Raw genomic sequence first — 71,233 nt, forward strand, 5'->3', positions numbered from 1 at the left:
ATTACCTAAGGTAATAGGTTCAACTTAACACTTCACTCATATTCTATTAGCTCTAAGTATTCTCCCACATCATTCAAATAGTATCCTACTATCACATATTCTACTACTATATATAAAGAATCCATTAAAATTTGCTGGTTAATTTACCACGATTCCAAACAAGATTAACTGATACTATAGTTAATCAAAATTAATTAAAAAAATCTTGTGACCGAAGTCCCCTGAACCATATTACCTAATAAATGCTCTGGTTCCTAAGTATTATAATTGTTGCATAAGGTAAAAGTATTTGAGTAGGAACCTTTGACCTCAAAGCCAACGAAATAAGCTTTCAAAAGACAAACACATGCAATCCATTAACATCAACCTTACTATAGAACTCTAACCAAAATAAAACCGTATACGTTCAAACCAATTCCAAATACATAAACTAAGAATTTCTTTCCCTTAAATTAAGCCAAATCAACTCTATTAAAAAAACATGAGCATTGTTGACATATTGAAGGAAGGTCATGGTGTCCAAAATCTATATCAATGTCAAAAATCACTACTTTTATTTATATAAATTTCGGATAAATCGCTACTTTTATTTATATAATTTGAAATAATATCTTGATTAAATTTTAGCTTTGCAGTTATAATACATTCTAATCTATATAATCTCTACCAATTATAATGAAAGACTATTAAATAATTATATTATTATTATTTTTATATTAATATTTCAAGCTAATTCGAGCAAGCTCACGTCAGCTTAGTCTAGCTTTAGTTTGGCTAGTTTGTTAACCAAGAGAACCAAATTCTGGGTGTAACTCAAGTTAGCGCATGAACATCTGGTTCATTTGCCAGCCTTAATTCCAACTAGTTGTACACTTGGGCTATTCACTGTGGCATGCATATCAAGATCAAAATCTATATGTAAGAAACTAAGTAGAAGATTTCAAAAAGATTACTAATGGCAAAAAGGTTTGCTATCGACATTAAACATGGATCAGAAGATAAATGAACAAAAAATTTGGATGAAACTACCATAGAATACATCCAAAGAGCATTTCAGCCCCATATCTATCAAACAATTTGGATGAAAAATTGTGTTTTTGGAGTTGCACAGTACCTGACGAACAAGCAAGACTGGTTAGCCAATCTGCTGTTCGATCAGCTTTTTGATAAACATTAGCTACAACTTCACTGCAATTCCGTTGGAGATTAACTTGCAAATTATAAGAGGGAAAAAAATGGCTGAAACATGGAGTTTCGTTTTTACTCAGGAAGGTTGGGACATTCTCTGGCATGGCATCCAGATCGCTTGCAGTTCTTTCACAAATCAACTTGCCTTAGAACAGATAATAACAGATTCAGCAACATTATGAAGTCATTTTATTTTTATTTGCACTAAATATTTATGCAGTACATGTGGGGAGATGTCAAACAGGTATGAGAAAGCAGGAAATCCAATCCGTTAGAAATTTCACTTGATGAACAAACATAGTCGGGTGAACTTGTCTCTTTGAACCATCATGCCTTATAAGTGTGGGATGCACTGACCAATAAATGCATTAGTTCTTGAAACTAGTTTGATGTAGTGTGGTCTCAAACTTCTTTGCAAGCTCGATCTAGTAAATACGAAGGTCATGTGGATAGGACAAAATCATTTTCCTGTTCTATTTCTACATCTTTAGCTCCTCAGAGATTTTTCTAATAACAAGAGGTTGTACCAAGCATATTTTCTTTCTAATGTTTATATAGATTTATAGCAGAGTTTGCACATGAAAGTGATCACAGAAGATTGTTAAGACTTTTGATATTGATACAAATTTTGGAGACCATGACCTTCCTTCAATATGCTCATGTTTTTTTAATGGAGTTGATGTGGCTTAAGGGAAAGAAATTCTCAGTTTATGCATTTGGAATTGGCTTGAGTATATATGGGTTTATCTTGGTTAGAGTTCTACAGTGAGGTTTATGTTAATGGATTGCATGTGTTTATCTTTTGAAAGCTTATTACATTGGCTTTGAGGTCAAAGGTTCCCACTTAAGTACTTTATTGGGTAATAGGGTTCAAGGGCTTTGGTCACAATACTTCCTTAACTAGTCTTGATTAACTATAGTAGCAGTTAGTCTTGTTTGAAATTCTGGTAAGTTAACCAGCAAATTTGAGTGGATTCTTTATATATAGTGGTGGAATATGTGATAGTAGGATACTATTCGAATGATGTGGGAGAATATTTAGACCCAATGGAATATGGGTGAAGTGTTAAGTAGAACCTATTACCTTAGTTAATAGGCATATAGGCATAGAAATTGTGGAAACCAGGTAACAAAAGAGTAAATTCTTTTGGAGGCTAGATTCTATATGTACTAAACTGATTGAGATAGTTTCATTCCTCTTGAGATGGAGTTTGGAATTTTGAAATGATCTGCACAGCGGTAATAAGATATATGGCAAGTTAGGATATACAAGTTTTTAGTAGTATTCGCAAGCAAATTGCATCATGATTTAATTCAGGTAGAACATGACACATGGATGGCAAATAAGGAGAACAAGCATGATAGCTTGGTGATGTAGTGAGAAGAGCTAAAGTTTTAACTATTAGGAGGTTTTAGGCATTTAGTGGTTTCCAAGCTGGGCAATATATATGTACGTATATATGTACATATTTATATGTATGTAAGTATATATGTGTGTTTGTATGTATGTGTGTACCCTCAAAAGCTTTGTAATGGAAATTAATGATGGAGATATCAAAATGAAAATTAACATGATTGATCATGATCTATGATGTATAAAATGCTCATAGACTAACAATCATTTATTTTGGAGGTCTCTTGCCTATACAGCAAGTGAACACAAAATAAACAATAATGACATAACTAGTAAGCTGAAGTATATCATACACCATATATTTTGCAAATCCAAACTATTGATCTTGATCTATATATTTTAAAACATATATAGAACAAATTTTAGCTGATTCGGATGCTTCTAGACTATAGATCAGATAAAAAAACATGGCATCATATTGTTAAAAATGTTCATTTTTCATTGACTCAATCATGGGTAGAAAAAAACTCAAGAATTATATGATATGGATTTTCATTTTGAGAGGTCTACAATTGATTTTCATTGGAAGGCCAAAACATTGGTTAGTGTGCTCTAGTTAATTTCTAGAAAACATATTTAAAAAGAGAAAACTAGATGGCCAGCTACTATGGTGAATCACAATCAAATATGAAAAGCAAGCGATGTTGTCCATGAAGATTACCAAAGGTCTTGTTCTTAATAAAAGAACAAAGCATTTGGGGACATTTGAAGCGGCCGAATATTGCATTATTAAATACTTCTTTTTTGTTGGTCACATATAATAAATAAGCTTTCTTTTCTATGTACTAATCATAAAGAGTTCACATTTCTTTTCTTAGGAAAGTATAGGAGAAATTATAATCAGTCCTTATAGCTTTTAAGAACGGCTATTGCTACCGTAATTTTACAAGATATTGATTGATATTTTCCTCTCTCTTTCTCTCTCATGCACTCTTTTGTTGCTTTATGCTACAATTTTATGCAGATTTGGTCCAAATGTTTATCCTAAGAGACTACATACCAAATTGACTGCATGCTCACTATGCATCATGCTTTGGCAGAATTTGTTGGTTTTCTTTTTTATGACTTTTGGGAGAAATTTCATGTCATGCATAATGCTCTTAGGAAGGAAAAAAAATTAGTTGTTGCACCTATCCCTAAACAAAACCTCGAGAATGCAAAAGCCATAGAATTTGCTACTTGCTTGGGCTTCCATGTGATTCCATGTGATTGCAGCTCCTAACATAGGTGGAATAGCACCAATTTTTGTAGGCAGGTCGCTAAGATAGTTCTTTTCTGATTTCTTTTTTATGACTTTTGGGAGAAATTTCATGTCATGCATAATGCTCTTAGGAAGGAAAAAAAATTAGTTGTTGCACCTATCCCTAAACAAAACCTCAAGGATGCAAAAGCCATAGAATTTGCTACTTGCTTGGGCTTCCACGTGATTCCATGTGATTGCAGCTCCTAACATAGGTGGAATAGCACCAATTTTTGTAGGCAGGTCGCTAAGATAGTTCTTTTCTGATTTCTTTCTCCATCCTCTTCCATCATTATTAGGAATTGTGTATTCAATAGTTAGAGCACCATTTATGCCATCATCAGGTTAGTGGTTCTCGGGCACAGATTTTATTTCATATTTCTTTTGGTGAGGTTGATGGATGAGTTATTTAGGTGTGTGATTGTAACTCCATAATTTTGACCATTCATGTAAAGTTCTGGTGGAGCTACAAAGGTAATGGCACTAGGTTAAATCTACATTACCAAATATATGCCTATGCCACTGAAATTGTACCGTAGCTTTAAAAAAATCTGAATATGTCTATACAGTTAAATTCAAAACATGGTTGATTATAAGCAAGTAGGCACCTTAGGTGGAGTTTCAATAGTCTTGGCTAACACTATAACTTAAGTACATATTAGGTGACCATATTTTTAGCAGGCTTATGAAATGCTTGCCTGGTAAAATTCTTATTGTCATGCAGTTGTATCCACAGAGGATTGTGGTGGTCCTAGATTTTCTAATAAAAAGGAAGCAGACATGAGTTCAGCATTATCTAAGAAAGTTCAAGAGTCTGGCCAAATAAATACTCACCATACAGACATATCCCGTGCTCCTTTTCTAGCAATGCAATGACCTGAGCTATTTCTTATCAGCTTGCATGATAACACTTTTAGAGCACAAACATTCAACCATACTGCACTGATGAAGAGTCTTCACTTATGTAAATGTCTGCTGAGGTATTGAGAACTTAAATTTTTCTTCATAGCAAACCAGCAACAACTAACTGCCTGTTTAGTTGCAAGTCTTAGAGAATTGGACTTATGAATATATTGTTGAAGGATCATGGTATGCATGAACTGCAATCACCTAAATGTTATCAGGATCCAAATGCTAGGAAGATGGCAGTAGTGGCCAAATATTTTGGCATGAATGAGAGGAATGTGTGAAATCTATTGGTCATAACTTGTAAAATTTGATATTGGGACTTGAGATTGTCTTGTTGCTATTATCAGTTTATTAGCTTCCGTGCTTTCATAGATACCATATTGAAATGTGCAGTATCAATGAAATGAAGCCAATTTAATAAGCTCTCTAAAGACAAACACATACAATCCATTAACATCAACCTCATTATAGAACTCTAACCAAGATAAACCCGTATATACTCAAGCCAATTCCAAATGCATAAAATGAGAATTTCTTTCTCTTAAATTAAGCCCAATCAACTCCATTAAAAAAAACATGAGCATTGTTGACATATTGAAGGGGGATCATGGTCTCCAAAATCTATATCAATATCAAAAGTCTTAGCAATCTTCTATGATCACTTCCATGTGCAAAATCTCCTATAAACCTATATAAAGATGAGAAAGAAGGTCTTAAGAGAAAATTCTTTGAGGAGCAAAAAAATGTAGAAATAGAATAGGAAAATGATTTTTCCCTGTCCACATAACCTTCGCATTTACTAGATCGAGCTTGCAAAGAAGTTTAATAAGACAACACTACATCAAACTAATTTCAAGAATCAATGCATTCATTGGTCATTAAGGTGACAATGCAGTGCATCCAACACTTTTGGAGGCATGTTGGTTCAAAGAGACAAGCTCACCCAAAACATTTGCTTGAGTTAAGGGCATTCAATGAGTTGTTATTTCACAGACCCCATTTACAAGGTTGATGGGTCCCAAATTGGAACAACTCTCTAGCATCTTTCTCTTGAAAAAGGATGGTAAACTTTGAAGCAAGATAACACTTCGAACAAAGATACATATTCAGTAAACAAAAGGTTCATTGAACCGGATACTCATCAATACCCCGGGCACATCCAACTCCTATATAAAACCCTTGACTTCTTCTTCTGCAAATCATAGACAAAATGATCCATGGACTCTTGAAAAACAAGTAACCGAGAACGATTTCAGTCCTATTCCACATTGTCTTAATCTGATCTGAAAAAAGGATCAATTCTTGTGGGAAAGAGTAAAACAATCTAAGAGCAAAGCAAGACCAGAAGAAAATTCTCCATAATCACACAGAATAACACCAAAGAAATAAAACATCGAGGGAGAGCTTGAAAAAGTAGAATAGCTTACCTTACTAGTCGTCCTCGCCACTCTCATCACTAAAGTAGCTAACTTTCTTCACCTTCTTCTTCTTATCCTTCTCATCATCTCTCCACTCCTCCCTACCCCTTGCCTTCTCCTCGGCCCCCCTCGTGTCTACCACTGATGCCCAGTTATCATCTTCGAAATCCGCCTCATTTCCACCATCCGAACCCCAGTCCTCCCCCCCACCACCACCCTCGCCGCCGCCGCCGCGCTGCGCACCTCTCCGGGCCCGCTTAGGGTTTGGCCGCTCCCTGGGGCCGAGCTGATTCCTAGGGCACTCGTACGAGAGGTGGCCCTCCTCGCCGCACTCGTAGCAGCGACTCTTGTCCTTGTAGACCCTCCGGCGGATGAACTCGGTGGTGCGGCCGTTGTCGGCAGCGATGGAGACGGAGAGGGTGCGGCCGTTGAGTACCTTGCGGTCCATAGTCCGGACAGCGGCGGTGGCATCGTGGCGGGAGACGAAGAGGATGAAGGCGACGCCGCGGCTCCGGCGCGAGACCCGGTCCTTGAGGACGGTGACGCGGGCGACCTTGCCGAAGGTGGAGAAGATGGTGTGGAGATCGGAGTTGGTGAGAGAGTAGTCGAGGTTGGAGACGTAGACCGTCGATTTGGAGGGGGCGAGGCCGCCGGATCCGCCCTTGGAGGCGGCGCCGGCAGTGGCTTCGTCGTGGTGGCGGCCGCCGGTGGATGAAGAGGGAAGAGGGTAGCGGTAGAGGAAATCGTCCTCCTCATCGTCGCTTTCCTTTCCTCGCCGACCCATCTCTCTTCCTATCCTCTGTCTCCCTCCGCTCCCTTTCCCCTCTGCCGTATAAGATGCTAGAAACGCGTAGGGGAAACGCGATCGTTCTTGAGAAACTCATCTGTGGCGCGATTTATTTAATTTTAATCACGTTTCGCTATGTTGCGCGAATAGAGCATGAATAAACTCCTGGATAAATGTATATTATTGCCAAACTAAGTTAAAATGTGGAATTACAATTCCTAATGGACTTTTCTCGTTACCCGAAGAGCTATTCTAATATAACGTGTAATATAACGTGAAATAACTTTATCCTAAAATGATCCTGGAAAAGTTAAAAATAAGCAATAGTTTATCCTGGAAAACTTTTCTCGCCACTGCATTTATCCTAAAATGATCCTAGAAAAGTTAGAAATAAGCAATAGTTTTCTCTTATTCTGACAAAAGACCTTTTTTTGTTTTTTCTTTTCCTTATAATAGATTGAAAGGTGGTAAATATATGATGCTTGCATTCTCAACAATGGAGCTATAAAATCCATTTCTTTCTCTTGGATTGCCTAATATGGACTGATAAAGATTAATTTTGATTCAAAATTACCAAGAATTGATACGGTATATGATCCATACTTGCGATCCATGATAGCTAAAAATAGATTTTTTTTGGTAGAAAAACAAAGATTTTTGTGCATGGCCAATACTCTTGGGGATTGCTTCCTGTGCCACTAACCAAATTAAGAGCCAAAGGAGAAGCTGCTATGCATGCCAATTAAGACAGAATCTATGGTATCATCTGTTGGGTCTCCAATTATTTGATGCTTGTGTGGACTATCATCCTATACGTTATTCAAAAAAGTTACAGGATCCCATATTGTTCAAAATTCTATAAAATCAACATTGTTCCACTGTTGGACTCGAGATGATGTTTGAGTATGGGTTTCCCATTATACTTAAAGTCATAATTGCTCCAAAATTGTCCATGACAAGATTGCATTCTACACAAGGTAAGATAATTTCGAACACCATGCTTACCGGCCTCATTCATAATGTTGACAAGTGGCTAAGGTTCAAACAACTAGGTAATACTCATCCTTAATGCCACTTCAGTGCTCGACGCGTTGAAAACTATTAGTTGGTTGCTATGATAAAAATTATCATTATGATTCATACTATTATAACACAAGGCGTTAGCCTTTGTTCCATAGCCCTGAATTCTCTGACAAGTTTTGAGATAATTATGCCGGAGTCTGTTCTTCTTCTATGGAGAGGAGATGCCTCACCTTGATGACTCCATTTATTGACTGGGGTTGCTGTGTGCCAACCATGTGATGAATGGGACCTTGGTATTCAATCTCCGATGTTGTGGTGCTACACTATTTTTTTTTTTTGGTACAGTGGTGCTACACCACTTTGATTGCAAGGCTTTGAGCTAAGGTGATGATGGAACCAAATAACTTGTGGCGTTCAATAGTCCGAGCCAAATATGGTGAATTGTCTGCTGATCAGATGACCTATGCTCCTCATGCATGCTCATCAATAAGGAGAGAGATCTGCAAACATGCCAATATAATTCTACCTCAACTACAATGAGTGATTGGAGATTGCAGCAACATGATACTTTGCTTTCATCAAAAGAACATGATGCATTGAAGGACTCTTGGCTCTCCTCTACCCCCTCTCACACCTATTAGATTTGGCTAATACTTCAACAATTGAAGGCCTTAAGGTGTCCAACGTTAGAATTGGGATACTGAGTTGCTTTTTCAGTTGTTTGATGCTGAGCTTGCTGGTCAAATACTCTTGATTCCTATACCAAGAACTTCATGTGATGATAAACTTGGAAGCTGCATGGCCGAGGACTCTGAAGCCAAAACCTACAAGTGTCTACTCACTTGTTACACCAGCAAACAAGAAGCTAAAACTAAACCCGCAAGTGTCTATATTCTACAAGTGTCTACTCACTTGTTACACCAGCAAACAAGAAGCTAAAACTAAACCCGCAAGTGTCTATATTCATGTGAAAAATTGTTTGGGGACGGCAGCCTTGCCATGGGCTGCTGGCTAGTGGAGGTATTAGCATATCACCCTTCTGTGATATATGCCCTCAAGTTGAGGAAAACATTCCTCAATTCCAATGTGTTCCTTCAATATTTGATTTGGGACTTGTTAAACAGCGGCTTTCACCTGTGAAGCAGGTTCACGTCTCATATCTGCTGTATCATTTGGCTTGCTTGAGACGAGAGGGTCCTTCATCTTCGATATCGGTCACTCTATCAAGTTTTGAGAGTGGGTGGAGAACCTCACATCCAAATGCTTGTCAGTTATCTTGAAAAATTCTATGAGAAAACTTGAGGTCCCCATTGTTAGGATTTAATGCTTCGAGATTCGATCCACATTGAGCCTACAGCGAGATTCGCGACGAAAAACGGAGTCCAATGATATCAAAATCACCCCAAACTGAGCTCGGATGGAGGAGATATGAACTTTTGAAGTCGGTACGCGCGGCCCGAGCCCAGGTGCTCGGTGAGGGCGCACGCGGGCCGGCCCAGGCCTAGGCGCCGCTAGGGCCTGGCCTGTACCCCAGTCCATCATGGATCGGACGGTCCATAGCGGATCGTGTGGACCGCCTGGGCGTTTTCCAGGCATTTCTCACGGTCCATAATACTATTCCGTGGATCGGTCGCGATCGGATGGCCCAAGGAGTTTCCGGTCTTGATCCGACGGTCCAAAGGGTTATTTGGGGTTGTTTGTGACTCCTAATACATGTTTAACTCAGTTTAAGACCCTTTAAAAGATCGGAACAGTGAAGTGAGGCGTGAGTGGTTTGTTCTCCACCACAGGAAATCGTGAGCGTAGTTTTCTCACGAAAAACTATAAGGCACTGCGGCTCGTCGTACGAAAAACAGAGAAAGGCGAACCCAAAGAAGAGAGAGAGCCGTGGTATGCTGAGAGAGGAGCAGAGCTTTTGGACAATGGACGTCGGTCACTTCAGAAGTTCAGGAAGGTCTTTCAAGAGAGAGAGCTTTTGTGAGGGAAACTTCTGACGAGAGAAAAATTGGATGTAGAGGGTTGAGGGTGAGATCTCCTCTTGTAAATTTTTTTTTTCATAGTGAAGTTTGCATACCCCGTGGAGGCGAGCACTTTTGTGGCTGATCCACATATTTTGATTATTTTTTTGTTTTGTTTCTTCTTTCTTCCTACTGCATCGCATAGTATTGAAAAGGTCTTGGGAGGTGGTGTCCTGGTCAGACATCCACCCAACAAATGGTATCAGAGGAGGCGGTACAAGTATGCAGATTGCAGTAGTGGTGAGCAAGACTGAAGATAGAGAAGACAAGAATAATCAAGATGGAGATCAACAAATTTGATGGTAAGAGCAATTTCTCCTTGTGGCAGGCAAGGGTGAAGGATGTGCTTATCTAACAGGAGTTGATCGATGTTCTCTTGTACGATGAGAAGCCAACCACCATAGAGGTGTGGGATTGAAAATGGCTACAGATGCAAGCGGTGAGTACCATCCGCATGTACCTAGCGAATGAGGTGGTAATCCATGTGCTGAGCGAGACTTCCCCGACAGTGCTGTGATCGAAGCTCGAGGAGTTGTATATGGCGAAGTCTCTCACCAACACTCTTTTCCTCTGGAGGCAGTTTTACCAGCTGTGGATGGCTGAGGAAAAAAGCATGCAGGAGCATCAAGCCACTTCCAGAAGATCCTCACCGACCTCCTCAGTGTTGGCGAGAATGTTGAGGAGAAGATCAAGATGCTGATTTTGCTAGTGTCGCTTCCATCTTCGTACGAGTTTTTGATGACTGCTGTTCTAGTAGGGAAGAGCACCATCAGGATAGACGAGGTCACCGTGGTGATACTCCAGAATGAGGTTCTTAGGAGGGAGAATCCAGCTTTGAGCTCAGGTGACGGTAGCTTAGCTTTGATGGCTTCTGGAGGAACAGGAGGCGGTAGATGGAGTGACAGGAGATCACGACGAGGACGGTCCAAGTACACGACGAGGATGGTCCAAGTACAGAAGGGACTTGAGCAAAATCAGGTGTTATCAGTGTGAGGAGTTGGGGCATCTAGCTAGAGATTGTCCTCAACTCAAAAATCGGATTGTGGCTGCTGTAGCGATGGCCGACAGCGATTCAAATGGAGATATCCTTGTCACGCCCCCGACCCGAGATTGTGAATCGAGGGTCATGGCAACCGCCGCATACTCATAGAAAACTCTTCCCATAAGCATGTAAGGCATCTTGTCATGCTATTCTAAAACAACAACGGAATAATTAGTCAATAAATTAAATCCAAAACATAACGATCTAAATTTCTTCTTTAATATCTCAATAAATTTAACAATGATTCATAGGTTTTACACCAAATTCAATAAGACTTTCAACCTAAAATAAAAGTATAAAGATTCTGCTTCTGATCACTCTTCCATTCATATCTTGTATCATCTTAATTCCTCAACATCTGTAAAAACAGTAAAATAGAAAGTAATGAGCTAGACAGCCCAGTAAGCAATGATCACTTCTCAACAGATTTCATCAGGCATATAAGTAAATAATCATTTGTAGAAAATAAGCATATATAGTTCATTAATTCGAAATCAATTTCAATTATGCAATATAATTCATGCCAAATTTATTTCTTTTTTTTTCGAAAATTTAAATTTCTTTCCAGATTTCAATTTCTTTTGTTCTTCAATTCTTTTCGTCAACCATGAGCTATGACCACATTTTCCCTGTGGCAGGGTCATAATACCGCGTATCTGCTTGCGGTAAGCTGCGAATCATCTGGCAGCAAAGTCCTTCGGAACCACTGGTCTCTCTGACGGTTTGTCGCTGGTCTCTCTGGCGACATGTCGCTGGTCTCACTGGCGACATAAACCCTCAGGACAATCAATTGCCAACGTATATGCCCCCATTGGCAGGGTCCTTTACATAGTCAGGTTGTCAATTCATAATGTTTCTTATATCATAATTCTTCATAAATCATGCTTTCATATTCTAATTTCGATAATAAGACATATAAACATGTAGTATCGAAATCAATCAATATAATGCATCATGAAATCAATATGTTCAATCATGCTTCATCATAACATTTCAAATAAGATATTTTCATAACAAAATACCATTCATCCAATTCATGCATCGTTTCACAAATCATGTCAGAAAAATACATTATAATTTATCGATAAATCTAGAAAAAGTAAAACATTACTTACCTCGAACGCATTCCAATAAATCTACATAATTCTATAAATTTTTTTTCAAAAATTTTATTCGTAGATCATATCGCGATATCCCATGATCAAACATCCACGATCCTATACAGAATCAATTTCAATAATTAGAAAGAATACGAATACCATATTTCAATGGTTTAGATTGGGTCCGATCATCTAATTTCATCTAATCAAAATCTAATTAGGACCTAAACGATCCAAAGTTTTACTATCAGATCAAATCGGATTCGAAGTGATAGGACCGAGGTTTCTTCATCGATTTCATAAAATCAAGTAGAGAGAGAAAATCAGAGGAGAGAAAATTTATGAGGTACAATTCGAATTGATCAGATGACACAATCCAACATTATGATTGATCCAATATCTCGATTGGTGAAATCAACATGATCAAATCAAATCATGGCTAGATCGGAATCATGGATGATCAAATCTAAAGATTCATGGTCTGATTAAGGTGGGTGCCAGTACACTGTCTGACAATCATGGATCAGAGTTCTTCATTAGAATCAGATCAGACTTATTAAAAAAAAATTCTTCATTCACTAACCTTTTTTAGAGAGAGAATCAATCAAGAGAGAGAATATTTTAGAGAGAGAAAACTCATCTTGAATTCTTCAGATAATATGATTCAACAAATTCTGATCGATCAGATCAAATCATGCTAAAATTATCATGTGAATAATTCAATAAGATCATGAGAAATAAAATCTAAAAATACCTGATCTGATCAAAGTGGATGTCGGTGTATCGTCCGACGATCACAGATCAAAAATCCATTACGAGAATCATTTAAATTCATCATCATTCTTCTCAAAATTTTAAAAATCTTAGGAGAGAGAAATAATCTAGAGAGAGAATTCTAGAGAGAGAAAGTAGAGAGAAAATATCCAATTTTAGAGAGAGAAAATACTAGTTCAGACTGAAGAGAGAGAGAGGGAAGAGAGAGAAACTCTCTTTCTCATATTTTATTATTTATATCATTATTTATTAATTAATTTAATAATTTTTCTTTTCTTTTCTTTTCTCTCTCTTTTTTTTTTCTTTTTCTTCACGGAAGAGAGAGGAGAAAATCTTATTTATTATTGTTATATTATTATCATTTTATTTTTCTTCTTTTTTTTTCCTTTTCCTTTTTCTTTTCTTTTTCTTCTTTTTCTTTTCTTTTTCTTTTCTTTTCCTTCTTCTTTTCTTTTTCTTTTTCTTTTCCTTCTTCTTCTTCTTCTTTTTCTTTTCTTCTTCCCGTGGACTTGTTTTGGGCTGAAACAGGAGACCGTGAGATCCCCTCATTGGTGTTCCGACCGGTGGCACGGTCGGCGTGAGACGGCTGTCGGCAGGAGGAGAGGCGATCCGACGGCAAGAGGAGGCCAAACCCGGTGGTCGGCGGTGACCACCGGCGTCGGAATCAAAGAGAAACGGCAAAAATGAAGGTTACTTCCGCAACAAAATCCGGCGACTTCGATCACCGGCGAGTGTGCACATCGGCACGGGAAGGACGGGGGAGAAGAGAGGAAGAGGAGGAGGCTTACCTCCATCGCCGGCGAAGCTTTTCCGATGAGAAATTGGACGGCACAGTGACGGGTCTCCGTGAGGAATTTCCGACGATTGTCGCCGTTTTGCCCCGGGATTTCTCGATGAGAGGAGAGAGGAGGGTTCTCCTCCTTAAATAGAACCGGAGGGAACTTGTTTTCGACTCCGATTAGGAGCCGGTGAATGGAGGAAGAAGACTCCCTTCGGGAGTTCTTCTCCTCTGTTTTCCTTCCTTTTTTTTTTTTTGTTTTGGGCTTTGGATTCGTTGCTTGGGCCGAGCCTCACATTCTTCCCCTCTAAAAAAAATTTCATCCTCGAAATTTTTCTTGCCTGAGTCTTCATAGTTTCTTACTTGAATCTCATCCACAAATATTTCAATATTCTAATTCTTGATATAAATTCATTCTTAAATCATTCCATAAGGAAAAAATAAATACATCAAATATTGATCTGAACGGAACCATCCATTTTCTTATTTATCAAGATCACCATCTCAAAGATTTTCAATGTTTCAAGATTTCAAAATTATGATCTTATTTTCTGTAAAAATTAATATTCAATATCTCATGACTCAAATTAAAATCAAATCTATCTCTTGTGAATAGAAAAAGGTCAATGTCTCTATTCTTGCATAAGAGCTTCATTCATCATCATTCATTAATTTATTTATTTATTTCAAAATATTAACCACCTTTAATTTTAACCCATCATAAGATAGGAAAACATACTTCTATGTGAATCATATGATGACATCCCAATCAATCAAAATTTAAAAATATTTTCTCTTATTCGTACTTTCAAAGGTTGAAGATTTATCATTTCAATCTCATTCTCAAACTTTTGATATTTTAATTCTCGATACAACTTTATCATTAAGTCATTTCATAAAGATCAATATCACCATTGTTGATTGAAATCAATATCACTATTTTTTAGTCATTGAATTTTTTTTTTTACTCAAACTCTTAAATATTCTAATTCTTGAAGAAAATTTTATCATTAAGTCATTCCATAATAAAAATCAATAACTCAAAAATTGATCTAAATCAAAACTATATTTTTTTTATAATCAAAATCAATGTCTCTATTCTAAGTAAGTATATCAATTTTTTTTTATCTAAACATTAACAACTCTTAATTAATCGATTTATTATCAAATTAAATTATAAATAACTCCAATCCATCTTTTGTAGAACAATCATCAATATCAATAGATAACCTCAATCTTTTTCATTCAGTCAGAGAAATAATAATGATCAAAAGAGTTCTAACTTCAAATTTTATTATACCCTGGAGATAAATATTTGAGTATAATAATCTAAGATCGAAATCATCATTCGATAAACAATCTCAAATTCTTTCTAGTAATTAGAGAATTATAAAATTTAATTCTAGGATAGAAAAAATTTATCTCTAAATATTCTAAATCTAAAATCAAAAATCAAAGGTCCACTCATCCTAGAATTAGGATGCTAATTATTTTTGTAGCACAGTAAGTGGAAGCACCACTTTTAAAAATCACATTAGGATATCTAAAATAATTTAAAATTTTAAAATATTATTCTTTCTAATATCTATGAATTTCTTGTATCAAGCTATATCATTTATCATAATTCTTTAACTCAAAGAGTCATCATTCCTGACTTACTCAAAATAATCTAGATTACCATGCCTCCGCTGCGTACTCTGATCTAACAATCAAAATTTTTTAGGTTCACCAAAAAAAAAAAGTTTGATCAAATTATTTCTTTACCTTATCAATAGAAAAGATCTAAAATTTCAAATTTCAATTGAAATCAAAGATTAGCTTTTGATTCTTATTCATACTTTTACTGGTGTACAAAAATCTTGATTAACCCTTGAGTCCAATATCATATTTAAAACCATCATATAGATTTACTATAATCAATATGAATCAAATCTTAATTCTCATATCAATTTAATTCGATAATTTTCAAACCAAAAATTCTTATAAGTCAAATTAATGAAGAAAAAAAATCCTTCGATGCTCCACCAAATTTGGACATAATCTTAATATATAAGAACTTCAAATCATTATTTTTTTCTAAAATTTCTATCATCAGGATCTTCAATATCTATCAAATATCTTTTCATAACAATCATACAAGCTTCAAAAATTAAATCTCCATTTAATAGTAGATTCAATTAGGGACCTTGTTAACAGAAGCAAAGAAAATCATATCAATTTCTAAATCCAAAATTTCTAAATTATAAATTCACATGGATCCCATAATCTCAAATAAATATAAATCAGATCTTTTATCTTAATCTGAAGATATCAATTTTTCATTAACAACCTCAATAATAATATCAGAAAATCTCTTGATCAACTTAGATACGAAATCTTTAAATTGAAATTTCATACACATCAGGTAGTCTCCAAGAGACATAATAAAATCCATTATTTAGATCTAAGGATAATGATTAAAGATTCCAGTACAATGAATATTCTACAACCTCATAATCGATTTCATCAATAAGAAATAGGTTTCTTTGCAATATCCTCAAATATGCATTTATTCTAATCTGCCACTTTATATATGATCTACATACCAAGTTCACTTTCGATAAATATTCCAATCAAGCATCATAAAAAAATTTTTCTTAGCCCATTCTGGAACAACATTTTATTATCAAATCTTTATCTTGCCAATAATAGTTAATTTCTCAACTAAAAGTAATATTATAGTATTATTCTCACATCGAATTTGAACTTATGATTCACTTGAATAACCAATGATCAAACTAATAACCATAATGCATAATAAAATTTTATGTCAATCCTTTTGTGATTACTTTCGATCAAGATCTAACTAATCATATCATGATCAATAGATCATCCATCATATTTCAAACTCCATATGTTATAATCTCTTGTGATCCTTTTATACATAATCTCAATGTTTAATCAAAATTTATAAATATTTCTCCCACTACAATCATCAAAGATCTACACTATAATGTCCCTAGTGTCTATCCATTTACACCCATTCTATATCTGATTCTATGTTTCATAATTCATCCACTTATGCTCTGATACCATATTAATTGTCACGCCCCCGACCCGAGATTGTGAATCGAGGATCATGGCAACCGCCGCATACTCATAGAAAACTCTTCCCATAAGCATGCAAGGCATCTTATCATGCTATTCTAAAACAACAACGGAATAATTAGTCAATAAATTAAATCCAGAATGAGGTTCTAAATTTTTTCTTTAATATCTCAATAAATTCAACAATGATTCATAGGTCTTACATCAAATTCAATAAGACTTTCAACCTAAAATAAAAGTATAAAGATTCTACTTCTGATCACTCTTCCATTCATATCTTGTATCATCTTAATTCCTCAACATCTGTAAAAACAGTAAAATAGAAAGTAATGAGCTAGACAGCCCAGTAAGCAATGATCACTTCTCAACAGATTTCATCAGGCATATAAGTAAATAATCATTTATAGAAAATAAGCATATATAGTTCATTAATTCGAAATCAATTTCAATTATGCAATATAATTCATGCCAAATTCATTTTTTTTTTTCGAAAATTCAAATTTCTTTTCAGATTTCAATTTCTTTTGTTCTTCAATTCTTTTCGTCAACCATGAGCTATGACCACATTTTTCCTGTGGCAGGATCATAATACCGCGTATCTGCTTGCGGTAAGCTGCGAATCATCTGACAGCAAAGTCCTTCGGAACCACTGGTCTCTCTGACGGTTTATCGTCGGTCTCTCTGGCGACATGTCGCTGGTCTCACTGGCGACATAAACCCTCAGGACAATCAATTGCCAACGATATGCCCCCATTGGCAGGGTCCTTTACATAGTCAGGTTGTCAATTCATAATGTTTCTTATATCATAATTCTTCATAAATCATGCTTTCATATTCTAATTTCGATAATAAGACATATAAATATGTAGTATCGAAATCAATCAATATAATGCATCATGAAATCAATATGTTCAATCATGCTTCATCATAACATTTCAAATAAGATATTTTCATAACAAAATATCATTCATCCAATTCATGCATCGTTTCACAAATCATGTCAGAAAAATACATTATAATTTGTCGATAAATCTAGAAAAAGTGAAACATTACTTATCTCGAACGTATTCTAATAAATCCACATAATTCTATAAATTTTCTTCCAAAAATTCTATTCGTAGATCATATCGCGATATCCCATGATCAAACATCCACGATCCTATACAGAATCAATTTCAATAATTAAAAAGAATATGAATATCATATTTCAACGGTTTAGATTGGGTCCGATCATCTAATTTCATCTAATCAAAATCTAATTAGGACCTAAACGATCCAAAGTTTGACTATCAGATCAAATCGGATTCGAAGTGATAGGACCGAGGTTTCTTCATCGATTTCATAAAATCAAGTAGAGAGAGAAAATTAGAGGAGAAAAAATTTATGAGGTACAATTCGAATTGATCAGATGACACAATCCAACATTACGATTGATCCAATATCTCGATTGGTGAAATCAACATGATCAAATCAAATCATGGCTAGATCGAAATCATGGATGATCAAATCTAAAGATTCATGGTCTGATTAAGGTGGGTGCCAATACGCTGTCTGACATCATGGATCAGGATTCTTCATTAGAATCAGATCAGACTTATTAAAAGAAATTTCTTCATTCACTAACCTTTTTTAGAGAGAAAATCAATCAAGAGAGAGAATATTTTAGAAAGAGAAAATTTTAGAGAGAGAAAATTTTAGAGAGAGAAAACTCATCTTGAATTCTTCAGACAATATGATTCAACAAATTCTGATCAATCCGATCAAATCATGCTAAAATTATCATGTGGATAATTCAATAAGATCATGAAAAATAAAATCTAAAAATATCTGATCTGATCAAAGTGGATGTCGGTGTATCGTCCGACGATCACAGATCAAAAATTCATTACGAGAATCATTTAAATTCATCATCATTCTTCTCAAAATTCTAAAAATCTTAGGAGAGAGAAATAATCTAGAGAAAGGATTTTAGAGAGAGAAAGTCCAATTCTAGAGAGAAAAAATACTAGTTCAGGCTGAAGAGAGAGAGGAAAGAGAGAGAAACTCTCTTTCTCATATTTTATTATTTATATCATTATTTATTAATTAATTTAATAATTTTTCTTTTCTTTTCTTTTTCTCTCTCTCTTTTTTTTTTCTTTTTCTTCACGGAAGAGAGAGGAGAAAATCCTATTTATTATTATTATATTATTATCATTTTATTTTTCTTCTTTCTTCTTTTTTTTTCCTTTTTCTTTTTCTTTTCTTTTTCTTCTTTTTCTTTTCTTTTTCTTTTCTTTTCCTTCTTCTTCTTTTCTTTTTCTTTTTCATTTCCTTCTTCTTCTTCTCTTTTTCTTTTTCTTTTCCTTCTTCTTCTTCTTCTTCTTTTTCTTTTCTTCTTCCCGTGGGCTTGTTTTGGGCTGAAACAGGGGACCGTGAGGTCCCCTCATTGGTGTTCCGACCGGCGGCATGGTCGGCATGAGACGGCCGTCGACAGGAGGATAGGCGATCCGGCGGCAAGAGGAGGCCAAACCCGGTGGTCGGCGGTGACCACCGGCGTCAGAATCAAAGAGAAACGGCAAAAATAAAGGTTACTTCCGCAACAAAATCCGGTGACTTCGGTCGCCGGCGAGCGTCCACATCGGCACGAAAAGGACGGGGGAGAAGAGAGGAAGAGGAGGAGGCTTACCTCCGTCGCCGGCGAAGCTTTTCCGGTGAGAAAATGGACGGCACAGTGACAGGTCTCCGTGAGGAATTTACGGCGATTGCCGTCGTTTTGCCCCGGGATTTCTCGATGAGAGGAGAGAGGAGGGTTCTCCTCCTTAAATAGAGCTAGAGGAAACTTGTTTCCGACTTCGATTAGGAGCCGGTGAACGGAGGAAGAAGACTCCCTTTGGGAGTTCTTCTCCTCTGTTTTCCTTCCTTTTTTTTTTTGTTTTGGGCTTTGGATTCGTTGCTTGGGCCGGGCCTCACAGTCCTGGAGATATCTGACGAGGTATCTACTTCTTTCCAGCAGTGGATATTAGATTCTGCATGTCCCTATCATGTATGTTGCAGAGAGGAGCAGTTTGACTCCTTGGAGAATAGTGAGGGCACTGTATATCTGTCGGATGGATCGAGCTGTGTGATCAGAGGCATTGGGATGGTCAGTTGGAGGACACATGATGGTGCAGTGAGAAGATTGAGGGAGGTTCGATACATACTCGATTTCAGACGGAATCTTATTTCACTTAGCAGACTGGATTCGAGAGGCTACAGGACGGTAGCTGGTGGAGAAATTCTGAGGGTGCTACATGGCGATAGGACTGTGCTGGAGGGGAAGAAGGAGAGCAGAGGGCATTATTATCTGACAGAAAGCCCAGTGCAAGGTGAAGCTTCGGGAGCTAGGTGGAGTCCAGAGTGAGGTGGAGCTCCAGGAGATAGATTGGGCACGAGACAAGAGACTCGGGAGGACGAGAGGCGACATCACAAGGTGAAATTTTTATTGCCACAGGATAATATCCCGAGCAGGTCTCAGGTCAGAAGGAGCACAGCATACGATGGAGATGGGATCGAGCGGCCTGGCTCGACTCTCATGTTCGCCCATCCATGATAGCAGGCGATTGCCCCAGGGCATGGGGGCGAGGAGATCCAGAAGTTCTCGGAGTTAGAAAAAGGTCGAATATCGAGTCGAGATAGAGATTGTTAGGATTTGATATCTCAAGATTCGATCCACATTGAATCCACAGCGAGGTTCGCGGTGAAAAATGGAGTCCAATGAGATCAAGATCATCCCAAATTGAGCTCGGATGGAGGAGATACGAGTTTGTGAAGTCGGCATGAGATCTGAGATGGCGAAGGACCACCGGCGGCTGGCGGTGGGCTGGCGGCGGTGCGGCCGCAGGCGGTGGAGCACGGCCCAGGTGGGGCCAATGTGCAGGGCGTGCGGCCTAGCCCACGCACGGGGCACGGCCCGGGCCTAGGTGCCCGGCACGGGCGTAGCCCAAGCCCGTGCGTGCGGGCCGGCCCAAGCCCAGGTGCCGCTGGGGCCTAGCTTGTACCCCGGTCCACGGTGGACCGAGCAGTTCATGGCGGACTGCGTGGACTGCCTAGGCATTTTTCAGGCATTTCTTATGGTTCACGATACTATTTTGTGGATCGATCACGATCGGACGGCCCAGAGAGTTTTCAGTCTTGATCCGACAGTCCAAAGGGTTATTTGGGGTTGTTTGAGACTCCTAATACATATTTAATTCAGTTTAAGACCCTTTAAAAGGGCCTGAATAGTGAATTGAGGTGTGAGTGGTTTGTTCTTCGCCGTAGAAAATTGTGAGCGTGGTTTTCTCACGAAAAACTGTTAGGCGCTGCAACTCGTCATGCGGAAAACAGAGAAAGGCGAACCCAAAGAAAAGAGAGAGCCGTTGTATGCTGAGAGAAAAGGAGCAGAGCTTTTGGACAGCAGACGTCGGTCGCTTCAGGAGTTCTGGAGGTCTTCCAAGAGAGAGAGAGCTTTTGTGAGGAAAACTTCTGATGAGAGAGAAATTGGGTGTATGAGGGTTGAGGATGAGATCTCTTCTTGTAAATTTTTTTTTTCATAGTGAAATTTGCATGCCCCGTAGAGGCGAGCCCTTTTGTGGTTGATCTACGTATTTTGATTATTTTTTTATTTTATTTCTTCTTTCTTCCTACTGCATCGTGCAGTATCGAAAAAGTCTTGAGAGGTGGTGTCCTGATCAGACATCCACCCAACACCCATGTCCCACACGATTGTCCTCCCATAGAAAAGTTATTTAGGATTTGTTTGGTTTGCGGGATGAGGAGGAGGGTTTGGAGAAATACCTCCCATTTGATTGAAGTTTTTAAATAAAAGAGATACTGAAGTAGCTTATCCGAAAAAATAAGATTCTCATATCTCATAGAAAAAAAATCATATATAATATGAAAAAATTATTTTTGCGTAAGTTAAAAATTAGATAACTTTTTTTTCCTCTCAAAATTGCCATAAAGCTTTAAGGTAGAATGGATAAGACTTTTATCTTCGTTGAGGATATTATAGATATTTTATATAATTTTTTAAAAAAATAAATATTTGATCAAATATAAATCACTTTAAAATGCATCACTTTTTTATAGTCAACCAAATATACAAAAATTATTTTTTTACGCATTATATGTGCAGGTATTAGTTTTATAGAAAAATCATTTCAATAAAAAAAAATTTTTTTCTTGCGAACCAAACAAATTCTTAAATTACCTTTAATGGCTTGATATTGGATAAAGATGCTTAAGATGTTTTGAGATTCATTGTATATAATGATCATTATAGACCTATTATTATCGGAGGAACAATGATTGGTATCTACTTTAGTTGTCATATGTGAGGATCTGAATGGGATTTCTCAGACCGTCGAACTATTATAGTGACTGTCGACCTAAGAGCAGAGCATAGAGGAATGCAAAACTGAGCTACTAATTTATAGCCTGCCGCATGGCCTTTCTGACACGTGAGCGTGTGAGCTGTCTCCGTTATCTCGACTGACTTATTTTTAAAGGTGTGCAACAGCCGTCCACCCTCAAGTGGATAGGTTCAGAGGTAACTGTTTCTTCTGATTTCACAAAAATGATCAAAGACTAAAATATCTCGTTCGTAATGGCATGTTCAACGACTCTACAATTTGAGATTGCACGATCTCACACCTGTTCAACCTAATGCTAGAATTGGATCAGGTCGGGCCAGATCCTACTCCTGCCTGAGCCCGATCCAAAATAATTTTTTGGGCTTCGAGCCAGGCTTACATCCAATTTTTTTAGAAAAGTGTAGGCCCGAGCCTAATCTGAGCTCGGGCCAAGATCAATCCAAACCCAATCAGGCCGACCAGCGTCCAAACCCAAATCAGGCACGATTGGAGCTTATTGTGGAGGAATCGAGGAAGGGAGGGGATGAGCGGAGGAGGGGGCGATCGGAGGCAAAGGAGAGGAGGGAGGAGCGGAAGAGGGGGAGGTCTGTGAGGACTTCCTTCCGGTGAGACCCTCCAGCCTCGAGATGAAGACCATGTTCGTCCGGCTCCTGGTGCTGGATCCCTGAGATGAGATCCAGGACAAATCAGCCTCTGCAGTCGGCGGCCAGAGGAGCCCCCACTTCACTGCATCAGCACCATCCATGGCGATGGAGCACGATGGAGCGAAGGAGCTCACGGGCCAGCACAACGTCGGGTTCTCGCCCTCGCCCCTGGCTTCGCCTTCCATCGCTCGAACTCCAAACCCTCTCTTCACCACCACTTTCCCCCATCCCAAGATGGATGGCTTCCTTACCGACTGACTATCGGAGGCGGCAATGCTTCCCAATGGCTTCATCGAGAGCTCCTGCAATTCACTAGCGCCCCACGCTACAATCGCCGATGCTGACTACAAGGTGCCGTTGATCGATCTCGAATGTCCCAACAAGCTATGGAACTGATCGCTGCCATCTCTCACCGTAGAGATATCCTGGTTCACCAGCATCAGAGTGGGGGTCGGAGAGAATCCCGAAACTTGCCCCAATTTCTTGCCAGAGAGGGACATCCAAGTAGCATGGGGGTCAGGCCGAACTTTGGACCTGACTTCAGGCTTAGGCCTGGGCCGGACCAAAAATCTGCCCGAGTCCGGTCCAAAAGTAAAATGGATCATTTTTTTTTGTCCGAGCCTGGTCTGAATAGTTTCGGACTGAATCTGAAGCTCGATCCGAAGCCGGTCCAATCCGATGGACTTCGGACTGGTCCGAACCCACTTCCAGCCCTAGTTTGATCAGCTGTTCGACAGTCTTTTATATAAGCAATCAAAATTTCGAAAATCAAAATAAGCTAATCAATTTCTCTCAAAAAATTCGTTGCTGCCTCTATTGTTCTCTGAATTTAACTTAAGTATCGGAGAATTTTTGCTGGAGCAAAAATTTTTTGTTTGAATTTATTTTATAGATTACTCTAACGTCAGCATCTCTGTACGAAGCTCCATCATCTTTTCTTCGATCCTGACTGAATCAAATAGCAACAATAGAAATCAACCATCAAATGCTCTCCTGCTGCCCCAAACATGGACTTCATTGATGAAACCGAACACTGAAATCCCACCTTAAACAACCAGCACGTCCCCTTCTTCTGCTTCCATCCAAGACCATTTATGAGAATATTCCCTCCACTCGTATATTTGTCCCGGTCCGAGCGGTAGTACTCCGTATCTGATACCGATCCCGCATCCATCACTCTGACTAAAGATTCGATGCTAAAAGCGCCACGGTTTTTGTTACCAAAAAGAAAAAAAAAAAATGCGACACGGTTCGCCGAACAGATAAAACAAATGCGCGAAAAAAAAGGGCGTGAGGGGGAGGGCCGCGTTGCCTTCTCCAATCTCCTTCCCTTCATCATCTTCTCGGCTTCCTCTCTTTTTGGCCTTTTAAACCCAAAACCACCACCACCTTCTCCTCCCTCCATGGCTTCTTCTACAACCAACCTCTACTTCTCCTCCTCCTCTCCCTTCCTCCAATTCCCTCATCTCCACTCGCAGTCCCACCACCAGAGGCCCAATCCCAGCTTCGTCTCTCTGCCCTCCAGGCGGCGCTCGCTCCGCTGCTTCTCCTCATCCTCCTCGAATGGGACACCCGGACGGGGAGAGGACGACCCGACCGTCAAGGAAGTCGAACGGATCCTCGAGGAGAAGCGTCGGGCCCAGCTCGCCGCCCGCATCGCCTCAGGCGACTTCACCGCCCAGCGATCTGGGTCCGGATCCCTTCTCTCCTCCCTCCTCCCACCCATCTCTTGCTCCTCGTGTTCTACGGACTGGTTACTGATGGTTTTCCTTTTTCTTCCAAGAAAAGGTGGAGTTCTGTGGTAAAGAGTGGGCTTTCGAAGCTGGGACCACCAGGGAAGCTCTTGGAGGAGCTGCTGTCGAGATTGACCGGCGACGATGGTTTGCCGGAGGGAGAGCAGCTAGAGATACCGCGGGCAAAGGGGTCGCTCGGTGCTGTGGGTGGGCAGGCCTTCTTTCTCCCTCTTTACGAGCTCTTCGTCACCTATGGAGGTATCTTTCGGCTTACCTTTGGCCCCAAGGTAATGAATTTCTTCAGTGTTCCTACCACTTCTACTAGTACTAACTTTATTGAAGAATGGGAAAGTTTGTCTCTTTTATTCAATTGGAAGAATCTTAATTTTTAAAGTTTCTTTTTTTTATATATTTTCATTTTTTAAATCAGTCGTTCCTGATCGTTTCTGATCCCACAATAGCTAAGCACATACTGAGGGATAATTCCAAGGCTTACTCCAAGGTATTCCGATAATTTCTTCTTTCCCTTTTTAGCAAAATTTCCATTCTTGATGGTAGTATACGTGTGCTGTTTTGGTGGGTTCAGGGTATACTGGCGGAAATTCTTGAGTTTGTGATGGGAAAGGGTTTAATCCCAGCTGACGGTGAGATGTGGCGGGTCCGGAGACGTGCCATCGTCCCAGCATTGCATCAGAAGGCAATTACTTCTTTGTTGCTCGGTTGAATTAAGCGACTTGGTTTTGTTACTGTTGTCTCTTTGTGTGTCCTCACTGGGTCTTGTGAACAGTATGTTGCTGCCATGATCAATCTCTTTGGAGAAGCTTCGTATAGGCTCTGCAAGAAGTTGGATGCTGCAGCATCAGATGGAGAGGATGTGGAGATGGAGTCACTCTTTTCACGATTGACATTGGATATCATTGGCAAGGCTGTCTTCAATTATGAATTTGACTCTTTAACATATGATAATGGAATAGTCGAGGTGCTTATCTTAATTCTTTTTGCATTTGCATTTTTGCAGCCATTTGCTAATATATGACATATCGCTTGTTATGCAATCTACAGGCAGTTTACACCGTTCTGAGAGAAGCAGAGATGCGAAGTACTTCTCCAATACCAACTTGGGAAATTCCAATATGGAAAGATATCTCCCCACGGCAGAGGAAGGCCACAGAAGCTCTTAAGTTGATCAATGACACCCTTGATAATTTGATTGCTATTTGCAAGGTCATTCTTATCAAGTACATTGATGTTCAGTGGTAGAATAAGTTTCTTTGGCCCCTGGTATTTGATGCATTCAACAGATTAAGATTTCCCGGGTTATAAGTTATTGTCATGCTCTCTTCTTAGCATGTGGTACTGTTATTTGCTGCATTCGCGCAGCTGATCAAACTTATGTTTCTTAAAGAAAATATAACTTCAGAAGCTTATGGATACCATCTGAGCAAATGCATATTTACTTTGTTGAATGCATTTGGACACTTATGCAACAAATCACTAACTGTTCTGTACTAGCCTGAATTGCTCGTCTGTTCATGATTACAGAGAATGGTAGAGCAAGAGGAGTTGCAATTTCATGAGGAGTACATGAATGAGCAAGATCCTAGCATTCTTCACTTTCTACTGGCATCAGGGGATGATGTATGCGTCAAATTCTGTGATGTTTGAAGTTTATATATTCCACAGTTGAACGTGTTCCTCTGAATTCTTTAATGCTTGTATTAGGTTTCTAGCAAGCAACTTCGTGATGATTTGATGACGATGCTTATAGCTGGCCATGAAACATCTGCAGCAGTTTTAACATGGACCTTTTATCTTCTTTCTAAGGTAACCATCGTCTGATTACTAGTTCAATAAGCATAGTTTTCTTATTTTGCTGCAAATTAGCAAGCTTGGATAACGTTCAGCAATTCTTAGGTAACTTTTTGTAGGTTACTGCAACCAAGTAGCTGCATCAGTGTTCTCAGAATATGCACAATATACTTGGCATGAGACTACACTATGGTCTATTAATAGGCAATCACCAATGTACAACTTATGCATGCAAATTTATTTTCACTTGCATATTATCGTATAATTTCACTAAAAACAGATTACATAATTCTGGCAAAGTTTATTGCTTTCATGCACATATTACTCTCTGCTTTAAATAATTCATGTTTCTCCTTTAAAGGAGCCAGGAGTCGTGGCCAAGCTCCAAGAAGAGGTAAACTAAGCATTTTTGTGTACATAAGATTAAACAATTTAATACTTCCCTCTTCTTTTCGAAAACGATAAACTCTTTGTTTGGTCATGGTTTTTAGGTTGACTCCATTTTAGGGGATCGCTTTCCAACAATTGAAGACATGAAGAAATTAAAGTACACTACACGAGTGATCAATGAAGTGAGAGCTTGTGATTCATTTCGATTTCCATCAGTGCAGCTCATTTACAAATGCTTGAAAGAGGCCTTGCTGTGTCATCTAGGCAAATATAATTACACAAATTCAAATCATTTTGCAGTCATTGAGACTTTACCCACAGCCACCAGTTTTAATTCGACGTTCTCTTGAAGATGATGTGCTTGGGAAGTACCCCATAAAACGGTAATGATTTTTATCACAATTAAGAATATCTATCCCAATTTTTACTAAGATCATTGTGATGGCTTTGCTCTGTTAATTTTTTATGAATATAAAATATAGTATATCAGAGTCTTTAGTTATCTTCACCTGCTTAAAGCAGCTACTCAAAGACAATTCTAGATGTACTTACTAACTCGCTCTCACTTTTGAGGTTTTGCTATGGAGACTGTTGCTTGGATTGGTGTCTCTCTGACTTCAATTACACATCAGTTTACATTATAAGGGGCCCCTTGATATTCAGTTTAGATGGAGAAGAGATGTCTAGTTTTTCCAACTGATAAAGGACATAAGTAAAACAAAATTCAAGAACAAAGCATATGCTTGGGATGCCCAAGGGGATGGAGTTGACCTAAAACTACCATCCGACAAACTTCAGTGACTGCAAAATAACTCAGCGGATAGGAAAGAGAAGAGGTGGGCTTTTGCAAAAGACAAAACAGTGTACTTAGTGGGAAAGAAAATCCCAATAATTCTATCTGGGAGAACTTAATTTTTCTGATGAAGCAAGAGAAGCAAATTTGGAATAGCCAACATGCACAGAAAAGAGACTCGAAAAGCATGGATGTAATTTCTGGGTAAGAAAGGAAACCAGAGACTTATCTCAAGCTGTACTGGATAAACTCTGGCAGGTTTTCCATAGGTAAACAGTAGACCCCTATGCACAGATAATCCCGATACCAGTTGAAGAAAACATATGTATCTCAATTTATAAAAAGTTTATTGGGAATTTTAGGTTGAACATTGACCTTGTATATCTGTAGATTACAATGCTGAAGTGCATTACCGCCTGACAATATTCTTATGCTACTTTTATCCCATAAAACACACATGCAAATCCTGTCAACTTCACACATATGCATGCTTATACATGTGCATGCAGCCTTCACAATAAGAGCACAACAGGCCATATGTTTCTATATAAAACAGGCAGGTGCATATTCTGCTATGATGCAATGAAATGATTTTCAATTCCATTGGCTTTGGTTCTTGTTATATTAAAGATGACTGTGAGACTTCAAAAACATTGTTGAGATTCTTTTTTTTTTCCTTGATTGATAGGGATGAAGATATTTTTATTTCTGTGTGGAACCTCCATCGATGCCCTAAGCATTGGGTTGATGCTGATAGTTTCAATCCTGAAAGATGGCCTCTAGATGGACCAAATCCAAATGAGACTAATCAAAATTTCAGGTTTGCATGATTAATCTAAGTTTTTTTGCTTCTTATTTTAGTTTTTTTATGTTGCTATGTTTTTTGCTGTTGATGTTAATCAACTTTTGTAACTACAACTCCCTCATGAAAAGAGATGTTCCATATTATCAATGCAAGAAACTTAAAATTTCATATAAACACATAAAAACACTACACAGCACATCATCCCATTTGGATCCGACCACAACAGTCAATACAACATATAGGACGGCTGTACTCTTGGATCTTTGTTGTTTTAATGGTTTTATCTAGTGTTCGATACTTAAGCTGCAGTTAGACTCATGTTATCAGCTGCAATTATTTCAGTTATTTACCATTTGGTGGTGGGCCACGAAAGTGTGTTGGAGACATGTTTGCTACATTTGAGGTAATTCTCTGAGATCTTACTTGTCCTTGATGGGTGCAAATCATAAACACAATCACAGGCCATAAGCCTATCTGTCCATCTGTTTCAGCTTTATAACCTATTTTATCAATCAGTGCTGCCATAAGTCATTTTCCATTTTCCAGCAGTATAACCTTTTCTTACATCTTTCCTCAGAAACTTCCTACATATCCAAGAACCACTCTTATTACAATCTGGACCTCATAGCTCAGGACATTGCATCTTAGTGTGTTCCTCCATCACTTCTAGACATTTATAAGTCCACAAAAGAAGGAGAAAAATGTAGCATATTTATAATAGAATATCATTCATCATATTACAGTGTACCATAACTTGAGTTGTTGGAATACCAAATACCGAAGTTTTGCATTCTCGAGGATGCATTTATAAACTTATGCTTTCTTCTGCAGACAGTGGTAGCAACAGCAATGCTTATAAGACGATTCAACTTTCAAATGGCACTAGGAGCACCACCTGTAAGTCATTCACCTTTGGCTAAACATCTATCATACCTTATTTGATGTCAACAATCAGCGTTCCTAATGTACCATGAAAATTCATGCATGCAGGTGGAGATGACAACAGGAGCAACCATCCACACAACTAAGGGATTGAAGATGACTGTTACGCACAGGACTATGCCTCCCATAATCCCCAATTTAGAGATGAAAATACTGAGGGTAGATGGTGATCAACCTCTAGACTCGACTCCATCTACAGTGAGGAGGAGTATATCTGAGGAGGATCAGGAAGGTGAAGTCTCTACAGCCCGAATGCCATAAACATCCTCCCTTTTCTTTCCTTTCCCCTTAAAAGAAGGGTTTATTTCATCCCCACAAACAGTTCAAGGTGTTTTAGAATTTCACATTCTCATCTGCCCAAGTTGTCAAAGGGTCCCATGTTGTCTGTATATTGCTGTAAATTCCTGCATCACAAAAGATGCTTCTTGTTCTGGCCTTCCACTTGCTGTTATAAAGGGACCAGTGCTTTGTAATGCAGGCTGCTATTTTTTCAAGTGTAATGTCTGGCATGATGAACTGGACTAGGGCTTGAGAGTGCATATGATGCCTAATTGATGCAGGATATGCTGTATAGAAATGCTGATCACGAATGTACTCGTGATAGATTGCTTACAAAATCAGTTTAAATAATCAGCTTGAAGAAATCCTCTCCGGGACAGCCTTCGTATATTATATTTTGCTTCATAAAATAATTTCATAAGATGATTCTGGTAGTTGTGCCAGCTTATTGGTCTGGAGATATTATTTTCTTGTTGCTTTTCGGGTGGTTTACTGCAGTACTGTTCGGGTGGTTTCCCTCAAACTTGCACTAAGGTCAGTCGAGCACAACAATGAATAATGCAAAGTTGTCAAACAATATCGAGATTAAACGAGGCGACCAGAAGCATAAATGTGATATGCTCCAAAAGAGAAGTCTAGACCTCATTGTTTCCAATATCCGGTCAAAGAGCTTAATAACCAGGTTTGGAAGGAGAGATGATACACCACTTGGTTTGAAGGCCATGGGAGAGAATTCCTTCTTCTCCCTGTTACTGTATATGGTGGCGATAATGTACTCCCGGAAGGGAGAGGGAGAAGAAAGCCACCTTTGATGGAGCTACACGCCATTTTATTCCGTTAGCACGCATGTTTGCAGTCTTTTTGAGAGTGTAAGCAATAGGGGATGCCAACTTATTGTGTGGTGACGAGCGGGGTTCCACCAGATTCATGGCTTTGATGTTGACTGATTCCTTCGGAAAGGATCCATTTTGTTTTCTAGTTTCATTTGAACGTGCTGGGGTCTGATTGGAGATTTGATCTGCTTTCTTTCTTTCCCGAATCCTGTGCGTGAATTTGATGAGACTTTCTAGGAAAGCTTTCATTTCTTTTTTGTTTGGGTGTCCGGGTGGAGCTTTCATGGGCAGCTTCAGTCTTGGATGTGGATGTGGTGGTTTAGAACTGCGGGAAAAAGTATCTAGAAAAGTATGGATTGGAAGCATTGCTAATTAAAGACCTCTTCATTTGCAAGGATAGCGTGTTATATTTTCATTTTGCATAATTATTCATAAATTAAGATCAGGTGGATTTGGAACATACCCTTGCTAAAAATTTTTTTTGTTATATGACAGGATGAATATTACAGAATGTTCTTGACATTATTCAACATTATATTTATATCAAAAGAATTTACAGGTTAATACTGTTCTTCTATTTTATATATGTAGTTTTTTTTTTCATTTTTTTGGATAATATCATCATTTATTTTCATCATTATTAACCCCTGATATTATGTTTCTACCGCGTTGGCGATATTTTGCTCTTCATCTAGGCTTATCTTTTTTAGAAGAATGTTTATTTTTCCTTATTGATGCTCTCTTTCAAGATACACCAGCATTATGCCCAACTTTAATAAAATTGTCTTCGATGCACCTAATTACTCTAGATTTCCTTTTGCATCTTTCATCCACATCCTTAATCCTTGCATTGATGTATGTTTATTGTTGGCTTAATTATGTGGATTTTTCTTGTATATTTGAAAAAGGTAATCTAAAGACTGCATATCTAAAAAATAAATTTTAAGACTAACCAAAGTATTCAAATGATGAGGGGTATGATGCCCCCCAAAGAAAAAAAGGGAAAAGAAATGCATCAAAGCATATTAGCGAGCGCAATTATGATTTTTTTATTCACCTAGAAGTTATTGAATTAGCAATTAGCAGCATAATCGGCCAGTAGATCAGCTGCTCGATTACGCTCTGACGGGGAAAAAGACATGGGCCAGCGGCTCCAGCCATGAAAACCACACGATTGAGGCAAAAGATCGAACACAGGATCGGAAAAAGCTGGCCCACCATGTAACGAGCCCGTTACCGCATGTCCAAAAGAAACCTCGCCGCCTCGCCTTCCCCTCTGCTCGCACCATGGCCGCTTCCGCATCCACCTCCACCGTCCTCCTCCTGCCCCCGTTATCCCCTCGCCCGACCAGCCGCGCCCTCACCTCTCGATTTCACCGGTCGCCGTTGCTGCTACGGAGAAGCTTCCAGAAAGTTCGCGGTCCTTCCCGGTTGTCCCCCGTTGTCGTCGCCGCCCAGTCCAACTCTAACTTCTTCAGAGGTTCCTTCTTCTATTCTCTTTCTCTCTTTTCCGGTTCCAGTTATACCCAAGGAAACGGATCCGGGAAGAGTTTTTTTCCACGAAATCTTGAGTATTTTTTTTTTTTAAAAAAGAAAAAATACTGGGCCGCAGTCTTTTAGGTTTTGGTGATCAAATTGTCTTCTTCTAGGTAATAAACAATTGGGGAGGGTGCGAGGACTAGATTTGTACAGTTAGGGCACTGATGGCTGGAAATTTCCTACAAACTTTGTTCGATTTTTATCAACGATCGCTACTATTCGCCTGGACAATGGGAGTCATAGGGGTTTTAAGAAATGCGGTTTGGTGGATAAAAATCGAATCTTGGTGGTTTACAATGATCACACTGGTGCACAAAGTACATGGAAACAGGACAGAATGACTAGGAATCAGTAAGAGATGGATTTAACTCCGTGTGTATTGATGGTGACTTGGAGCATTTTTGGCTGATTTATTCTACATTTTGGGATCAATCTTCTGAGGATGTTAGTGCTTTTTCTTTGAATTTGTTAGTCATAAAGACACTGCGGATGGATGAGGGTGAGCCTTGGCACAATGGTAAGGTTGCTTCATCATGACCTGGAGGTCATAGGTTCGAAATCTGGAAACGGTCTCTCCAACCAGTAGAAGATTTAAATGTGTGTTTCTTTTTGGAGCTTAAATGTGCCACTTAAAATTAAGTGCTTCATATGGCTTTATCTAAGAAACAAGCTCAATACTAGACATATACTAGGCAAGAAATTGGGTAAAGATCTTGGTGGACGTGTTCTTTGTAATGGAGCCAGGGAATCCATTGATCATATATTTATCAGCTGTCCTTTTCCATGGAAATTTGGAGTATTATCATTAGAAGCCTAGATGTGCAGATACCTCCTACCAGGTTTGGAGCTTTCTTCCTTATCTGGATCAAGAATTCTTTTGCAAAACACTTCTAACCAATCATATTGATTTTAATTGTTGCTATTACTTGGGCATGCTGGAAAGAGAGGAATTCCAGGATCTTCTTCAAAGATTGGTCTATCATTTGTCATAGCAAGCATCTCCCGGCATTCATCAAAGTTTGGTCCACAATCGTGAATATCAACAGAAAGTTGACTGATGTCTAGTGCCTAGTCATCTTTAGCAGTGAGGAGAAGTGTACTTCTGATTCTAAAAACCATAGCTGATGCCTTAAAAAACCCTGTTGTTGCTTCCTTGAAGAATCCATCTAATCCCATTCAGTCTCAGATTTGGATTGCTTCTGATTACTTGGTCTAACCTCTGCACTACAGTCGGCTGTTTTTCTTACTAGATGTTTTCTATCTGTCTCTTTGCTCTGATTGATAACTGGGTGTGGAAGCTCTGTTTGCATACACTGGATGTGAAAGCTCTGATTGTAAGAGCTCTCAGGAAGAGCTGCTCAGCTGTTCTCATCCCCTGTGTATGTGTTTCCCTTGTTTCTTATTTCTATTCATTAATAAAACCAGGTGGCCAAATGCTCTTTAAAACAGAAAAAAGAAACAGTCTCTCTGAACAAGCGGGTAAGGCCTGTATGTATGAACCTCCCCAGGCCCCGCAATGGCGAGAGCCTCATGCACTGTTAGAAATTCTGTTAATGGATCCAGGGCAGAGTCTTTTTGAAGCATACTAGAGTTTCAGTAGATTTGAGTATATATAGTTGTTCTTAACCTCTTTTATGGAGCAGAACATCCAGATGATGTCCCTTAATCAAATGTTATCCAAAAAATAAACTGTACATTTCTTACCCCAGGACATAGTCATTACAATGTGTATTATAAAAGACATAAAAGTTCAACAGAAGGGCATCTTCATCACTGTTGCACTTATGAGATGGTACTAGTCTGTAGCTCTCCGGAAGAAAAGGGTATGAACTTTTTAAGTTGGAATCTGAGAAGCATTTAAGTTAGAGGACTTTCTCAAATACTTTAGTGGCAACTAATTTGGAGATATCTGTTTGGCTATATTAGATTCTGTAATTCAACCATTAAATTATGTGAAAGAAATCTCATATTTTTGTTGAGCATAGGATAGCTGGAGGTAACAAAATCTCCTATTTCCCTTTCATTTCAAAATGCATTATTCTGATGATTTTGTTATCTGTTAGAATATTTTGCTGACAACTACTTGTATTTTCTTGAGTACTGATCTAGAGCAGATTACAAGTGTTATGAAATGATTTATTGCAATGAGCCGATCTAGATATCTTTTGGCTGTAGAAGGCTGAAAAATCAGATCTCAACAGAGATCTGCTTGAGTTTGATGGCAATGTCATCATCCTTTAGTACAGGCCCTATTGGCACTAATAGGTGGAACAAAGCTCACTTTTATATCATATTTTGTGACCTCGGGGTTACACTCATTGTCCCCTTAAAACATTTTCAGGGAATGACCTGATGGTTGCTAAAATTGAAATTCTACAAGCTTGCAATTAAATGAGAGAGCCTCTAAGCGTAAAACTCCCCTTGCAAGGTTTTTGTTGATTCTGAAACATGCTGTTAAGTATCAAAACTTAGTCACTAGCATCTTCTGAAGTCTCTGCATTGCATCCCCCTCTTTATAAAACTAGGAGCGGGATATGCAAATACTGTTTTATTTTTAACCTAACCCCTGCCTGTAACATTCTGTAGTCGTTCAGACAGCTTGGAGGATTGGAAAAGATGTCACTGAGGCAGGTACTAAGATCGTGCCGGTAGGTTCCTGGTTTCTCATTGCCATGTCTGGTTGCTTATAATCAGAGTATTTTACACTATTGATATGAAACATTATCAGATTATTTTTTTAAGTTGATACTTTATTGACTTAGCATTTCTGGTGTCAGGATGTAGTTCCAAGACCTATAGCAAGGATTGGTGTAGCTGTTGTTGCTGGAACAGTTGCTCTTTTTCTAGTCAAATCCTTTCTATCCACCGCATTCTTTGTATTGGTATGCTTTCCTATCATTTAGCTGCAGAAGTTTGAAAATATGAAGTTCTACTAATTGTGATGCCTTAGTCATAGAAGGGGGAAATTGTCATTAACAATGCAAGAATGCAAATGCATCTCATCTACAAGAGCTCCTTCATAACTGAATGTGGTTATTTTCATGGAAGTTATGTATTGTATGTTAAGGTTCTCAAAAATGTATGGATGGATGTTGTTCTTCAGCTATGAATTCGAAGCCTGGTAGTACTTTCATCTTTCATTAAGTGTGCCTCAAGTAACTGGTTGATTTTAATAACAAGCAATTGTTTCATATCGTGATCAGATAACTGATTATATTTTCAATTCAGAGGTAAACATGCATGTTGTACAGTGTGATATTTTTTTCTAGAATGTTGTCGCATGAATAAACTAAACAGGTCACTTCAATTTTTTTAAAGTTATACTAAAGAATGGCACACCTCGCCTTTTTGCAACAGGCCATGATGGGGTTTATATATTTCGTCTTCATCGCTTTGAACACGGATGAAAGCTCCAGAGTGGATGAAAGCTCCAGGGTGGATGGAAGCACGATGTCCACCGAAGAGGATGCTTTGGAAGAAGCTAGACGAATAATGGAGAAGTACAAGTAGCTAACTATAAAAAATGTCGTTCTGTTAAACTTTTTTTATTAGTTCTCTAGTATTGAATTACAGTCAACAGAGGATGCATGTACTGGAGACAATTTAAAATGATCAAAGCATTGTGTTTTAGAAAAAAATTATCAAAGAACACCAACATTTTTTTGATGAATGGAAACAATGACTTTGTTGGGAGAAAGCAGCAGGTAGAATTCTTTTCTTTCTCGCGACAATGGTCTTGTAACAAGCTATGCTTTCCGCTAAAACATGCATCAATGTATGCTTATATGATCAAACAATTTAAACCGGACTTCCCTTACTTTAGAACAACAAAACACTGGAGAGAAATCCAGATGGTACTGCAAATAACCTCACAGATAAAAAGGCTAAATCTTTTTGTGAGTTAAATATGAATATCATAGCAAAATTAATTACCCTTTTATAAAAATAATCCTCTGGCAGTTTGGCCTGTGGTAGCCTGTTTTTCGAAGGGCAGGAGCTACTTTGCCTTGACATAACAAGGGAGGAATTGGAACTACTCACTGTTGAGGTAAAGGCTATACCAATTGATAAGTGAGTGAACATTGTCTCCCATAGGTCACCCTGGATCACACATATTCACCCTACATTATTATGAGGTGGCTGAAGAGACATCTATTCTGAATGCCTTGTGATTTGCATTGATTTGATAAAGAGCATTGTAAAGAAGGGTCAGAAATGTTGAAGAAATTAGGAGCTAGATTTCCTAGCTTCACCTGAAATTATATTTTAAATTTTTTTCTTATAATAAACTTTCTCAAGATAATGTTATTAAATATTTTTAAAAAAATTAAGTTCTTAACATCCTTGCGGGCCTAACTTCAGCTGGATGGAGTCTGATGCCTCTAATTGTAAGCACATGAAATCAGCCGCTCTACTGTTTGCCTAGAGGTTTTCCTTTTTCCCTTCCCAAATGTCCCCTTTTTCGCTTAAAATAATAAGAATAAGAGCCAAATATTGTTGCAATTTAAGCCTTTATTAAGGTTACATACAGAACACTTGTCTGGATTAGGAAACCTAATCGTACAAGACTGAGCATAACTTACAGAAAAGTTTCAAATGGATCTAATAGGATCTTATGTACTGATATAATACAAGATTAGGCAATTCATAGCAGCTCATTGAAGCTCATGCCTAGTCCACGTGACAACACCGTTAGCCAGTTTAACAAACAATAAGGTTGGCCAGGTTATTCAATTAACCAGGATCGATCTATCAAAGTCCTTTTGGAATCTAAAGTTAATACGCATAGCAAATATTGGAAAAAAAAATTTGTAGATAGCTTCTGTGATCTGATTGAATTAGAGCATCGATCCACCGAAAACTCGGTCCATCTTCTCGAGTTGGACCATTAATTATGTTCTCTAACTTTGACGCTCCTGGGATCACTGAAATTTAAGACGAGGGATAAGACAAGGAGTGCCCTTCATCGCTGGGTGATGCAGACCATGGTCTGGCTTTAAACTGTAGTCCGAGGCCGACGGACGAACGTCAACGGAGGGGGTCCAAAGCTGATTGATTGCTCCAGTATTGGGCGGTCAAACGTACCGATCAGACGGTTGGACGATTATTATGCGGTTTGACTGACGGAAGGGAATGGGTTTCAGCTTGCAAAAGGTGCACAGGACCCTTGACCAATAAAAGTACCTCCCAGTACCGTATACATCACCTAGTAGTTTCATGTACATGGCATCTGGACCGTTGCATGGTTGATGGAATCCTGTCACAGCCGTCTGATGAACAGACGGTCGTGGCGTTCGAGGAATGCCGCCCTTACCACAGCTACGAGTGGAGAGAGGCGTGAATAGAAGAAGGTGGTGAAGTGCACGTATTAAGCGGGTTGGCAATTTGGTATACCGGGAAAGAGACGTGCACCTCTCGTTTTGGTTCTAGGTGCGAAGATGGTGACTAAACGAAGATGGCTCTCAAAAAAATTTTTTTCTGGATGTCAAATTTCACCGCATTATTTTTTAAAATTTTTTCTCACAAAAAATTATTTCTTTTTCTCCAATCTATTTCAATTTTTTCTATTTCTCCAACACAAAATTTATTATACTTATCATTGGATGAATGGTGCAATGGATTGGATGGTTTCATTTGTTGCTCAGCATCCTGTTGAAATTTGGGATAATATTTTTGCGTTGTTATCATCCTCTCAAGATTTTTTTATCTAATTTTTTATTATATTTATACAAAAATTACATGGAACAACCGTTTTATGGGAAAAGAAGAAAAAGATAAATGATGAAAAAAATTCAGACAGCAAGAATAACAACGGCAACAAAAATAATGAAAAAAAAAAAATTTCGTTTTGTCTGATGTAAACAATGACGGTACAGGCAGGCAGCACCAAGAGCTAATAAATAATGATGGAAGAACAAAGCATTTCAATTCAAATCAGAACTCAAGATAGCCGGTCTCTGGGACCACCTGTGGTTTTCATTGCGGTGGTTGAGATGATTACGGAGGACAAGGCCATGCCCCTCGAAACTTATCTTCTACCTTTGTTTACTTGGGACAGTTTTTACCGAAGAAACCTTGACCTCCTGTCAGCCAAATCAAATGTCACATTGACCATATGAGAGCCTGCTTTTTGGTAATTATGTGTGAGAACCTCTTGTCACAGGCTACAGTTCATTGCGCCCCTGGTAGAAGGCAAAAAAGTTAAAACGTGACAGGGTGGTTTGAAGGATTTTCCAGCCAATACAAAGCCATGATATTGTCTCTTCTAAGTTGAGTCGTGCCAGTGCCAGCGGATGCCAAGGGGAACAGAGAAGACCCGTCCCACCTGCGGATCCTACGAGGATGGTACTGCTACCGGATGTGACCTTCGTTCTTTTACTACTGTAGGATTCTCTAGGTCCCATCTATCCATATTAAATTACACAATAAGTATATATATATATATATATATATATATATATATATGCTATCATCTATTCAATTGCATGTACTGAAATTACTTACCATGGAAGAATATATAATGATATAATTACCACATGCCGGGCTCCCGAAGCGGACTGTTTTTAACTTTTAACAAGATCTATCGTTTCACATGTTTTTGTCTCCTTTTAATGTCTTATAATGGTGGCTGATGCAAAGTGACCATAGTTTCAGAGATCGTACTCGGTATTTATGTATCTAAATGACAGTCGTTATATATCTAAGCCATTAGTGCATCCAAGTGACCATCGCAAAACATGAATTATGATTATTATTTGACTAGTTAAAATTATTTTTTCCTAAAGAATATTATGATGTACATTGCCAGGAGAAGATAAAATCGGTAATTTTCTATTCTCAGTTATTGTCTTGATTATAATTACTTTTATATGCAGCACTTTCTATGTAACCTGGCAGATGACAGCTGTGATCGGAGCGTGGCTCAATTCCATCGAATGGCTCTTGTTGATGCATAAAGTCCCATCGTGCAATCTCTCTCCGTCAGATCGAGACACTATGCTGGTACAGGGCTGGTTGCGGTGTGCCGACCGCCATCTCATCCATTACTCCGTGTACCTTCTCTTCCAGGTTTATTACGATCTCAACCATCGTAATGAATGATATAGTCCAGTGTATATACTCCGTAACACCCCCGACGGATTCGTAGCGTCTGCGACACGCGTGAGCACCCGTGATGATGGGAGGCGTGGCTGGGGAGAAGCCATGATCCTCGCCGGAGAAGACGACGACCAGATTAATAAAACACCATAACGGTAACAAATTCCGGAAGCCAGACCCGCGCCGAAGACGCCGGGCGATGCCGGTACGAAATCCTACGTGGACGTTGTGGGCCCAGAGGAGGGAATGCAGCGTGACACGTGACGGGAAGAAGAGCCGTCCGCGATCCGAATCGATCCGTTAGTGGCCGTTAGAGATCGTTAACCATGCATGGTCGATGTGGGCGGGTTCTATAAATTGGCGGTTCGTCGAACTCCCTCCCTCCCACTCCAAACTTTGCTTTTCTTCGCTCCCCTTTGTCTTTCTCTTTTCCTCTTCGCCATTCCTTTTGTCCTCCATAGAGGGGAGAGAGAGAGAGAGAGGAGTGAGGCAGCGGCAATGGCGGCGTCTCTGAGGCGGCTTTCGCTGCTAGTTCTCGGGCTTTTGGTGGTTGTAGCTGGAGGCTTCGGGTGGATCGGGGGCGAGAGCTTCTTTGCTTCCAGGTACATTCCGCTCCCCTTCCCCTAAAACGAATTCTTAGTGTAGCAATCCAGTGAAGGAGAAGCAGGGTTAGCTCCGCTGCATAAATCAGCAATTGTGATGTTGATTTCTCCAAGAGATTCGGGATTTCTTTCTTTGGGCTTCTCTGTTTTAGTAGCAGAGCAAATGCTTGAGGCCTACTAGCTTTCGAAACAAAGTTTCTAAGCGACGACGGGTTCTTGATTTTAACTCCATCGATCTTGGTTGTCGCAGGAATGGGGAACGAATTGGGAGGAGGAGGTTGAGAGAAGGCCAGCCGCCGGCGAATGAGACGTTCTCGAGGTGAGTTAGACACCCTGAAATAAATGGCCCAACATAAATCTGGGTCGTCGGATCTTTCTCCGACATTGCTCAGAATTCGACACCTTCCACGTTTGCACCGTTGGATCAAGGGGCCCTGCTATTCCGCGCCGACCTTTCTTCTCTTCCTTCGTTGACGCCTTTCGCTTTCTGGGGAAACGTACAAGCCAAGACACCAGTCAAATCAACACAAGCTGGATGGTCGCCCTTGGAAACCCAAATCCCCAGAATTTCCGGATCCCGTATCCCGAGAATTATCCATTACTGTTCTTTTTTAGGCAAATTCTCCATTACAATTTCGCTGCGGACATTCTTCCCAGTGTGTCTATGTAATTAATAGTAGCAAATTACTTAATTAAAGGGGCTCCCCCAGTATTTTATGAGTGTAGTTTCCCCGCGCCCACTGCTTTTAAGGATTTTTGTGAACTGAGCATTGCAGCTCTCTGGAATAACAACGGAGATTTGATAGATTCCTCACGAGACGAGATATACTTTTATATTCTGTTTCTTTCTTTTGTTCGTAAAAAAAATCGGTGGTAATTAGAGGTAAATAATTTACTGCTATATATGTGCATGGTTCACCAGGCCTGTGCTGGAGGCGGTGAAGGCTGCCGTTGATGACCCAGAAGTGGTTGCTTCCATGGTGCAGATGTAAGTTTTCCTTCTTGAATTTATAATTTTTAATTTAGTCTTAACCCTTCAAACAACTTAACTCAAATACACAAACAATTCAGAGGACTTGATTAGCATTGGTTAATTTTCTAATTCCAGAAAAAAGGATTAATTCTTGCTTTACATTTTTTTTGTTGTATTTATAATTATAATTCACTTTCCTTTTTGGCTACCGTGGAATGTATAATTTCAAGAAAAACAAATGGCATCTTTCTCAGAAAAAATTATATTCTATATATACACCATGTCAAACATTACATTTAATAGAGAAGAGATACAGTGGTGGACATGATGCATAGCCATGTAATCTATGCAATGTAAAATATAATTATTTTTTTTGAGCTATTTATCGTACTTGATTGTATGAATCCATATGAGTAACCTATCAATCTCTTTCATTATGTTAGTGAAGCTTCTTTAAAATTTGCAACTTCAAAATCAATATCATAAATTCAGCACGTTGGTCTTAATTTGGATTTCATTTATTTCCCATCTTTTCTTTCTCTTGCATCCAAATTATTCCATGGAGTCATATTCCTTTATCTCTTATAATTTCATTTGAATTGATTTAGATCAATATCAAAGTTTTAGATAATGCATTATTCTGTGATAATTTTTTTCCCATTCAAAATCTCTATTGGCTACTCTAACGTTATGACAGCGATCTCAAAACTACAAATATTTATATATACTACTCCACCTCACTCTTCTTAACTCATACACGCGACATGACATGCTGTCACGTGATTTTATCAGTCTATTGGTGACTTGGAGTGGGCATGGAATTGCAGGTCCATGTTTTCATCGCGTTGTTTGTCACTGTCGCTTGTCCTCCGTTTATTATCTGCAAGCATGCGACGGTTCCCACCAAAAGATTCGCTCTCTTCTCCATGGCTACGCCATGGTTGTCACGAGCCTTGGTCCTCTCTACCACCACAACCATGTTAGCCTTAAGGGTGACGACAAGGTGATTGGCTCGTGCGCTACAAGGTTATCTGCCTCGGGTCCGATGAGAACCCACCTGCACCATGAGGCCAATTGGCTCGTCGGCATGGATGAGGCCACATAGTTGTGGCCACAAATTATCTGCACCCAATGATATTTCTTCAATCACTACTGCTTAGATTATGTAGTAATTAACATGGCCACTCCACCAAAACAAACCTGCAATTCTGGCATGGAATAATATGGGGATGTTCCTAGTCTCGCCTGTCATTCGTTACCAACCTTTTGAGTGCATGTTCTAATGCATAAAAAGGTTGTTTTTTTATCTAGTGTAAGAAGTAATCTCTCAAGTGACTGGCCTCAGTTTTCCAGTCCATGTTTGGTTTTTTCTCCCCTCCCTTGATAGGAACAGTTATTAGTTATTTAATTGATTAGAAACAAAAGGCAAGAACACAATTCCAGATGGTTTTTGTTGATAGTTTTCTATGTAGTGGCCGTAAGATTATTTTGCTCATTTGCAATTTAATTACTCTCAAAACCACAAGGAAGGAAAAATTGTTTGTACAATACTTTCAGCAGAGCAATTGCCATGGTAACTCAGAAAAATCACTTAAAAAGAAATATCAATAGAGCAAATGCTATGGTATCTTAAAAAGAAGAAACGGTCACTCAAACTGTCTCTCACCATGAGAGATTAAGGAGAATGCAGAACACCGAGTGATTTTTTGAGTTACAACTTTGATTTACCAGCCAGAATCCAATTCAATTTAAAAACTTAAGCAATAAATAAAGTTTTATCCCAATTGCATATATTAATCTATCTATCATTCATTAATTACCCCATATATGACTAAATCTCACACGATCCTCAATAACTAACGTATTTTTCAATTTAGTATCTTGTCTTCATTGATGGGGACATTCCATGTCTAACTGAATAAATCTTGCACATGACTCATATCTTTTCATAAATTTTTCTCAAGAGCACATTTATTTGAAATAGGAGTGAGCGCAAAAATAAAATTATATAATTTGAAAATGCCTAAGAACACTCCCTGGGCTGTGGGCGATTGAAGTTTTGAATGACCAACATCCCCATAACAGGGACAAGTTTGCCTCGCTACTTGCTGCTGTAAAGATTGCAGTGATGGTTACAATTAGGCAAATTTATTTGGCAGGAGCATAAGGAACAGCACCGCTCGCCGGGCACTGGGATATCTTTCTTGTGGAACCGGCAATCCCATCGACGACTGCTGGCGCTGCGATCCCGACTGGCACCTCAACCGCAAGAGGCTGGCCGACTGCGGCATTGGCTTTGGCCGCAATGCCGTCGGCGGCCGCGACGGGCGTTTCTACGTGGTGACCGATCCCGGCGACGACGACCCCGTAAACCCACGCCCGGGGACGCTGCGGCACGCCGTCATCCAGGACGAGCCCCTCTGGATCGTGTTCAAGCGCGACATGGTCATCACCCTCAAACAGGAGCTCATCATGAACAGCTTCAAGACCATCGACGGCCGCGGCGCCAACGTGCACATAGCCAACGGCGCCTGCATCACCATCCAATTCGTCACCAACATCATCATCCACGGCCTCCACGTCCATGACTGCAAGCCAACCGGGAACGCCATGGTCCGCAGCTCTCCTTCCCACTATGGCTGGAGGACGATGGCCGATGGAGATGGCATCTCCATTTTTGGCTCCAGCCACCTATGGGTGGACCATTGCTCTCTGTCCAACTGTGCCGACGGACTCGTCGATGCCGTCGTGGACTCCACTTCCATAACCATCTCCAACAATTATTTCACCCACCACAATGAGGTATTAAGATCCGGATTACACTTGTTCATGCATAAGAAGTTGATTGGATACAACTTGTAAAGATTATCTTTGTTCAACACATTGGCTTAAATGGAAGCAGGTGATGCTTTTGGGCCACAGTGATTCCTATGAGAGAGACAAGGGCATGCAAGTTACTATCGCATTCAACCACTTTGGTGAAGGCCTGATTCAGAGAATGCCGAGGTGCTTCATCTTTCTTTACCTCCCCCTTTTGTTGCAGAGGAGGCAAAGCTTGGGCAACCAAAGCAAAGGATTAAGATCTCTCTGTTTTGTGACAATGCAGGTGCAGGCATGGTTACTTCCATGTTGTAAATAATGACTATACCCACTGGGAGATGTATGCCATTGGTGGGAGTGCAAGCCCAACCATCAACAGCCAGGGCAACCGATACCTTGCCCCGGTCAACCCCTTCGCCAAGGAGGTAATTCAAGTGAATTACAGCGAATTTGTTTATCATACTCTATGTTGATCTATAGATTCTAGTCTCATACTGAGTTGCATATAATTGTGCATCTTTTCAAATTGGTCGACAGGTTACTAAAAGATTGGACACACCCTCAGGTGTCTGGAAGAGCTGGAATTGGAGGTCAGAAGGTGACCTACTGCTCAATGGTGCCTTTTTCACCCCCTCTGGAGCAGGAGCTTCAGCGAGCTATTCAAGGGCCTCCAGCCTTGGGGCGAAGCCTTCTTCTATGGTTGGCACCATAACTTCAGAAGCAGGGGCCCTTTCATGCCGCAAGGCTGCTAAGTGCTAATGCTGCACTCATCTACAGTTTCCAAGAACAGCAAGATGTATCACTCTACTCCAAAGTGTTGCGATTATTTATCGTGGCTTTGTCAACCATGCGATTCCCCTTGCCAACCTCCGCTTGCTCTCATGCAAATTTGAGTTTGAAGCAGGTGCAGCAGCGTTGCTGATTTATGGTTCCTGGTTTTTTTCCGTGGGATATTTGCTTATGTCTTTCAGTCATACTATCCAGAACTTCACCTATCCCCCATTGTCCAAGGATTGATTGGCTTTTGGATTTTACCCTTTTTATATGTGGAATTTACGTACATGCAGAAGATTGATATAAATATGGCATGCAATTCTGTTGTAATAGATGCAATATTGTTATTGTAAGGAAAAGTTCTATTATCTACGATATTGGCTTGTCTAATAATCCTTTCTCCTTCCACTCTTCTTATCATTGTTTTATCTTTTTTGTTTTATTTGTAACAATCTAGCTGAGCGATCTTAAGTAAATCAGCATTTATGGCAAAACTGGACAGAAATTTTGTTCCTCAGTTGGAAACTATGGATGGAGGTAAGAAGCAAATTGTTGGAGGTTTATGTTTTCTTACTTAATTCAGTTATTCACCAGAAGTTCAGCAACTCTGAATTATTAGTCTTCTTAAATCTGAATTTTGTGGATACTGTAGAAGGTGCCATCTGGGTTTGATCCCACCCGCTCCAGTATTTGGCTGGGTTTCCAGCCTTCCACCAGTCCTAGTTTCTCATCATACATGCACACTAAAAAAATGGATACTGATAATTCAATAATAAGTTCAGAAATTAGCTACATGGGGTTGTAGTTTTTTCTGAAAATACTGAACCAATCCCTAGATCATATACATAAACAACAGAGTATACTCTTGTATTCTGTGAGTTACTAGCTGATTACGAAGACTGGAACACTCATCTTCTCAACCATTTGCTCATGGTCTGGATTCCTGATCAAAAGTTGAAGTACATTTGACATACACTAGACCAAGGAAAAGTCTAAGCTTTGATCCAGAAGCACCTGCCTGTTGTTGGAGAGACATTGCAACACAGTTTCTGCAAAGGATTGACCAATAGAACACGAGAGAGAACATAGTAATCCATTATTTTTGGCAATGGTGTCCGAAGTGCAGAGACCCTACAAGGCTTAATTAAGCCTCTCTGCATCTTATAAGGCAGTGGACCTCTATGTCTCTAGTTGGATCAGACTTCAAATCTGATGGTTACAAAGCCTTCTGCTATGTAAAGCAAGTGCCACCGACATCTAGTAACTTGAGCTTTTAGAGATTTGATCCAAAGAAGCAGAATCCTAAGCTGTGCTTTAAGAACCTCCACCGAAACAACAAGCAGTCAAAAATCATCAGCTCTTGCCATGGAACAATACCTAATATGATCTCACAGCTCCCTGAACTTTTAGCATCTCATGATATCCTGTTTTCGGCCTATTTTCTTTTCAGAGGAGTTCAATGCGCCTTTCTAGGTCTGATTCCAGCTCAAACTTTATTATAGACTCTTGGCTGGCAAACATAACCAACTTTAAGCTATTGACAATGGACAAAGCATCTTAGCTGAAAGGACTAGATGATCATTTTCACTGTAGAAAGGACTCAGCATGTCTAAATTTTTCTCTCTGCTAAGATGAACATGGGCTGTCTGCCCAAGGCCACTAGACCACATGTCCTGAAACAAATCACAATCTTTTGTACCTTCAGGATCATTTGCTTCTGCATTTCACTAGCACTCTGTAATAAATCAGCATGCTGTGCACATCAAGACGAGTCAGACATTAGTGATTGTATATAACTTTTCAGAGAATGTTATTAAATTAAACTCCATAACATAAAAACACCAAATTTTATTTCATAAACTTGGTTTACTTTTCCACCAGTTCTAAGCATCACGATAGTCATCCCAGTTTTTGCCTGTCAGAATATGATCATGCCATGCAGCAGAAACCTAAATCAGAAAGGAGTAGTTTGTTTCTATACACTATTAGACCCTTGCACTATGAGATTTGATCTCCTGCCTTATTTCATGAAAGGATTTGTTAGTTTAGTCAGGGTCATCCCTGTATTGATGTGCAATCAATGTCCTTTTTTTTTTTTTTTCCTTCACTCATCTCTTCTATGGGTTCTCCGGAATCAATTCAGTTAAAAAGGCCTCTCCATGGAAAACAAAAAAGATCCGTCTTCAAGCTGCTGGCCTCATGCAACAATTAGTGGTTCTTAAAATATGCAACTTGAATTGTCTGCCATATGAATCAATCAATTATGAGATGAATTAATATGTCCCGAACCTATTATCTAGGTTGATCACGTAACACGGCTGCACATTTTCTATAACAAAATCCGAGAGAACATGCATGATCTTTTAGATGACCTACAAAATTATTCATCTTTCCAAAATTAAATCAAATAATACTAGCATTATGTAATCACATAAAACAATCCCAAAAAACATTTATTCTCATTCAATGGTATCAAAAAACTCTGTTACTTCATTATCACTCACAGGTGGACCAACTTCCATCGAATGCTAAGCATTCTGAAGTCTCGAAAAATTATCAAACAACTAATATCTTGTCTTAGAGAATGTGCAGCCGTATCACATGATCGATCTGGATAATAGATTCTGGACATGATATGGACCAAAAATGTGGTGATAGATTGAATCTTTGGTAAATTCAAACATCATGTGTTCCTTTTGCCGGGGCTTATCCACTAATGTTAGTCGAGCAAACAAAGCCCAGCAAAGCATCAGTTTAACTTGCCACCAATTGTACTCGTGACATACATTGCATGTCCCCAAAACATTATTAACACTTAAACATCCCGGCAGCAGATCCATGTTTTTAATGTTTGTCCTCTCCAATAGGACAAAGCTCGGTCCTCGGCTTGTCTCCCATATTCAACCCCATCTTCCCAGGGATTCCGTCATGAGTGATAAACAACACTCAGAAATTTCCAAGGACCAAGGTTGGGACTAGGACAAAAACCTTAAGCGTATGGAGGACATCTAAGCATGTAGCACTTCACCTCAAAACACCATGATTTAGGTGCTAAACCTTAGTTTTTTCTAGGTTTGTGTGAGAGCTATTCTCAAAAATGTTAGAACCATAGCAAAAAAGAATGCACATTAGGCATGCCATTTCAAGCAAAGTTGCAATTAAGCTTAGGTTGAAATGCTTTGAGCTAGAGGTGGTAATCATGTTGGGTCGGATAGAGGATTAGGTCAAAAATCTGCCAACCCAAATCCAATCTTTCTATTAAACCAGTCAAAAATCAAATTTGGACTTGCACAATGCATTAAACAAGTAACTTTATGATAGATTTAACCAAATTGAACACAATAAATATTTAAGAATTATCACCTCTACTTTTAGGCCCTACCTCGAGTCATCTTGGTTGGTCCCCTGCCCTGAGAGGAAGGATCCATTCTGAGGTCAAACTGGCCCAAAAAGTAAAACTTAAGGCTGGCCATATTTGATTTCAACTCAACAACCAGTCATCCTAAAAATAATTAAATACTAGCTTCCAAAATAGAGTATATGGTTAGGATGACCGGGCAATATTTTGAAGTTTGAACTAGCCATCTCAAAATAAGATTGGTCTACCTTATGCTTGTCGTATTCCGGCATTTTCTTGGTCGGTATAATTAATTGTATAATGGATGGATGTGAATTTGCTCGGGTACACGGTTACATGTGGCAGACTTTGACGGGACACGAGCTTCCTAGACCTATTTATCATGGTCACATTAAAGGATACGTGCAAGTAGGTCTGCCTTCGAGCTAAGCCTATTCATTGTTCAGAGTAGAGGTATAGAAATATAGGGTTCAAGTTGTATCTTTCACACGAAAGGATGGTTCTTTTTTTTTTTTCATGACAAGCACCATTGGATCATGTGTACAGCTCTTGAAGCACTCAAACTTTCTTTCATCGATCAACACAAATTTCATGATAGTTATTGTGCGATCCAATAGTGTATATTGTGAAAAAGAATGAATCATTCTTTCACGCAAAAAATACAATCCGAATCCATAAATATAAAAAGAGTAGCTTTATGAGCATCATGCTTGAAAATAGGTATGCTGTTGAGCTTCATCGGCTCAATTCAAATCTAAGACTGGCAAATTGATCCTAATTCTAGGTTGAGTATGGCTTCACAATTTTCTAACCATGTTTAGACTACGTTTCAGCTCATTTGCAAGCCTCGGTCCCACGCATCAACAAAGCATTCTTGTTAAAAGGGTGGGTTTCTTTTTTTGAGGAGTATCGAAAGGGTGGCTTTCATTGACAAAAGCAATCATCTAGACAACCATACTTTCAATTCATTAACAACACTTATCCTACTAATATCACTCCAGTATCGGAACTTTTCAAAAGTTGGACGAGTGCTCTCATTTCAAATCGAGCCAAAGGAGCATCATCCATTCAAGTATTGCTGCAATTATTTTTCTTTTTCCTACTACTTTTTATCTTTTACTCTTCCATGTTTCTTATAGTCTCCTGCACTCTTCTCCTATTTCATTTTTTCACTCAAACCCGGTAGGCTACACCCCTTCTTTTTTTTTTTCCTGATAAACCAGAAGATCAGACACCTAGAAAAGATAATTACAAAAAGCAAGTATATTTACATCTTATAGCATCTTCCTGAATCAAACGAGCAAAATTTGAATGCAAAATTATTACCTATGGCATCGCTAGTAACAATTAACAAAAGTTTGTGCGGCTCAAAAGTTTTACCATCGGACTTGTGCTGCTGAAGCTAAGCTCATATCTTATTCCCATTTCAATGCTTGACGGTTGTTCCTCTGTCTCTATCTCTCTCTGCTTCTCCTTTTAATAGTTATCAAATAAAGATAATAAAATCCTTTTTTTCCTCCTCCTCTTTTCTACTTTTTCTTTATGGAAAGACAAGCTTTCTCGTCAAAACTCCAATGAACGTGCCGAATTTTTATTAAATAAAAGGTGAAGTCCCCAACACCGTTTCATGATGGACAATAACGAGATTATTGATATATTCACCACTGATTTGTGTATCTACACTCCATTCTCTATCACGCACAAGAACTACGCCAATGGGGTTGTTATGGCGAACGTTGAGTAGTAGCTGGCGAGTGGGGAAACAAAGGCATCATGTTCGCAGGAGTTCGTGCTGAAAAAACGAAGAGATCTCAATCCACATATAAAGGAAGATGCAAAGAACTTTCCTTCATCATTTAAGCATTTAATATACTGAACATTTTCATAATCTTTATACTTCTTATTTCTGATCACTTTCACGTTGTGTACTTTAATGACCAAATTAACAAAAAAAAAAAGAAAAAACCCAACATAACGTGAAAAGACTGCTTATCCTTGGAAACTTGGGCTGGCGTCCGTTCAAGGTGGAGAACCATATGGGAAAGTGGCGGCCCTCAGGCAAGGGTTTCCAAATGCAAACCTGAATATTTGGAATTTCTCTTCTAATTTAATATTATTTAAATATTATTTTATTAATTTATTTGTTAAGTTTATTTATTGTTGGTATATGGGGCTGAAAGTAATATTAGGCGCTTACTCAAGAAAAAAAAATAATTTTAGGCTGCATGTGGATAAATCTTTTACTGTTACTTAAATTTTTTTAATCCACATTAAAGAAAGATTCATCTTAGATGGTTCGTCCAACTATCATAACGATGGTTAGTCCAACTATCATAACGAGCAACAATCTAGAACTTTTTTGATTTTATAATTTTAAAATTTAAATATATTATTTATTGTTCCCCCGCTAAGTTGCAAGGGGTCCAATCATACTTAATAAAGCACAATCACTAGCCATAAAATAACCAAAGAGGTTTATAAAAATTAATTTTATAGGTTTTACTACGAAACTTAATATTATTTTATAAAAAAATAGAACATATTTTGACTGTTCATTTGGTAAGAATATTTATAAATTATTGTTAGCAATAGATTAACTCAATAATTTTTTTTATTAAAAAATTATTTGATTATCTTTCTGAAGGTAGCCAGTCAAGTCATCTCTCCGATAACACCGTTGCCAACCGTTGCAAGCAAACTCAACATCCATCGTGGCAAGCCCTCGTCCTCATTTATTTCTGCTCCTCCTCTATGGCACCATGAATGACTTGAGGGCAGTCCTCTTCATTCTCATCCTCCTCTAAGGTGTCACCAATGATGGTCGTGAACGAAGTGGCTAGGAGCTTGACGATGGCCGACCAATGAGAATCATATCATTGGACGCCTAAGTGAGGAAGGAGCTAAGGATAATAATCATGATTTTTGGACAAGATTGAGCGCCATAACAGCGACTAGGATGGCTATGATCACTACAACCATAATGGGGATGGAGGGCTCCTCCACCTTCACTGTTTTTCTGCTTCTATCACCTCAGCCTCTTCTGCTTCTGCAGCCAACAAACTAGCCCTTCCCACTTCTGCTCCTCCACCCTCGATGACATCCCTCCTTATTCGCTCTTGGTGACAACACAGCCACCCCCTCCTCCTTCTTTGCCATCAGCAAGGATCCAGTCATCCCCTCCTCCTTAGTCTCTTTCTACTATCTCTATCGCCTACCAGACATCAAGGTTTCAAATTGGAGGAAGCGAGGATATTCGATAAAAATTCTCAAGTTAATAACTCTGAAGTTTGAAAAATCTACTGCACCAATCATGCATATGACTGGCTGCATCCAATCTCTAGTGGAAAAATCCAAATTGTCCACGTTGAATATAATAATCAAAAATAGAACATAGATAAAAAGATCAAAATATTATTTGGAGTATCATAAAAAAATCTTAATTTTATTTATCTCACCAAGTCAAACCAAGTTTCTCTTTTTAAATTAGTCTTTATTTACCTAACAATCTTTTGTGTCATTTTGCTCAATTCTCCTGCATTATTTAGCTTCCTAGTCGGATTAGAAAATGTGTTGACTCTCATCCCGCATCTATTTGTATTACGTGATCATAATTTCTCGTTAGAGCCGAACTTTTTTTTTTTTTTTTTTCCCTTTAATCCATATTGCATTCAACTTTTGAAAAAACTCTTAACAGCCAACATCATCATCCTTTACTTTTAAGGCTTTCCTCGCAAGCCTCCATTTCTGAATCCTCCAAAGCAACGAATCGAACACCTTCCCCGACTCTGACCAAAAATAGGAAAGAAGGGTAGATGGATAGTGCATCACCTTCACATGTGTCTCAGAATTTCGGCAGTAGATATCTCGCGTCCTACAAAGTAAAGAAATGCACACGATAGAAAAAGCGCAAGAAGAATCGAATGGACACCCACCCACCAACGGAGCCCAAGCAGTCAGCGGTCCACACCAAGTGCGCCCTTTGCCTTTCCCAAAACCCTCCAACCCTTACGCCCACCTTCCAATCAAATCCCCCGTCAAGATACCTCATCAGAAGGGCCCCACGTTGCCCATGAAATTGGGGGTGTTCGTTTGGGTGCGTCTCAAGCATGTGATCAAAATATAACTTATTCGAAAAACCCACCTCAAAAAACCCAACCATCTTCCTCCCAAAAACCCTGCCCCTAGCCACCCCCCACCAAAGCTGCCAAAAATCCCACCTTTTTACTTCCAAACTCTTGTCTTCTGCGCCTCACTCCGAGTCCTCTTCATCTTCTCCAATGGCTTATTATTCTGTTCTTCTTCTCGTCTCACACTCTCTATTCTTCTTCTCCTTCTTCTCGGCCTTCGCCTCGGAGTCCTCCGACGTCCTCCTCCTCCTGGAGAAGATAAAGCCGGCGCTCCAGGGCAACTCGTCGCTGGAGAACCTTCAGCTCTCCTCCTGGAACGCCTCCACCCCGCTCTGCCTCTGGCGCGGCCTCCAGTGGACCTCCTCCTCCGCCGGCGGCGCTCTTCTCCGCTGCAACGACTCCGCCGTCCGCTCCAACCGCTCCCTCGCCTCCGACCCCTCCCTCCAGCTCCTCTCCATCCGCCTCCCCGCCGCCGCTCTCGCTGGATCCATACCTGCGGAGATTGGGGACCTCTCGTCTCTCCAGTCCCTCTACCTCGGCGTCAACTCCCTCTCCGGTACGCTCCCTCTCGAGCTCGGTAACTGCCCCTCCCTCGCCGAAGTCGACCTCTCCGGCAACTCATTCTCCGGCTCCCTCCCTCCCTCCATCTGGAACCTCTGCGACCGCCTCGTCTCCCTCCGCCTCCACAGCAACAACCTCTCCGGCGCCGTCCCCGATCCCGCCGTCCCAAATTCCACCTGCGACCGCCTCCTAGTTCTCGACTTTGGCGCCAACCATTTCGAAGGAGAGTTCCCCCAGTTCATCACCGGCTTCCGTAGCCTGCGAGAACTCGACCTCGGGAGCAATAGGTTCTCCGGGTCGATACCGGCGTCGCTTGCCGGGCTGAAAAACCTGGAAAGGTTGAACCTTTCCTACAATAATTTCACCGGGCAGCTGCCGGAGGCCTTCGCGCAATCAAAGTTCAGCGCGGCGGACTTCGAGGGGAACAGCCCCGGTCTGTGCGGGTCACCCTTGAAGAAATGTAGCTCACACTCCGGCCTGAGCTCTGGAGCGATTGCTGGGTTGGTGATCGGACTGATGACCGGGGCTGTGGTCCTCGCGTCGGTGTCCATTGGATGGGCGCAGGGTAGGAAGAGGAAGAACAGGGGAAAGAGAGGAGAAGAGGAGATGGAGATGGAGGAGGATGGCAACAACGGTGGTGAGGGGAAGCTGATAGTGTTCCAAGGCGGTGAGCATTTGACGCTGGAGGACGTGCTGAACGCCACTGGCCAAGTTATAGAGAAGACCAGCTATGGGACAGTGTACAAGGCCAAGCTTGCAGATGGGGGGACGATTGCTCTTCGGCTACTGAGGGAAGGCAGCTGCAAGGATGCGGCGTCGTGCTTGCCCGTCATCCGGCTGCTGGGTCGAGCCCGGCACGAGAACTTGGTTCCCTTGAAAGCCTTCTACCAGGGGAAGAGGGGAGAGAAGCTCCTCATCTCTGACTACCTCCCCAATAGAACTCTCCATGATCTCCTTCATGGTAAGTGGATTTCCCCACACTAAATTAGTCTCTGATCACGTAATTAAAGCTCACCCGTTTCAATTCTCTCGTGTCGTTGCAGAAACTAGAGCTGGAAGGCCTCTGCTGAACTGGGCTAGAAGGCACAAGATAGCACTGGGAGTGGCGAGGGGGCTCGCCTACCTTCACACAGGGCAGGAGACGCCGATCACCCATGGAAATATCCGGTCCAAGAACGTGCTTGTGGATGAATTCTTCGTGTCGAGGATCACCGAGTACGGGCTCGACAAGCTGATGGTGCCGGCGGTAGCCGATGAAATGGTGTCCGCTGCCAAGTCTGATGGCTATAAGGCGCCTGAGCTGCAGAAGATGAAGAAGTGCAACTCGAGGACGGATGTGTATGCTTTCGGGATACTGCTATTGGAGATTCTAATGGGCAAGAAGCCCGGGAACGGGAGGAATGGGGAGGGAGTGGACTTGCCATCATTGGTCAAGGTGGCGGTGCTGGAGGAGACGACCATGGAGGTGTTCGATGTGGAGATCTTGAAGGGGATAAGGAGCCCGACGGAGGATGGGTTGGTGCAGGCATTGAAGTTGGCCATGGGCTGCTGTGCTCCGGTGGCGGCCGTGAGGCCGGACATGGATGAAGTTGTGAAGCAGCTGGAGGAGAACAGGCCAAGGAACAGGTCTGCTTTATATAGTCCTACCGATACCAGGAGTGAGATAGGGACACCCTTCTGAGTCCTTCCAAAAGTGCTTCCTTTCATATCTTCAATTGTATGACTCTACTAGCCCTTTCAAAGGAAGGAGGAGGTTCTCCATTGGAGAAGAAGATGGCCGGTATTTTGATCTTTTAATGTTAATGATTCTAGATCCGAAATATAGCAACTATATTTGCGTATATGGGGAGAAGGATGTTAAATTTTATCCTTTCATGATTTGTATTGGTAGGAAGATGTTCAGAGCTGCATTAAGAACTTCATTTACTCTGATCATTTAGTTTGGAGCTTTGTTATGGAGGAGTTGGCCTTTGATAGCATATTATTGAAACCAAATTGATTACATAATATCTACTGTAGTTGTGAGCCATTTTATGTGGAATATGATATTGGAAAGCTCTGTCTTTTTCATTTGGTTGGCATGATTAGTGGTTATATTGAATAATTCTGAATACCATAAATGGCTCGCTGCAATTTGGTCGTTTATGCCGGTTTGGTTGTTTATGCCAGTTTGGTTGGCCAATTTTAAACTTCTCTGTTTGCCATTAATTTATAATTTTGATGCTTAGGACTTCTTGCAGGATTTTATCTACAGGATGAATGAAGAGTTTGAACAGTGGTAGGTAGGATCATGTAGCTGGTACTAGGTTAATCAAATAATTATTGTTTATGGAACTTACAAAATGAATGCAACGTGGTGCTGTCACTGTCAAAAAAAAAAAAAAAATTATGTTGCATGGCTTCCTCATTGTGAAATTTGTTAAAAAGATCTAGGATCCTATGCTGTGCGATTTTTGCTCTACGAGAGTCCAGAGACTGATGCCAACATGCCATGTCTTTATCTTGAAATGGGCAGCTCTTCTTCACGGTGACACACTATGTCTTATACTTTCCATCTGTCTTTGAGATAACCATCTTATACTTTAGCAATGAATAAGAGCCATTGTCTTCGAGATAGATGATGTGGCAGCTATCCACAATACTATACGACTTAGCGATGCGAAAGCGGCACCATAGGGAAAAAAACTTTATAGCCAGTAGGACTTTCTAGGCTCCTTGGACTATCCCTGGCTCCTTAGGTTACCCTGACGATCTTTTGATGTACTTGTAGAAATTCATGTCGAATATGAATCTACCTGTTCTGATTGCCCTTCGAAAGTCATCTCGTTTGCTTGTGCCGGTTGTCAACTTGAAGAAAAAGCCATCCTCTGCGTGGGGACCGGGTTTGTTCAAGATAAATCCTGGACAACAGACCTAGCATCCATAAATATTACTGTGAACATGTGGACGCTGGCACTCTCCATACTTGCAATGAATCCCCCATACATATATGGTTGTTGGACGCTATTTCCTTTGATGAACATCCTAAACGATCCACATCCACATCCATGTGAACATGTATAATTGTATATGCATCGATATGTGGCATATGATGCAAGCAAACATGTACAACATGCATGTACATTATAGTTTTACAGGTAAATGGTGTTGTCATATTGCAATGGTCCATGATCATGCATGTACCGCCTGAGCTCAGGGACCTCAGTGGTCAAGAGGGAGAAATAAAGAGGTGGACGTAGAAAATATTTAGATCTTGTTGCGGCCAATCGCCTCGTCGCCCGATCGCCGGGAAGCGTGCACCTGCAAAAGGAAGTCCGCACTGACCGGAGGCGGCTCCGGCGGGGACCCTCCGACGGTCAAGTCAGAGAGGTGACTGGGCAACAGTGAAATGCAGACAGAGAGCTCTGGGAAAGAGAGAGAGAGAGGGGAGCAAGCCTGCGTATGTGGGAGAGACGAGCGGATCGACCCTTTGCACTGTTGCCTTCCCCGGTATATATAGTGGAGCACGGTATGGCGCCGTCATTAATGGCGCGGACAAGTGAGGAACTGTCAACTCACTGTAGGCTGTCAGAACCGCCGTGAAAACGTCATGTCGCCGTGTATCCGTCTAATCACCAGAGTTGACCCGGCTCTTGGCGGGACAATGCCCCTAGGTAACTGTGCCGCATGTCCGTGTCAGAGCTGACAGCGTCTGGCGGCCGTACGGTGGTTGGTGGAGTCGGCCGACCCAAGGTCGGTGGCCAGCAGAGTGGCGTCGGACTCCTCTGTCGGTCGGCGAGCTTCGTGTGGGTCGGCTACCGGACCTCTGGGTTTAGTCGGTCGGGAATGGACCGTGGAATGGCCGCAGTTAGCCGCTGATGGCGTCCGTCGGCCTGTCGCCCGACTTACGATCGGCCAGTCAGAGTCGTCCGTCGGGCCGTTGGTTAGTCGGTCGGGCTGCCAGCCGGTCGGGTCCTCCGATAGTCGGTCGGTCGGTCGGGCCGCCAGCCGGTCGGGCCCTCCGATAATCGGTCGGTCGGTCGGGCCGCCAGCCGGTCGGGCCCTCCGATAGTCGGTCGGTCGGTCGGTGGGTATCCCCCAACAGTTGCCCCCCTTCACTCCTAAGTCGGGTGGAGAGCTGGCCGATGCCTTCATTCGGGTAGCAAGACCGGGCGACTGGGAGTAGATTTGTCGCATGTGCAGATCCGACCGTACCGCCGGCTGATCCATTGTCTGACACCTCACGAATCCCAAGTGATCCGAACGTCTAGTCGATGCCAGAAGTCGCGCCGGCGTCCGGTGTCAGATGCCGCGTCTTGTCGTCGTCAGTCGTCACGTCGGTGTCAGAAGATCGGGTGCCGGACGATACGGCGTCAGTCGATCGGATATTCGGCGCCGATCGCGGGTGAGGCGTCCCATCGGGAACGCAGACCGGCGCGGGCGGCCGACTGCGGAGCCAACCCCCGCGCGCCGCGTGTCAAGGTGGTTGGCTGGCGCCCGCTCCGGCATTTAATGCGGGCGGTGCGGGCGTCCCAGGACGAAGCGCGCCGAATCTTCAGCCAACCGGCGGGCGCCACGCGTCGCGCATCTGGAGGTCTTTGGTCGGCGCGGGAGCATCTCGGCCGTCGGTCGGCCCTATATATATAGGACCTCCCGGATCCTGACCCACATTTGCCATTTGCTGGGGGAAACTCTGTCCGGGCGATTTCTCGGTCGTCGCGGGCAGAGCTCTTCTCTACTTCCGGAGGGTCCATCGGGTTCGTGGTCCTCCTTCCCCTTCTTCCTTCCTTTCTTCTCTTTCTCCTCTTTCGGTCCCTGCACAATGACCAGGAAACCGACTCAGGGAGCTCGGTCGGGGAACCCGACCGACGACACCCGATCGGCTCCGGAAGATGAGGCCTCCTCGCTTTCGGGGCCGAACGTCGATCAGCTTCGGGAGCACTATCGCATCCCGGAGCAGTTTCGGCTCTCTGCTCCAGGGGCCGGTGGTCGGGTCAACAACCCTCCGCCTGGCGACCTGGCGCTGTATGTCGAAGACCTTCGCGCGGGTCTTCGGCTCCCGATTCCGGAGTTCGTCCGAAATCTGCTTGATTACTACGGACTCTGTCCGGCGCAACTGGCGCCGAACTCTGTCCGGCTAATCATTTCTTTCGCGCTGTTGTGTCAGCTCTTGCCGACCAACCCCCGCGTTTCCCTCTTCCGGGCCTTCTTTGTGCTCCGACCCCACCCTAAAGCCCGAGGGTGGTGGCTCTTCAACCCCCGGAAGGGTCTCGCCTTCGTAACCGGTCTTCCATCGTCCATTCATGGATGGAAGAACCAGTTTTTCTTTGTTTTCTCTTCCTCCTCTTGGGGCTTTCCTTCTCGCTGGGGTGTACCCCGAACTGAGGCCAACGACAACAGTCGGGTCGACGTGGACGACCGGGAGGACTTCCACCGACTCAAAGACATGTCGGTCCCGAAGCAGAGGGAGCTTGTTACCGAGCAAGCTCTCTATGATGCCGGCCTGAGTCTGGTCCCCCGAATAGGTATCGCCCGATCCCCCAGCCTTTCTTTTTGTTCGGCTTTAGGGTAGTTCTGGTCCGGCCTTTGACATTGGTCGATTTTGCAGGGACACCGCCGAGAATGAGGCCGACCGATGCCGAGATTCGTCAGTTTGCCGCCGCGAGGAAGAGGCCAGCGTCGGGGGCTGGCCCTTCGCGCCCTTCCAAGAGACCAGCCCCAGTCCCGCCGACCATGGAAGCATCGGCGACCGAGGGGTCGGAGCCGATCATAGCCCTCGCGGCTCCGACTGTCCGAGTCGAGGAGAGGCCGACCGAGGAAGTGGCCGAAGGAGTGTCGGCGGTTTCGCCGCCGCGGGTGGAGCCGGATGTCATTCGGGAAGCCGAACATCGTCCGGAGGCGTCCGCTGGCGCGACGGGGGGCGCCGGGTCGAACTCCAGCGTCCCATCGCTGCCAGCCCCGTCGGTCGGGGCGGCTGATCGGGGGAAAGCCCCGATGGAGCCCTCGGAGGAGGAGAGATCAATGCCCCCCAGCGCATACTACCCCGAGGGTGCATCGGCCTTGGCCGACCACAGCCTTGCGAGGAGGTTGTGCCAGGGGATCCTCCTCCCTACCGACGTTCAGTCGTTGCGGTCTCGGCAGGTGACCGAGATGCTGTCGCGGTTCTACCCGACGATGGTGGAGGTAAGCTTCGCGTCACCTTTTTCCTTAGAAGAATTTTTGCTTGCCACATAATTCTGACAAAGCTTTTTTCCGTCGGCAGCTGATCTTCACCATGTCCGAGTTGGAGGCCGGATACCGAAGGTTCGGCGACGTTCGGGCAGCCTTTAAGGAAAGGTCGGCGGCGGCCGAGGCCGAAAGAGCGAGGCTGGTCGACCAACTGCAGGAGTCGGTCGACCGGGAGGCCAAGTTGACGGACGAGGTCTCCCGGCTTATGGCCGAACTGAAGTCGGCCAAGAAGGAGGCCAAGCACAAAGGTCGGGTCGTGCGTCGTCTTCGACGCGAACGGGACGGTGCCACCTCCGAACTCCAAGGGGAACGCGAGCAACTTCGGGCCAGCCTGGGGAAGCTCGCGGAAGCCGAAGAGGATTTGTCCATCGCCCAGATCGACGCCGAAATTGCTAGGGCCGAGGCGGAGTTGGCGAGGGAGGAGCTGGCCCACACTGAGGACGAGGCACGGTCGGCGAGGGAGTCGGCCGATCGTGCGGTTGAGGACTTCCGGGCCTCCGACCGGTACAAGGAGGAGATGCTCGAGTCGGGCTTCGCCTCCTACCGGGTCGGGTTCGAGGACGGTCGGGATGCCGTCCATGCCTTGTACCCAGAGGTGGACGTCAGCCGAGTCGTCCCGCTACTCGCCGAAGAGGAGAGAACCGAAGAGGAGGCCGACCATCTGTCGGGTGGCGTCATCCCAGCGGAGGAAGCCGTCCCGGAGCAGGAGCCGACCGAAGGTCCCTTGCCGACTGAAGGACATCCTTCTGCCGTTGACCCAGCGCCGCTCACGGTCGAGACGCCGATCCTTCCCGATCCTCCGTCGGTCGAAGAGATTAACCAGGACGGATGATCGGTCCAGCCAACCGCCTTCCTTTTGTTTCTTCTTGAAAATACATGTAATCGGGCTTCGGCCCGACTTTGTAATTTTTTTTGATCAATGAATGAAATTGTCTTTTCTTGCGTCTTTTGTTTGAAATGTCTCTTATTGCTGTAATGTCGAACCCTAGTTACCAACTTAGAGAAGTCGCCAACTCGAGTAAGCCGGTAGGACTTAACCGGCTTCCAATAATTGTAGTCGCCGTTCGGGCGCATCTGTTAAGTCGGAGCCGACCGAACCTGGTAAAGGTTCGGCAGCCGGACCTCCGTAGATGCACTTAGTCGATCATCGTCCGGCGCAGTGTCGGGGGCATGATAGTAAGTCGGGTCCCCATGCTCTTGCGTCGGGTTTCATGTCCTTTGACAGACGGTGGCAAGCCGAGTGTCGTTCAGCCGGCCGTAGGTCGGTCGGCGAGTAGTGGGTGCGACTGAGGTCGCATCATGTGATAGACGGTGGTAAGCCGAATATCCCTCGACCGGCCGTAGCCTGGTCGGAAGTCGCGGTAATAGCCGCGTGGGCTTTTAGCCTTTCTTCGGTCGGGGCCCGATCGGCCAGTCGGCCGATGGATTCTGCCCGAAAATTCGACCGTAGAAGGAGTATGAACTCCCGTCATCGTGGATGCATCGGTCCGTGTAAGGGACCGATGTGTCGTTGGTGCCAGGTCCGCGTCGATGCGTCGGGGCTGAGCGCCGATCAGTAGTCAAAGAGTTAGAACTCCGATTTTTCAAACTGAACTTGTATTCCGACGATTGAATTACAGAATTCACTGGTAATACAGCTTCAAGTTGTCGGCGTTCCAAGTCCGGGGAATGGGCTTCCCCTCAAGGGTCTCCAGCCGGTAAGCCCTCGGCCCGAAGGTGTCAGCAACCTTGTAGGGTCCTTCCCAGTTGGGAGCCAACTTCCCTTGGTCCAAGGGCTTCGACACCTCCGCCTTCCTCAAGACTAGGTCGCGAGGCCTGAAGAGCTTTGGTCTGACCTTGGCGTTGTAGTACCGGGCGACCCTCTGTCGGTATGAGGCCATTCGGATTTGAGCCTCATTTCGCAGTTCGGGGAGAAGGTCTAGGTCGGCCCTCCGTCTTTCGGAGTTGTCCGGCTCGCGGTACTGCTCGACCCTTGAAGATGGCAGGCCAATCTCGAGCGGGATCATAGCTTCTGTCCCGTAGGCCAAACTGAACGGCGACTCTCCTGTCGGGACGCGGGGGGTCATTCGGTAAGCCCACAGGACGGAGCCCAGCTCGTCGACCCAGAGACCTTTGGCTTCGTTCAGTCGGGTCTTGAGTCCATGGAGCAGGGTTCGGTTCGTCACCTCAACCTCGCCATTGGACTGTGGGTGCCCGACTGAAGTTAGTCGATGACGGATGTGGAACCTGGCACAGAAGTCTTTGAAGTCTTGGTTGTCGAATTGCCGTCCGTTGTCGGTGATGATGGTGTGCGGCAATCCGAACCTGAAGATGATGGACTTTTGGACGAAGTCCTCCATCTTCCGCTCGGTGATCTGCGCCAAGGGCTCGGCCTCGACCCACTTCGTGAAGTAGTCGATGGCGACAATGATGAACTTCCTCTGGCCTGACGCCGGTGGGAAGAGGCCGAGAATATCGACTCCCCACTGAGCGAAGGGCCATGGAGCGGCAATGGGAGTGATTTGGCTGACCGGTTGGTGCTGAATATTGGCATACTTCTGGCATGGCTCGCACCTTCGGACCAACTCTGCCGCATCCTTCCTCATGGTCGGCCAGTAGTAGCCCTGTCGTAAGACCTTGAAGGCTAAGGACTTGCCCCCCGAGTGATTCCCACAAATTCCCTCGTGAACCTCTCGGAGGGCGTAGTCAGCGTCGGTCGGTCCCAAGCACCTGAGCAGAGGGAGGGAGAACGACCTCTTGTAGAGTCGGCCGTCCATGATCACATATTGCGACGCCGACCATCGGAGTCGCTTGGCCTCCGCGGGATCTTCGGGACTGGTCCCGTCGGACAGGTACCGGACGATCGGGTCCATCCAACTTGGTTCAGACGTCAGCTGCTGTACTTCTTCGACCCGATCGATGCTCGGCTGTTGGAGGTTTTCGACAAACGTCCGACCCAAAGAATCATAGGCTGACGTTGCCAATCTGGAGAGAGCATCGGCACGGGCGTTCTCCGTCCTGGGGATGTGGGAGATCTGGAAATGCTCGAGGCGGGCCACGAGATCCTTTACCTTCTGAAGATACTTGATCATGGTCGGATCTCGCGCCTCGAAGTCGCCCTTGACCTGCCCCACAATCAGCTGAGAGTCGGAGAATGCCCGGAGGCTGTCGACGCCCAGTTCCTTCGCCATCCTCAAGCCCGCGAGGAGTGCCTCGTATTCGGCTTGATTGTTGGAGGCCTTGAAGTCGAACCGGAGGGCGTATTCGGTGACTACCCCATCCGAATTCGTGAGCAGGAGCCCGGCCCCGCTTCCCTGAGCGTTGGAGGCTCCGTCGATGTGAAGTACCCAGGTGGAGATCGGGTCTGGCTCAGAGACCGAATCTCGTCCCGGGCCTTCAGCTCCCGACCTTCGGTCGGTCGTCGGGCATTCAGCGATGAAGTCGGCCAAGACCTGAGCCTTCAAGGCAGGCCTCGGTCGGTACTGAATGTCGAACTCGCTAAGCTTCATCGCCCACTTAGCGAGTCGTCCGGATGTGTCGGGTCGGCGCAGTACGGCCCTCAGGGGCTGGTTGGTGAGTACCACGATGGCGTGGGCCTGGAAGTATGGTCGGAGCCGTTGCGCGGAGACGGTCAGGGCGAAAACCATCTTTTCCGTCTCCGAGTATCTGGCTTCGGCGCCGTGGAGCACTTTGCTGGTGTAGTAGATGGGCTGATGGGTTCGGCACTCGTTTTTCCGAACGAGCACCGAACTGATCGCCTCAGAAGATGTGGCCAAGTAGAGATACAAGGTCTCCCCGACCTGCGGCTTTACGAGCAGCGGCGGGGAAGCCAGGTATCTTTTCAGGTCTTCAAAGGCCTGTTCGCACTCATCCGACCAAGAGAAACCATTCGCCTGGCGCAAGGTCTTGAAGAACGGGAGGCACCTTTCAGCTGATCGGGAAATGAATCGGCTAAGAGCGACGATTCTTCCGTTCAGCTGTTGGACCTCCTTCTTGGTGTTCGGATGACGCATGTCGAGGATCGCCTCTATCTTCTCAGGGTTGGCCTCGATCCCTCTCTGAGAAACGAGGAATCCGAGGAACTTCCCCGAGGTCACCCCGAAGGCGCATTTGGTCGGGTTGAGCTTCATTCGGTGTCGTCGAAGGGTGCGGAAGGTCTCCTCGAGATCCTGAACATGGTCCGGGATCTGCGTGCTCTTTACCAGCATGTCGTCCACGTACACCTCCATGTTATGCCCGATCTGGCTTTGAAGACCTTGTTGACGAGTCGCTGGTAGGTGGCGCCGGCATTCTTCAATCCAAAGGGCATCACCCGATAACAGTAGAGGCCCTTGGGGGTCACGAACGCGGTGTGCTCCTCGTCTTCAGGCGCCATCCGGATCTGATTGTACCCGGCGAAGGCGTCCATGAAGCTGAGCAGTCGAAATCCAAACGTCGCATCCACCAGCTGGTCGATCTTCGGGAGTGGAAAGCTATCCTTCGGGCATGCTCGGTTGAGGTCGGTATAGTCGATGCAGATCCTCCATTTCCCGTTGGCTTTCTTGACCATGACGACATTGGCGAGCCAATCGGGATACGTGGACTCCCGGATGAAGCCCGCTTCGAGCAGCTTGTCCACTTCTTCGTCAATGGCCTTCTGCCTTTCTGGGGTGAAGGACCTTTTCTTCTGCCTCACCGGCTTCATTGTCGGGTCGATGTTGAGTCGGTGAGTAATTGTTTCTGGAGGGATGCCCGACATATCTGCTGCCGACCATGCGAATATGTCAGCGTTGGCCATCAGTAGCTCGCCAGTCGGTGGCGTTCGGTGTCGGGCAATTGAGACCCGACCCAAACTTTTCTGTCGGGATTTTCTCCATCGGGATCGCCTCGAGCTGCTCGACCGGCGAACCCCGCTCTTCCTCCTCCCGTTGATCCAGTTTGTCGATTGTCAGGGGATCCTTTGTCTCGTCGCTTTGGGCGGAGATTTGGAGGCATCGTCGAGCGAGCTGTTGATCTCCGCGCATCTCCCCGACTCCGTTTTTGGTCGGGAATCGAACAAGGAGATGGTACGTCGAGACGATCGCCCTGAGGGCGTTCAATCCGGGTCGCCCGAGTATGGCGTTGTAGGCCGAAGGAACTTGGACGACCGCGAAAATGAGGGAGACCGTTCTTTGCCGTGGTTCGGTACCGACCGTCACGGCAGGGTGATTTCTCCTTCTGTCGTGACGGTGTCTCCGGCAAAGCCGATCAAGGGCGTGGAGACCCCACTAAGTCGATCCGTCGGTAGTCGCATTCGGGAGAAGGTCGAGTAAAACAAAATATTTGTCGAACTTCCATTATCAACAAAAATTCGTTTTATATCATAATTGGCTATTGTCGCCGACACAACAACAGCGTCGTCGTGGGGAGTCTGGATGCCCCGAACGTCGTCTTCTGAGAAGGTAATCACGTTGTCCGGGCGGGCTTTTTCGTCGGCTCCCCCCTTGTAGACGTCCCCGATCCCAGCCGCTTGGAATCATGTTGATGACTCCAGCCGTCGGCTGGTTAGTCGGGCCTCTTCAGTCGGCTGGGGGCGTCGATCGGCTGTCGGTCGGGTTGGCGGACCCTTTCGAAATTTGCCGAGATACCCCCGCGGATGAGATTTTCGATCTCATCCTTCAACTGGATGCATCGCTCGGTGTCTGGCGTGGCTCCTGATGGAACCGGCAGTACTTCCGAGGGTCGAGGCCCTTTGCCTTCAGAGGCGGAGGCCGTCGCAGGTATTCTTCCCCTTCGATCTCCATCAAGATCTGCGCACGGGGAGCGGAGAGAGGAGTGTAGGAGTAATACCTGGGACGCACCGCCTCGGAGTCTGTCGGCGAGGTGATTTTTGGGTCTGTCGGGGTGGAGAAAGCCGACTATTGGCGGGGGCCTGCTTGGTTCGGCAGGCTCCCGACCTTTTCTTCGCTTCTCCTTCGGACCTCTGGGCTCGACCAGCGTCGTTCGGATGCTCCTTCGTCCGCGCGCATATACTTGTATGCGCGCTCCAGTAGCTCGGCGTATGTTCGGGGGAGGGTCTTGTTCAGAGAATAAGTAAACCTGGACGACCTCAGGCCCGCTTCATGGCGAAACCGCCATGTCTTCGTTGAGGTCCCGGACCTCGAGCGTGGCCGCGTTGAATCGCGCCACGAAGTGTCGGAGCGTCTCGTTTTCCCCTGCTTGAGGGAGAAAAGGCTATCCGACGTTCGCGGCGGCTTTCGGCTGGTGCTGAAATGGGCCACGAACGAGTGCTCGAGCTGCGCGAAGGAATGGATACTGCCCCGATCGAAGACCGGAGTTACCAAGCCCTGGCAGCCTTGCGAAGTGTGGCGGGGAAGCCGATGCAAAAAGAGCGTCGGTTGCCCCTTGAATCGTCATGAGAGCTTTATAGCTCTCGAGGTGGTCGACTGGGTCGGTGAGCCGTCGTATGGCTCCACGTTCGGCATTTTGAACCGACTGGGAATCGGCTCATCAGGGACCAGTCGAGAGAGAGCTGGGCGGTCTGGAAGTCGACGTCGTTCGAAGACTTCTGTCCTCCATCTGCAGTTGGGCGAGCCGGCGGTCGATCTCCTCGAACCGTCGCTCGTAGTCGTCCGCTCGTCGATGCTGGGAGACCCCAGGGGTGGAGCCTCCGGAGGATTCTGAAGAGACGCCGACGGTGTGCGCGGCCGCTTTTCCTTCCTCGCCCGTTCCACGGGGAAGGAGAGGGCCGCTGAGACCGTCGGTCGTCGCGCCGTGGTCGCCCCTCCTCCTCTCCGTGGGAGCCTGTTGAGAGCGCTCGCATGGAGGCGACAGGGTCGGCGCGGGCCGTCGGCGGCTGCTCCTGGAGCATAGGCGGCGCCGGTGTTGTTTGCGAGGCTTTTGACTGCGTCGATCCGTACGGTCATCTGCCGTGACGATGGCCGCAATCTGGGCCTCCGTGGTCACTGCAGGGCGCGGAGAGCTAGGCTCCGCCGCCCGTGGGGGCGGGAGGCTTCTTCCCGGCGGGAAGAGCCTTGCCGACCCAGTGATTCTCGATCGTTGAGCTCTTGTCTTTGTCATGCTGACCCTACCTGGCGCGCCAATCTGTTGCGGCCAATCGCCTCGTCGCCCGATCGCCGGGAAGCGTGCACCTGCAAAAGGAAGTCCGCACTGACCGGAGGCGGCTCCGGCGGGGACCCTCCGACGGTCAAGTCAGAGAGGTGACTGGGCAACAGTGAAATGCAGACAGAGAGCTCTGAGAGGGAGAGAGGGAGGAAGGGCGAGCCTGCGTATGTGGGAGAGACGGGCGGATCGATCCCTTGCACTGTTGCCTTCCCCGGTATATATAGTGGAGCACGGTATGGCGCCATCATTAATGGCGCGGACAAGTGAGGAACTGTCAACTCACTGTAGGCTGTCAGAGCCGCCGTGAAAATGTCATGTCGCCGTGTAGCCGTCTAATCACCAGGGTTGACCCGGTTCGGCGGGACAATGCCCCTAGGTAACTGTGCCGCATGTCCGTGTCAGAGCTGACAACGTCTGGCGGCCGTACGGCGGTTGGTGGAGTCGGCCGACCCAGGTCGGTGGCCAGCAGAGTGGCGTCGGACTCCTCCGTCGGTCGGCGAGCTTCATGTGGGTCGGCTACCGGACCTCTGGGTTTAGTCGGTCGGGAATGGACCGTGGAATGGCCGCAGTTAGCCGCTGATGGCGTCCGTCGGCCTGTCGCCCGACTTACGATCGGCCAGTCAGAGTCGTCCGTCGGGCCGTCGGTTAGTCGGTCGGGCTGCCAGGTCGGGCCCTCCGATAGTCGGTGTCGGCGGCCAGAGGTCGGGCCCTCCGATAGCGGTCGGTCGGTCGGTGGGTATCCCAACACTTAGATATACCTTTAGCTCGTTCCGGGCTCAAGCTCATTCAAGGCCTACAATTATGCTGATTTAGGGCCCAGAGCTAGTCTGGTTAATTTTGAAAAATAGGTTATGGATCTGGGATTGATCTCTGACTCCCACTCTCTTCTCTCTCCATCCTCATCTCTAGGTCCCATTTCTCCTCTTTCGCCTCTCCCGCTGACTTCCTTGCACCTCTGCCACTTTCTCTCCTACCACCTCATCAATAAATTTAAGTTTTTCTTCAAATCCTTAGCCTCCCACTACATAAACACGTACAAAAGGTGGAGTGGAATGAAAGGCTCATTCAATAGCCCTCTCTATTATAGTGTATTTATAATATGTATAGTTTGTTACATAAGAAAACAAAGCCCACGAAGTGAGCAGGAAGTTATAATAGAATAAATGGATGAGTATACACATAGCATCGGAGGTTCAGGTGATGTGTCAGGTGGTTCTCCTGAAGGGAATCGTTATCATCCCCCTTAAATTGAGCTCTTGGAGGCTTAGTTTGCATTGCAGCAGCTGTAGACGGTGTGAATGTAAGTCCTTGGTGAATATATCGGCAATCTGATCCAGGGAGAGATATATCGAATATCAATCAATTTACGAACAACTTTTTTTCGGACATAATGATAGTCGACCTCAACATGTTTGTACAAGCATGGAAGATCGGATTGTGAGTAAGGGCAATGGCTGAAATATTATCACAGTGGATAACAGGTCGTATGGGGAGAGAGATCCCAAGTTCTGTAAATAGGGAACACAACTAGAAGATTTCAGCATGGTGTGAGCAAGACAACAATACTCAGCTTCTGTGGAGGAACAGGCAATTATGGACTATTTCTTAGCACACCACGAGATTGGATTCCTGCTAAGGAACACAACGTACCGATTGGTGGATCACCAATCAACTGGGCTACCTGTCCAATCCGCATCACAAAATACATGTAATTGTAGTGGACCCGCTTTGAGAAACAACCTTTTGTTGAGAGTGCCTTTAAGAATCGAAGGATTTGTTTCACTGTCCGGAAGTGAACGTCATGAGGGTGTGCATAAATTGACATACTTGGGTGATCGAGAAAGCAATATCTGGCTTTGATGAGAGTAATGTATTGCAAGGCTCCTACTATGTGCGACAAAGGTGAGGGTCTTCCAACGAAGTGCTGGTACAATCGAGTCTTTTTGTGGATGCAGGGGAGGTCATTGCTTTGTAGCCTAAGAAATCAGTCCGCTTGAGTAGATCGATAACATATTTGCTTTGGTTGAGATAAATGCCATCTGCTGTGCATTGCACTAGAAGACCCAAGAAGTAAGATAGCCCATGTCTTTCATGTGGAACTGTTGTTATAGATCCTGAATGAGGTGGTGGAGCACAGGTAGGCTAGTACTGGCGAGTATGATATCGTCAACGTACAAAATTAAATAGGTAGTGCAGTGGCCATCACGATGATAAATAAAGAGGGGTTGGAGCTGGAGGTGGTGAAGCTTGAAGCGAAAACTCCGATATGACCTCCTCCGTATCTAATCGTAAACACCTCGCGTGGAACCTAGATGTTACTCTAGCAATTGACAAAGAAGAGAGAAGGATGCTAGGGTTTGGCATTGGAATCAGAGAGGGAGAGAAAATTAGGGAGAAAAGATCTTTATTCACTTAATCATTTTTATAAAATCCTAAATACAACGTATGTATATTTATACACAGCCATTAGGCGAGATCAAAAATACTCCTTAGCTAAACCAATACATAAAAGTACTCACCGAACCATGTCTAATCCATGTCTCGCATACTCTCATCCCTTGGACTTAATCCCAGCCCCAATCTTTGAGCTAACCTCCTTAAGACCTAATAAACAAGGCCTCATGACCCCTAGAATTGAAACAAATCCTAGCCGAAATCAGAATCCACGCACCAGTATGTTTCCAATTTGAGCCGGCTCGATTAGACCTCTAGCCGGCTCGACTGTCGTGCCATCGAGCATGCCAGCAAAACCCGCTCTCTGTTCCATATCCAAGCTGGTTCTCTTAGGGTCCCGAGCTGACCGATCCAGTCCGGGTCGACTCCATCCAATTTCGAGTCAGCTCCTCTGCTACAGAAACAGACTTTCACCCTAGGACCTCTCCCATCCTAGCCCTAGGACTCAATACTCGATTTTAGCCTTCCAGAATTGTCGTTGTGACTCCTATCATAGCCTCCCAAAGCTTGTGAGCACCACATATTCACAACAATCTCCATCTTGATGCCCCAAGCCTTGGCAAATCCCGCACAATCCACCTGCACGATTCTACTGCCTTGCTTGTCTCTTGGCACCCATCAGTGTCAATTGTCCTTCAGTACTTCATGCTCATGCATCTGATGCATCCATATCCACTGTCACTAAAATGGATCTCATGCACCATGCCCTGTGCATCAAACCCACACCCTGCATGCCTTCGCCACCAAGAAACTCGAAGCCTGTGTCCTCTAAGATATCCTCCTCGATCCCGATACTCCACAACCTCTATCTAGATCTCACAATCCTACAACTGCCTATAGTCCAGCTGCACATCTGTCCATAGCCGCCTGTATCCGGCTGTGCCCCTGTTGCAGCTCTGTAGCTGTTTGTCTCTCCAACTACACTTGTGCCACAGTCCACAGCCATTATCTCCATGACTGTGCTTGTGCTATAGCTCCACAGCTGCCTCTCTCCGATCGTGCCTTTGTTGCAGTCCTATGCCGATTTGTATCTCGACTGCATTCATCTTGCGATCCACAACTATCTGTCTCCCAGCTGTCTCTATACCGCTCCTCCAGTCTGCAGCTGTTTGTCTCCCAGCTGTCTCTATGCCATCCATATGGTCCACTGCTGTCTGTCTCCTATCTCTGTGTCACTCCATGCAACCGCCTATGTCTCGAATCTTTCGCTGCATCCGTGCCGCGACTCCACAACCACTTTTCACCTGATCGTATCTTTGTTGCGTCCCATAGCTGCCTATGTCCCAGCTGTGCCTCGACCTCCATCGTTGCTCCTTTGAACTCTCCACACTTCGCGGACCTCTTCGAAGCCATCTTGGACCCTTCGCACCCTACGGCTCCTTCAAAACTACTAAGAAATCATCTGTCCCTTCACTTTAGTGACTGTCCTGATTGAGTCCCTCTCTCCTCCTCCTTTCTTCCGTAACGGACAATCTTTCTTGTAGTGTCCAATCTTGTGGCACCTATAACACTTCAAAATCTTCTTCGATCTATCCTGAATTTCTCTCTCTTCCTAGGCCTTCCTTGTCTTTCATGAATAGCGAACACCTCCGAAGTAGTCTCCTTTGTAGATCTTCTCCACTACACATTTGACCTTAGAGCACCCACAACCTCCTCATACTCCAAGGACTCCTTGTCTGTACCAAGGTTGTGATCAGACCGTCGTACGTCGATGGGAGTGAGCACAGCAGCAACAACGTTCGATCTTCTTCCTCAATCTTCATATCTATATTCAACAAATCAGAACATACCTGATTGAACTTCTGGATGTGACCAACCAGATCACCTCCTTCGGACATCCACAAGCTGTATAACTGCTTCTTCAACTAGAGTTTATTTGTCATATTTTTTTTCATGTACATCTTCTTTAACTTCTCCCAAAGATCTCTCACCGTGGTCTCCATGCTGATCTCCAGTAACACCTGCTCCATCAAGCACATCCTGATCATGCTGAAGGCAATCTCCTCCAACTCCTTCCAATCCTCAACAAAGATCTTTTTCGATCTTTCTTGTACTAAAATCTTATAGATCCGTTGCTGCACCAACAAATCTTTCACCCGCTATTGCCACAAGGTGAAATTTTTCTTGCCATTGAACTTCTCGAACTCCGCCTTAAAACTACTTGAAGCCATCTCCACCTTCAAGCAACTAACCTGTCTTAACCCTTCAGCAATACACACCTCATACCTCAAAACAGATAAGATTTGAAACAGATCTCCTCCACATTCTTCCAACCTTTTTTTGAGTCAAAACCCTCCACCTAACCAAGAGATCACCTCAACCAAGGAAGCAACAAGAAAGAAAATAACGAAAAATCTGGGTGCTGCAGAAATCTGGACTGAAAACTGATTTCAACATCTTTTTCTTTCCTCCATGTAACCATGCTCTAATACCAATTGAAACGAAAACTCCGGCACGACCTCCTTCGTATCTAATCATAAATATCTCATGTGAAACCTGGATGTTACTCCAGCAATCGACAAAAAGAGAAAAGGATGGTAGGGTTCGACGTTGGAACTAGAGAGGGAGAGAAAATTAAGGAAAAAAGATTTTTGTTCACTCAATCACCTTATAAAATCCTAATACAATCTATATATATTTATAGATAGCCATTATGCTAGGCCAAAAACTTTTCTTAGCTAAATCCAATACATGAAAGTACTCATTGAACTATGTCTAATCTATGTCTCACATGCTCTTACCCATTGGACTTAATCCCAGTCTAAGCCCTTGAGTTAACCCCTTAAGATCTCAAGACCTCTAGGATTGAAATAAATCCTAGCCGAAATCAAAATCTATATACCAATATATTTCAATTTGAGCCGATTTGGTCAGACCGTGAGCCAGCTCAACTTTCGTGCCACCGAGCATACCAGCGAAATCTGCTCTCTGTTCCATATCCGAGCCGGCTCTCTCAGGAACCCGAGCTGGCTCAACCAGATTTAAGTCGACTCCATCTAGATCCGAGTCGGTTCCTCTACTATAGAAACAAACCTTCGTCTAGGATCTCTCCGATCTTAGTCCTAGGACTCATATCTGGTTCTAGTCTTTCGAAGCTGACTGTGACTTTTTTTTATAGCCTTCTTCTTTTATAGTTTCCAAGATTTGGGAGCACCACACATTCATAATAAAGCCCATGTCATAGGGAGACGTGCTAAATTTTTAGTATCAGGCTCGTGGCGCTTGACGTAGACCGTAGATGGATTTTCGCATTTTGCAAACGTGTGTGGGAAGGTTG

General features: G+C 43.1%; 5 protein-coding genes across 7 annotated transcripts in view; 4 read left to right on the plus strand and 1 right to left on the minus strand.

Annotated features, from left to right (window-relative positions):
• LOC105059125 (U11/U12 small nuclear ribonucleoprotein 31 kDa protein) overlaps window positions 1-7,001 on the minus strand; it is a 12,460-nt gene extending 5,459 nt beyond the window's left edge. The window contains exons 1-2 of one of the 3 annotated variants that reach the window (XM_019855275.3): window positions 6,179-7,001; window positions 5,602-6,034 (exon numbers count right to left, since the gene is read on the minus strand). In XM_019855275.3, coding sequence (XP_019710834.2) covers window positions 6,183-6,953 — 771 coding nt within the window. In that variant the 5' untranslated portion in view covers window positions 6,954-7,001 and the 3' untranslated portion in view covers window positions 5,602-6,034; window positions 6,179-6,182. Of the gene's footprint in view, window positions 1-5,601; window positions 6,035-6,178 lie in introns of those variants that run through there. The other 2 variants (XM_073250109.1, XM_073250108.1) reach the window with 2 other exon arrangements.
• Window positions 7,002-24,053: 17,052 nt separating this feature from the next.
• LOC105059126 (protein LUTEIN DEFICIENT 5, chloroplastic) lies at window positions 24,054-29,763 on the plus strand. The gene is made up of 15 exons (XM_010942343.4): window positions 24,054-24,487; window positions 24,586-24,817; window positions 24,961-25,032; window positions 25,117-25,227; window positions 25,318-25,509; window positions 25,593-25,754; window positions 26,073-26,168; window positions 26,253-26,354; window positions 26,701-26,733; window positions 26,831-26,911; window positions 27,030-27,112; window positions 28,211-28,342; window positions 28,670-28,730; window positions 29,159-29,224; window positions 29,318-29,763. Exons 1-15 carry the CDS (start codon window positions 24,069-24,071, stop codon window positions 29,528-29,530), a joined length of 2,055 nt encoding a protein of 684 aa, XP_010940645.1. The 5' UTR covers window positions 24,054-24,068; the 3' UTR covers window positions 29,531-29,763.
• Window positions 29,764-31,525: 1,762 nt separating this feature from the next.
• Window positions 31,526-35,569, plus strand: LOC105059127 (uncharacterized). Its single transcript, XM_010942344.4, is given in 5 exon segments — window positions 31,526-31,655; window positions 31,658-31,861; window positions 34,507-34,568; window positions 34,698-34,802; window positions 35,278-35,569. Coding segments are annotated over 5 exon segments (639 nt in total). The 5' UTR covers window positions 31,526-31,540; the 3' UTR covers window positions 35,431-35,569.
• Window positions 35,570-39,389: 3,820 nt separating this feature from the next.
• LOC105059128 (probable pectate lyase 8) lies at window positions 39,390-44,576 on the plus strand. Its single transcript, XM_010942345.4, has 7 exons — window positions 39,390-39,620; window positions 39,871-39,939; window positions 40,543-40,608; window positions 42,753-43,395; window positions 43,496-43,599; window positions 43,700-43,838; window positions 43,951-44,576. Exons 1-7 carry the CDS (start codon window positions 39,517-39,519, stop codon window positions 44,170-44,172), a joined length of 1,347 nt encoding a protein of 448 aa, XP_010940647.1. The 5' UTR covers window positions 39,390-39,516; the 3' UTR covers window positions 44,173-44,576.
• A 7,122-nt stretch (window positions 44,577-51,698) lies between these two features.
• Window positions 51,699-54,136, plus strand: LOC105059129 (putative kinase-like protein TMKL1). Its single transcript, XM_010942346.4, has 2 exons — window positions 51,699-53,194; window positions 53,277-54,136. Exons 1-2 carry the CDS (start codon window positions 51,823-51,825, stop codon window positions 53,912-53,914), a joined length of 2,010 nt encoding a protein of 669 aa, XP_010940648.1. The 5' UTR covers window positions 51,699-51,822; the 3' UTR covers window positions 53,915-54,136.
• The last annotated feature ends 17,097 nt before the right edge of the window (window positions 54,137-71,233 follow it).

This window comes from Elaeis guineensis, chromosome 16 (assembly GCF_000442705.2).
Source record: "Elaeis guineensis isolate ETL-2024a chromosome 16, EG11, whole genome shotgun sequence".
Lineage (NCBI taxonomy): Eukaryota > Viridiplantae > Streptophyta > Magnoliopsida > Arecales > Arecaceae > Elaeis > Elaeis guineensis.

Bases quoted from the DNA above. Each gene is read 5' to 3' on its own strand.
- LOC105059129 (XM_010942346.4), top strand. From the start codon at position 51,823: ATGGCTTATTATTCTGTTCTTCTTCTCGTCTCACACTCTCTATTCTTC. The intron at 53,195-53,276 runs GTAAGTGGATTT...GTGTCGTTGCAG, and splicing joins TCTCCATGATCTCCTTCATG to AAACTAGAGCTGGAAGGCCT.
- LOC105059126 (XM_010942343.4), top strand. From the start codon at position 24,069: ATGCGCGAAAAAAAAGGGCGTGAGGGGGAGGGCCGCGTTGCCTTCTCC. The intron at 25,755-26,072 runs GTCATTCTTATC...TCATGATTACAG, and splicing joins ATTTGATTGCTATTTGCAAG to AGAATGGTAGAGCAAGAGGA. The intron at 27,113-28,210 runs GTAATGATTTTT...CTTGATTGATAG, and splicing joins GGGAAGTACCCCATAAAACG to GGATGAAGATATTTTTATTT.
- LOC105059128 (XM_010942345.4), top strand. From the start codon at position 39,517: ATGGCGGCGTCTCTGAGGCGGCTTTCGCTGCTAGTTCTCGGGCTTTTG. The intron at 39,621-39,870 runs GTACATTCCGCT...TGGTTGTCGCAG, and splicing joins GAGAGCTTCTTTGCTTCCAG to GAATGGGGAACGAATTGGGA. The intron at 43,396-43,495 runs GTATTAAGATCC...AAATGGAAGCAG, and splicing joins ATTTCACCCACCACAATGAG to GTGATGCTTTTGGGCCACAG.